The sequence below is a fragment of the Saccostrea cucullata genome, unplaced genomic scaffold (assembly GCF_032062105.1).
Source record: "Saccostrea cucullata isolate Sc308-1 unplaced genomic scaffold, CSIRO_AGI_Scuc_v1 ctg1471, whole genome shotgun sequence".
In the NCBI taxonomy this organism is placed as follows: domain Eukaryota; kingdom Metazoa; phylum Mollusca; class Bivalvia; order Ostreida; family Ostreidae; genus Saccostrea; species Saccostrea cuccullata.
This window is the reverse complement of record NW_026939628.1, coordinates 21,499-93,587: the sequence shown is the minus strand read 5'-3', so window position 1 is coordinate 93,587 and position 72,089 is coordinate 21,499. Positions and strand designations below refer to the sequence as shown.

Here is a 72,089-nt window from a genome sequence, read left to right as displayed (position 1 = left end):
ATATGTAGTAATAAATTGTTCGTGTTTTTCTTGTCCACTACATCCATTTTCTTTTTACTGTATTAAAATTTGAAGGTTACATGTATTCATATTTTTTAAAGTAATCAATATGGCAGTGTATTGATTGGGGGTTTTCCCCACAGAGCGAATTTACTGGAAGGTGGGAACCGGGATTTTGCAAAAGGGTAAAACTCCCTTAACTAGGACATCAGGCCCCCCGGGAATAGTTGTGTTTGCATAAAAAAACATTTTAGGAACTCTTCAGGCATTAAAGGCAAAAGGTATTTTAATCGATTAATCGGAGCCCTCAGGTCACCTTATGTATTTATTGAATTTTATATGATGGACAGTTTTCTTTTCTTACTCCAAAATAATCATATCTGTAACTTTAAAAGATCAACTTTCTAATTTTATTTTTAAAAGTAAAGTAATTAGGGGAACTGAATAACCATATATTGTAAAAAGGTGGAAGACCAATAGTCACGTTTTTTGTACTTTAGAGGGGTATATTCACCTTACATTTTAAAAAATAGGGGGATGGGGGATCCTTTTATTGCACGTGTAAGAGTGACCAAAGGATTCCTTTTTTTGTACATCATTTGGGGGACCACAAGTCACCTTATATTGTACATGTTAAAGTGGACTAGTGGTCCTTTATTTTGTACATGTGCTGGGGAACAATGGGTTTATCAATTTGTACATAATAAGGTGCCCAAGCCCTTATTTGAACATAATAAGGGGATGGAGGTCACTATATATGTACGTGATTAGGGGGAGAAGGTCACCTTATTTGTATAATTGGGGGACCAGAAACCATTTTAATTGTTTTCTTGAGGGAAGGGACATGTTTAGGAGGACTAGAGGACACCTATTTATACATCAGTACGGGGACCAAGGGCCCCATATTTTACATTGTGAGGGACCATAGACCCTTATATTGTGCATTTTTGGGGGGGGACTAGAAGTCACCTTTTTGTACATCACTAGGGGGACCAGAGGTCATCTTATGTTATTAGTACGGGGACCAGAGGTTATCTTATTTGTACATGTGGGGGACCAGAGGTAACCTTATATTGTACATCAATATGAGACCAGAGGTATTTTTTTGTACTTATAAAGGAGACCAGAGGTCACCTTATTTAAACATTGTAAGAAGACCAGAGGTCTCCTTATATTGTACATGATTAGGGGGAGAGAGATTATCTGATATTGTTTATCGGTATGGGGACTGAGGTCACCTTTTTTTACATGATTAAGGGGACTAAAATCACCATATATTTTATATCAGTAGGGGGACCAGAGGTCCCCTTTTTTGTACTTTGTAGGGGGCCCGGGGGGCCCTTTTTGATTTTTAGAGGGAATTTCAGTAGGGTAACCTAGGTCACCTTTTATTGTATATCAGTAGGGGGCCCAGAGGTTTTTATATTATACATAGTAGGGGGACCTGAAGCAATTGCTTTTTACATCAGTGATGAGACTAGTTGTTATCTTTTTTGTATATAATGGGAGACCAGAGGATACCTTATATTGAAATTTGTACATTGTGGGGGGAACGGGGGAACCATATTTATTTTAGTAGGGGACTTCGGGGGGGACCTGGGTCCCCTTTGTTGCACATTAGTAAGGGGAACAGAGGTCACCGTTTTTACCCCTGTAAGGGGCCCAGGGGAACCTTTTTGCTTTTTACATAATGGGGATAGGGTTACTTTTTGTAATTGTGGGGGACCAAGGTATTTTATATTGTTATGTGGGGGACCAGGGTCATTTTAATTGTACATAGAGGGGGGACGAGGTCATCTTATATTGTTCATCAGAGGGGGACCAAGGTCACCTTTTGACATAAAAAGAACCCAGGGGTTACCTTTTTTATAAAAGGGAAAGAGGTACCTTATTTTGAACATTCATAAGATTATTGATTGTATCCCCTTTAAACGCCCCCTCTCCAGAATATTTCACTGATATTGAGACGTCACCATTGCCGTTGAACTCAAATAAGGCCTAGCTGGGCCCTTTCGGCCTTTGAGCAGGGAGGGATCTTTATCGTGCCACATCTGCTTTGACACGGGGCCTCGGTTTATAGGACTCATCCGAAGGACCGCCCAATTTAGTCGCTTTTTATGACAAACAAGGGATTACTAAACCTTTTTACCGGATCCCCATTGGGTCAGATTCATATGAAAACAACATTCATAAGAAGCCAGAGGTCACCTTATATTGTATATGATTAGTGGGGCGAAGGTTATTTGATAGTGTACATCAATATGGGGGAAAAATTGCCTTATACGAGGTTTTTAAAAATTTTCAATGCCGCATAGGAAAGAAACAAAATACGTTTTTCAATAATTTAGTGACAATGTTTTAAAATTTATGTTACCTTTTAATTAAAACACATGTTGTTAATATTTTTTTAATCCAATTTCTGATTGTTTTTTGAACTCAGTTTTGGGTATAACTCTTTGTGTACTGGATTATGGCTTTTCTATGATTTCCTGGACTTGTTTATTCTTTCTGAAAGTTCATTTTTTCAAGTTTGGAAAATGGCGAAAATCAAAAGGCAAAAGATCGGCAAAAAATGTTAATGTGAAAGAACTTTAACTTTCTTTTTTCCCCCAAACCCCTTTTACTTTTAGGGTGTTCAGGTTTGATTCAATTCCTCCAAAATTAAACTCCTCCCCGAAATGTTTTGAACAACAAGACCACTAATATTTAAAAAAATTTCATATAAATCTGTGTTTGTGCTTTTGCAATTTTTGTTTTTCTCAGACCATCGCTGTTTGTGTCATGTACATCTTATAAAAAATTTTGTTTAAGGGTTTTAAGAATTCTACTTTCATTATCTGTTTGAAATTCAAACAAACTTGGAAAATTTAAAAAATTACGATTTTTTTAATAATTTTCAGTTTTTCTTACACGCAGTCTTTTACTCCCATTTATTTTAAAACATAGGGTGACTTTAGTTTTAATTTTTTTTTTATTGTAAACGTTTTTTAAAAAACATTTGAACTCCCCCCCCAAATGATGTCTTTTTAAATTTGCTATGTGTCGTGTATCAATCATACACCATCGTGATTATTTTTTAAATTTGGAAAACAGTACATCGGTTCTATTATTTTATGTTTCAAGGACAGTATCCATTTTTGAAGCCCATTATATACCAAAATTTTCAATCATTTAAATCCACCTGCTAAATTGTCTATAAAACAGACATTGATTGCTGTTAATTTTCATATTTTAACGAGAATTTTTTTGGGGATTTTTAACAAGCTTTACAACAGCTTTAATAACGGTTTAATTTCACTTAGTTTACTGATTCTTTAACATTTATGTTTTTATGTAGTGTCTCAATACCCTTGTTTTAGCTTCTCATTATGAAATAAGCATGAAAATTTGTCACATAAACTGTTAAAAATTAATTAAAAATTAATTATGGAGGGGCAAGCAATGCTATATGATATCTGTATTGTATTTCATAGAGTTCAGGACTTTATTCATTGAACAGCCCTCATATCACATGTGGGGGACAAATATTATATTTACATCATTAAACCTAATGATCACACTTTTTAAACGACAATAAAAAAACCGGGAATACACTTTACTTTTTAAATAATAAGAAACCGGGGGATATTTTATATTGAAAGTAACGGGAGCTAAAAGACACCTAATATTTTACATAAATATTGAGAAAAAACTCCTTTTTTGGTACCTAAAACATTTCTTTCCCCCTTAATTTTTTTGGGTTTTGCGCTGTGATTTTTGGAATTGATTCATTTTTTCAAAAAATCTTTCTTTTTTTTATTACAAAACTAAAACATATTATAAAAGAAGGGACCCTTTCCAGAATTTAAATTAAAGGCCCGGGTTTTGGTCCATTGAGGGGTGGGGGCTCAATTAAATGTTACGAATTTTTATAAATTTGTTGTTGGTATAATCAATTTTTTATATTGTAAAATGTTTATCCCAAATAAGGGTTTTTGTGGTAATTTACTACAATTTTTGCAATTATCACTGATTACTTAAAATAATTTTTTTGTTCCCCACGCTCTATATAGGTATTAAGTACCCAAAACTAGGCATGCTTAGTAAAGTTATGATTATCAATGGTGCTTTTTTTCAAAATTGCAATGTCATGGAAATGCTCCAAAGTGGAAAAAAATTTAATTGTTTTAAAGTTTTTACATGTTGTTCAGATGACCCATGGGCCCTTTTGTTTTTTAAAAAACCTCTAGTATCCCGTTTATGTTTTTTATCTGTAACCTCTGGTTTTTCTTTTTTTTTTTTGATACTCTTGGCCAAGACGGTCAGAATCGTTGGTGCCTTTCTCTGCATTCATTTAATTTTATGTTATATCTGTTTTCCTTAAAAAATTACATCAAGGGGGGAACTGGTCTCCCTATTTATGCACAACATAAGGCGATAGCTGGTCCCTCTTGTGTTATAAATTATAAAGTGACCTAAATCCCCATAATGACTACAACAAGTTTGACTTTGATCTCATATTGATGTAGAAGGTGACCCTGTTTCCCCCGATGATGTATAAAATAATCTGACACCTGGTCTTGTACATTAAATGATCTGTCCCTTTCTGTTATACAATGTAGAGGTGACATTTAAACATCAAAAAAAAGAAAAAAAAGTGACCTTTCTCATCCTATTGATGTACAATATTAGTTTATCTCTGGTCCATCTACTGACAATGATAAACACCGAAAGCTCAGCCTCCTACAGATGTCAAATTTTAAAATATCCTCTGACCTCACTACTGATGTACAAATATGGTGACCACTGGCCCTTACTGGGGTAAAATTTAAGGGGATGGGCCCCCTACTGCTGTAAAATAAAGCCCCCTATGATGAAAAACATCAGATGACTTCTGGTCCCCTACTATGTTCAATTTAAATACCTCTGGTCCCCCACATGTAAAGTGCAGTATAATGTTACTGCTCCCCATAATGATGTATTATCTAAGGTTCCCCCGGTTCCCTCAGAACAAATAAAGGACCTATAGACCCATTACTGATGTAAATATAAACTAATCCCCTGGTCCCACTACTGATGTACAATAAAAAGTGTCGTCTGGGCCCCATACTTATGTACAATGAAAGGTTCCTCTGGTCCCCCTACTGATGTACAATATAAGGTGTCCTCTGGTCCCCCTACTAATGTACACTATAAGATGACTTCTTCTGGTCCCCCATTGATGTTCAATGTAAGATTATCTCTGATCACCCTACTGATGTAAAGTGCAGTATATAGTGTTCTCTGCTCCCCACACTGATGTATTATATAATGTGTCCCCTGGTCCCCCTACAGATGTACAATATAAAGTGACCTCTGGACCCACTACTGATGTACGATATAAACTGATCCCTGGCCCCACTAATCATGTACAATAAAAGGTGTCCTCTGGACCCCTATACTTATGTACAATAAAAGGTTTCCTCTGGTCCCACTACTGATGTACAGATAAATTGACCTCTGGTCCCTCCTTGATGTGATGTGCAATATAAGGTGTCCTATGGTCCCCCTACTGAAGTACACTATATGGTGACCTCTGGTCCCCCTACTGATGTCTCCTACTGATGTATGATATAAGGTGTCTTCTGGTCCCACTACTGATTTATAATATAAAGTGACCTCTGGTCCCACCATTGATGTAATATGCAATATAAGGTGTCATATGGCCCCCCTTCTGAAGTCCCCTATTGAAGTACACTTTATTGTGACCTCTGGTACCCCTATTGATGTCTCCTACTGATGTATGATATAAAGTGACCTCTGGTTTCCCTAGAGCTGTACAATATAAGGTGACCCCTGGTCCCCTACTGTTGTACATTATAATTTGAGCTCTAGGTTCCAGTTATGATTACAATGTAAGTTGACCTCTGCCCCCTACTGATGTTTAATATAAGGTTTCCTCTAGTTCCCCTACTAATGTATAATATAGGATGACCTCTGGTCCCCCTACTGATGTCTCCTACTGATGAATAATATAAAGTGACATCTGGTTTTCCTACAGATGTACAATATAAGGTGACCTTTCGTCCCACTACTGATGTACAATATAAGTTGACCTCTGCCCCCTGCCTACTGATGTACAATATAAGGTGTCCCATGGTCCTCCTACAGATGTACAATATTAGGTTACCTCTGATTCCCTACTGATGTCTCCTAATGATGTTTAATATAAAGTGACCTCTGGTCTCCCTAAAGATGTACAATATAAAGTGATCTCTGATCCCAGTACTGATGTAGATTGTAAGCTGACCTCAGCCACCCTACTGATGTACAATATAAGGTGTCCTCTAGTTCCCCTACTGTTGTTTAATATAACATGACCTCTGATCTCCACATTGATGTTTACTACTGATGTGTAATAAAAGTGACATCTGGTCCCACCATTGATGTACAATATAAGGTGACCTCTGGTCCCCCTACTGATGTACAATATAAGATGACCTCTAGTCCCCCTGATGATGTACAATATAGATGACCTCTGGTCTCCCTACTGATGTCTCCTACAGATGTACAATATAACGTGACCTCTTGTCACTATTGATGTACAATTTAAGTTGACTCCTCTGCCCTACTGATGTACAATATAAAAGGTCCTCTAGTTCCCTTACTGATGTACAATATAGGATGACCTCTGGTCCACCTACTGATTTCTCCTACTGATGTAAAATATAAAATGATCCCAGGTCTCCCTACAGATGTTCAATTAAAGGTGACCTTTGGTCCCGTTACTGATGTACAATATAAATTGTCCTCTGCCCGCCCCTCCTACTGATGCACAATATAAGGTGTCCTCTAGATGTTTAATATAAGGTGACGTCTGGTCCACCTACGTATGTGCAATATATAAATATTTTTTTAAAGTTTTATATTTTTTTAATATAATGTAGTTTTGAGTGATCTATGAATTTGATATGTATAATTCTAAGGATGGGGGGTGGGGTGGTGGAGAACTCCATGCAGCTCCAAACTTCGCAATACAGTGTGTACATCTTCGTTGTAAGATAAATAAAATCATGGGTTTGCTACAAAGTGTTGAAGTGATGAGGTCTATTGAAGCATGACCTCTTATTAGGAAGACAAAGGAAAGTTTAAATAATTTATTTGCAATTTATTATTCCATTATGTTTAAGGATTGTTGAAAAGTCCAACCAAAATGAAGAGGTAAGGGGCAAAATCTTCATTTTACCCGTGCTTGTTAGAAATCTGCTGTTGCAGAGACTGGACGTCGTTAACTCTGAGTCGCTTACTATTAGTAAGGCGATCAGATGTTAACTAAGGCACTGCGTATATATATACTATAAACTTACATGGAATAATAAGATCATAGAGGAGACCACAGATCACCCAAACATAATCCATAAGTGTTCAACTCTTGTATATCATATATATCTTATAATATTGCAGTTAAATTTGCTCAGCACCCCCTCCCCCATCTTTTCTAATAACCATCAGATGGTAATTTCTTTGACAAAAATAAATTTTCTGGGGGGTTTAACACTGTAAAGGCTTCACAGTAAGACGATTTTTTTCTATTTTCACTTTACTTTACATTTTGTAGCGGAGTAAACAGGTCCGATAGTCGTAAACTGAGCGGGGGACCTAGGTCCTAGTTGAGCGTACGTTTTATCCTTCTGCGAGGACTTTAGCTGAGTTTTTTCTAGATACGGCGAGGCACGGTTTACGAACCGGTATATATCAAATCCACGCACACTGATGTATGATATAAAGTGACCTCTGGTTTCCCTAGAGCTGTACAATATAAGGTGACCCCTGGTCCCCTACTGTTGTACATTATAATTTGAGCTCTGGTTCCAGTTATGATTACAATGTAAGTTGACCTCTGCCCCCTACTGATGTTTAATATAAGGTCTCCTCTAGTTCCCTACTAATGTATAATAGGATGACCTCTGGTCCCCCTACTGATGTCTCCTACTGATGTATAATATAAAGTGACATCTGGTTTTCCTACAGATGTACAATATAAGGTGACCTTTCGTCCCACTACTGATGTACAATATAAGTTGACCTCTGCCCCCCTGCCTACTGATGTACAATATAAGGTGTCCCATGGTCCTCCTACAGATGTACAATATTAGGTTACCTCTGATTCCCTACTGATGTCTCCTAATGATGTTTAATATAAAGTGACCTCTGGTCTCCCTAAAGATGTACAATATAAAGTGATCTCTGGTCCCAGTACTGATGTAGATTGTAAGCTGACCTCAGCCACCCTACTGATGTACAATATAAGTTGTCCTCTAGTTCCCCATCTGTTGTTTAATATAACATGACCTCTGATCTCCACATTGATGTTTACTACTGATGTGTAATAAAAGTGACATCTGGTCCCACCATTGATGTACAATATAAGGTGTCCCCTGGTCCCCCTACTGATGTACAATATAAGATGACCTCTGGTCCCCCTACTGATGTACAATATAAGATGACCTCTGGTCTCCCTACTATGTCTCCTACAGATGTACAATATAACGTGACCTCTTGTCCCACTATTGATGTACAATTTAAGTTGACCTCTGCCCCCCTACTGATGTACAATATAAAAAATCCTCTAGTTCCCCAACTGATGTACAATATAGGATGACCTCTGGTCCCCCTACTGATTTTTCCTACTGATGTAAAATATAAAATGATCCCAGGTCTCCCTACAGATGTTCAATTAAAGGTGACCTTTGGTCCCGTTACTGATGTACAATATAAATTGTCCTCTGCCTGCCCCTCCTACTGATGCACAATATAAGGTGTCCTCTAGATGTTTAATATAAGGTGACGTCTGGTCCACCTACGTATGTGCAATATATAAATATTTTTTTAAAGTTTTATATTTTTTTAATATAATGTAGTTTTGAGTGATCTATGAATTTGATATGTATAATTCTAAGGATGGGGGGTGGGGTGGTGGAGAACTCCATGCAGCTCCAAACTTCGCAATACAGTGTGTACATCTTCGTTGTAAGATAAATAAAATCATGGGTTTGCTACAAAGTGTTGAAGTGATGAGGTCTATTGAAGCATGACCTCTTATTAGGAAGACAAAGGAAAGTTTAAATAATTTATTTGCAATTTATTATTCCATTATGTTTAAGGATTGTTGAAAAGTCCAACCAAAATGAAGAGGTAGGGGGCAAAATCTTCATTTTACCCGTGCTTGTTAGAAATCTGCTGTTGCAGAGACTGGACGTCGTTAACTCTGAGTCGCTTACTATTAGTAAGGCGATCAGATGTTAACTAAGGCACTGCGTATATAGATACTATAACCTTACATGGAATAATAAGATCATAGAGGAGACCACAGATCACCCAACATAATCCATAAGTGTTCAACTCTTGTATATCATATATATCTTATAATATTGCAGTTAAATTTGCTCAGCACCCCCTCCCCCATCTTTTCTAATAACCATCAGATGGTAATTTCTTTGACAAAAATAAATTTTCTGGGGGGTTTTAACACTGTAAAGGCTTCACAGTAAGACGATTTTTTTTTCTATTTTCACTTTACTTTACATTTTGTAGCGGAGTAAACAGGTCCGATAGTCGTAAACTGAGCGGGGGACCTAAGGTCCTAGTTGAGCGTACGTTTTATCCTTCTGCGAGGACTTTAGCTGAGTTTTCTAGATACGGCGAGGCACGGTTTACGAACCGGTATATATCAAATCCACGCACACTGATGTATGATATAAAGTGACCTCTGGTTTCCCTAGAGCTGTACAATATAAGGTGACCCCTGGTCCCCTACTGTTGTACATTATAATTTGAGCTCTGGTTCCAGTTATGATTACAATGTAAGTTGACCTCTGCCCCCTACTGATGTTTAATATAAGGTCTCCTCTAGTTCCCCTACTAATGTATAATATAGGATGACCTCTGGTCCCCCTACTGATGTCTCCTACTGATGTATAATATAAAGTGACATCTGGTTTTCCTACAGATGTACAATATAAGGTGACCTTTCGTCCCACTACTGATGTACAATATAAGTTGACCTCTGCCCCCCTGCCTACTGATGTACAGATAAGGTGTCCCATGGTCCTCCTACAGATGTACAATATTAGGTTACCTCTGATTCCCTACTGATGTCTCCTAATGATGTTTAATATAAAGTGACCTCTGGTCTCCCTAAAGATGTACAATATAAAGTGATCTCTGGTCCCAGTACTGATGTAGATTGTAAGCTGACCTCAGCCACCCTACTGATGTACAATATAAGTTGTCCTCTAGTTCCCCATCTGTTGTTTAATATAACATGACCTCTGATCTCCACATTGATGTTTACTACTGATGTGTAATAAAAGTGACATCTGGTCCCACCATTGATGTACAATATAAGGTGAACTCTTGTCCCACTACTGATGTACAATATCAGATGACCTCTGGTCCCCCTACTGATGTACAATATAAGATGACCTCTGGTCTCCCTACTGATGTCTCCTACAGATGTACAATATAACGTGACCTCTTGTCCCACTATTGATGTACAATTTAAGTTGACCTCTGCCCCCCTACTGATGTACAATATAAAAAATCCTCTAGTTCCCCAACTGATGTACAATATAGGATGACCTCTGGTCCCCCTACTGATTTCTCCTACTGATGTAAAATATAAAATGATCCCAGGTCTCCCTACAGATGTTCAATTAAAGGTGACCTTTGGTCCCGTTACTGATGTACAATATAAATTGTCCTCTGCCCGCCCCTCCTACTGATGCACAATATAAGGTGTCCTCTAGATGTTTAATATAAGGTGACGTCTGGTCCACCTACGTATGTGCAATATATAAATATTTTTTTAAAGTTTTATATTTTTTTAATATAATGTAGTTTTGAGTGATCTATGAATTTGATATGTATAATTCTAAGGATGGGGGGTGGGGTGGTGGAGAACTCCATGCAGCTCCAAACTTCGCAATACAGTGTGTACATCTTCGTTGTAAGATAAATAAAATCATGGGTTTGCTACAAAGTGTTGAAGTGATGAGGTCTATTGAAGCATGACCTCTTATTAGGAAGACAAAGGAAAGTTTAAATAATTTATTTGCAATTTATTATTCCATTATGTTTAAGGATTGTTGAAAAGTCCAACCAAAATGAAGAGGTAGGGGGCAAAATCTTCATTTTACCCGTGCTTGTTAGAAATCTGCTGTTGCAGAGACTGGACGTCGTTAACTCTGAGTCGCTTACTATTAGTAAGGCGATCAGATGTTAACTAAGGCACTGCGTATATAGATACTATAACCTTACATGGAATAATAAGATCATAGAGGAGACCACAGATCACCCAACATAATCCATAAGTGTTCAACTCTTGTATATCATATATATCTTATAATATTGCAGTTAAATTTGCTCAGCACCCCCTCCCCCATCTTTTCTAATAACCATTAGATGGTTATTTCTTTGACAAAAATAAATTTTCCTGGGGGTTTTAACACTGTAAAGGCTTCACAGTAAGACGATTTTTTTCTATTTTCACTTTACTTTACATTTTGTAGCGGAGTAAACAGGTCCGATAGTCGTAAACTGAGCGGGGGACCTAAGGTCCTAGTTGAGCGTACGTTTTATCCTTCTGCGAGGACTTTAGCTGAGTTTTTTCTAGATACGGCGAGGCACGGTTTACGAACCGGTATATTTCAAATCCACGCACACCGTGCAACACATTATACTCGGTGTAATGCTACGTTTACACTAAGTTTCCGGCATCCACGGCAATAACGTTTCAGGCCACCGTGGAAAAAACGGGACGGGCGTGAGAAAACTTGGGGCAACGGGATGGGCAAACGTAACTCATCGCGACTGCCGTGGATGCCGTGCCAGATTTTTAGACTGTCAAAAAATTTGTCACGGCGGGCAAGTTGCAGATGTGAAACGTAGAAGGTCGTAGTAAAACGGAATAAACGCAACAAAACGCGACAGCACGTAATAGACCGTACCAGAACTTGGAGGCAGGCCGCAGTGGAACGGGAGAATGTATATTTCCACTCATCTCACGGTCCATTCACGTTTTGAGTCGTTCTACTGAGTTTAGTCCGCGTTCTGTCACGGCTAGTTCACGGTTGTTGTCCGTTTTATCACGTTCTTCCACGTTTCATCACGGTCCTTAGGCAAAGTAGGGTGTATTGTAGCCGTTTCCTCACGTTCAATAGGAGTTAGTCCCGGTATGTTACGGTTTACGGTCCCCGTGCGTTGTGTTCTACTACGGTCTCACACGGCGCACGCGGTCTGAAAGGAAGCATATAAAAGCCGGGCACTGCAGAGAGGTTTCATTCGTCTTATTCGTCTCATTCCTAGTTGTTGCACTCCTGCCTTCCCTCTCTGTAACTGCTGCTGGTTTTCTTCATTTTGACGAAGTTATTTTAGGTATGCACCCAGCAAACACGCGAAAATAAAATCTTCGTCTTCGGAATTCATGATGTTTTATCTTCGAAGGGTCATGATACAATGATTGTTTCTAGTTAGGAGACCTTCTCTGGTACAAACGTGATCCATAGTTTCCTGGCGTCCATGTTTCATACGTAGAAAGACTTGACAGAACGTGAGAAACGTATAAGAACTTCATTAGAACGCGAGAAACGAGAGGGGACCCATCAGAACGTAAGAGGCCTGGGGGGAACGTGCTGGTATACGTGGCAGAACCGTATTGCGCCGTGCATGCACGTGGAGCCTCCGGCACTCCACGGCAACCTCTTCCTACGGCCATCACGGATTCCGTAGAAGACCGTAGAAGACCGCAAAAGAACTTGTCAAGACTTGGATATAGAGGGGAAAATAACCAAAATCTCACGGCGCACTACGTTTTGGGCAAACGGGGCTACCCTGGCTGCCGAAAACATAGTGTAAACGTAGCATAACACAGAGCATTTCACATGGTGTTTTTTTTAAACCTTAAGTTGCGGAAAACTCTTGGTCTACTTCAACTGCAGCAAGGACGAACCTCTTGAATTAAAACTCCTTAACGGAAAACAAATATTCTGTTGTGATATGTAACAATTTACTGATTTATTTTTTTCATAATTCCAATAACAGTTCCCCTATTTCACTGTCAATTATAACCAACACTTAATATAGAACTCATGATTGCCTTAAATCTTCTAATCAACAAGCACATGTAGATACAAGTATATTTTTATAAATTAAAAAAAAAACCCTTACTTTTATATTATTAACAATATATCTTTTAGTTTAAAAAAATAACGTTTTTTCCTGATGTAAGCAGCATTTTTGCTGAATTTTATCTAATCTTTTGCACTTAAATCAAATTGTTTTTTTTTTCAACAATAAAATTGCTGTGAGGCATCCACTTTCTTAAGAGAAATGCGTAAAAATGTTATTCTCAATGATTTTTTAAAAGTGTAATAAATTTCCATTTCCATCCTTTATTTGTAAAGAGCTAAGGAAAGTCTTCAGTGATTCCCACCTCTATCTGATTAATACATTTCTTATTGAATATTTATGTACTAACCTCTGCTTTTCCTTCTCTGTCTTTCTTTCCATTTTTTAATGATGAAAATGGCCAATCCAATACAGAAAAATGATATTGCTGAAACCAATCTAAAATATTGAATGAAATACAATTTAATCAATCAATGTTTTTTCTATACACTGCAAATTGAAATGCAAGTGGAATATGTAATTTTGTGTACTTACATTAACACAGTGGTATACACTTCTGACTTATCTTCAGGAACGAAAGTTACATTTTTATTACTTGATGGAATTGTTGATGTTAATTCCATGGTTTTACAAGGTTCGTCTACAATGACAACATATTATTATTCTTTATATTATTATTATATTTTTTTATTCTACATGTTTTAAAGATAAAAACATACAGACTGTAGGCGATAAAATTATTACTACTTACACAGGTGGGCTTCTGAGGACAGAAATCGGCCAGGACACAAAGAGGATTGGCTACAATTTATGTTTTTATCTGTTTGAAGTTGTGTGTTGTTATAAAAGACACATACACCTGTTTCATAAATCAAATACAATGTGTTAGAGAACAGTACTGGAAATTGCTATATGACAATTAAAAAAAAATATTCAAATTTTGATTCACATGTTGTTTTTGTTATCTTCAACATGATGAGTCTCGATTATGCAGGTATGTGAAGGCTACACCGAAAAAAAAATCTACTATTCTATACAATATAAAATCCAAGTAAATAGTTAAATAAGCTATTTATTTTAGTCTGTTTTTTTAATAGTGATTTGAATGAAGACTGTAAAATTCAATGCAGACAAAAAAGAGTGGATTAAAGTTATTGGTCACGAGCGCCATTAATCCCATTACATCTAAATATTTGCAGAGTAAAAATGAAACGTAAGGACAATTCGTATAAACATGCATATGGGAAGAGCTTAAAAGCATTTAAGTTCAGATGATACAAAGAAAAAATGGATGCCTGGATTGATACATATGTCTGGGCCTATTATTGTTTCAAAAAAAATGATATTAATAAGTTTCTAAAATATAAAATTATTGTAAAACTTCTCTGATGCTCAAAATTCTACCTTTCTACAACCATCCTTATTGATCGATATAGGACGCATGCGTGACACACAGGACGTCTTTCGTTTCCATCTCTCAAGTTCGACCATTTATTGTAAAAAAAAAAATTGTAGTTCTCTTCTTACCAAAACGGACTGCTCTGTCTACAGGAGATGTGCTGTTCCCATTTATGTGTAAATTCTGACAATCGGAGTAGTTTTTACTATAGAACAGTTATTCCATTGTGCCGAACTGTCGAGTTCCCAAATATTGCGCAACTTCCGCTTTCACTTCCGTTTTCCAATCTAAACAACATGAAGAGAATACGGAATTTGGACTTTGTCTTCGGACTTTTTGCTTTCTCCATGCTGTTTTCACGAACATTTCCAAGTAAGATTGTCTTATGCTATTTCGTCTACCAGCCCAGTGATAGCCCATATATGCCACAAGACAAGTATTTTTGGTACATATTCAACTCTGTGTCTAAGAACATACTGTGGTACGGCCAACGTGAATAATTACAGTTCAAAGCCCGTTGCTAGTGAGCTATTGCATAGCTCAGTCAGGAATGGTAAAAAACTTAATGCTCAATAGCTCTATTAACAACATTTGCTGTACATTGCTGTCCTGCTTATCATCCATGCATCAGACACCGAGTTAAACCCAGGCCCAGGGCCATAGTACCCTTGCCAAATCTATGGAAAGGCTGTTACATGTAAACACAAGGCTGTAGCCTGTGACAATTGTTCATTATGGTATTACAAGGATTGTATGCACATGCCTACATTAGTTTATCATGCCCTTGAAAATTCGAATACCTCATGGGTATGTTGTTCATGTGGAATTCCTAACCTTTCAAGTAGTCTTTTCGATAGTTTTGTTGTAGACTCTGTAAATCGGTTTTCTTGCTTACAGATCACTTCCCATAGTGACTTAGCCTCTCCAACACCTCTAGTCATTCAGAAATAGGATAACCTCTGCACATTTCTAGCCCAGCAGGAAAACCTAGAAACAATAAAGAAACACCCTCCCAGCTTCGGTTTGTGTGCCTTATTATGCAAAGCTATATGCCCAAGAAGGAAAGCTTTTGGAATCTCTTAGAAAGCAGCAACCCTGACGTGGTCGTTGCAAATGAGACCTGGTTAAGGCCAACAATCTACAACAGTGAGCTGCTGCCTCAATATTCAATATATTCAATTTATCGCAGAGATCGTAGTGATGGGTATGGTGGAGTCTTTATTGCGCATAAAGATAATCTCACTAGTGATCCAGTTGAAATTAAATCTGACTCTGAGGTATTGTGTTGGTGTATACATAACCCCTCAGGAGACTCAGTTATAGTCATATCAGCCTTTAGACCCCCAGGCGGCACCATAGAATATGCCTTAGACTTATTTAATGCTGTGAAGGAGATTTGTCGTCACTACATCTTAGGTGGGGATTTAAAACTCTCCATACATTTCTTGGCCTACAAATTCCATTACTGGCCATCAATGTATTAAGTATATAAAGGAACACATACTCAACATAGAAAACGAACTTGGTCTTAATCAAATTGTAGACTTCCAAACACGGAAAGAGAAGACACTTGATCTCTTCTTCTCAAATAGACCGTCCTTTATAGATAGATGTGAACCTCTCCAAGGAATTAGTGATCATGAAGCTATTTTTGTGTCCATGAACATCTCTATAAGCCGCATCAAACACCCCAGACGTCGTATTCTCTTATGGGAAAAAAGCAGACATAGAATGTATTAAAAACAGTGCTGCCACCTATGCAGGGGGATTTTGTAATGACTTTTCAACTTCATCTGATATCAACCAAATGTGGTCCAGATTCAGCTCATGGTGTTCGGATACCATGACTAAGCTTGTGCCATCTCGCATGTCCTCCCGGCGGGTAACACAGCCATGGACAAACAAGGATGTACGCAGGTTGTCTCGTGCGAAGCGAAAATGGTTTAAGAAGGCACGTACATCCGGTTGTCAATCTGATCGGGACCACTTCACAATTCTAAAACATGAACAACAACGTTTATGCAGACAAGATTATAATAAGCATATAAGTGATATGCTCTCAGATGACACTGGTGGAAAGAAGAAATTCTGGTCGTTCATCAAAAGTCGTCGTACCAACAGGTATGGAGTTTCTCCCCTCAAGAAAAATGGGCTCACTCACAGTCTACACACTGCTCGTAACATCAATGCGGTTGAGATGATACAAAGACGTGCTGCTAGATTTGTGAATGGAACATACAATCGCACAAATAGTGTATCAACCATGCTCTCCGCTCTCTCATGGGACACCCTGAAAATTCGCAGATCAAGAGCAAAGGTCATCATGCTCTATAGGATTCAGCACTGCCTTGTCGACATACCACCGGAAGAGTACCTGATACCCACTGGCAGTCGTACCCAAGGCCACACAACCAAGTTTCTTATACCACATGCCAGACTACAAGCCTATCAGTACTCTTTCTTCCCAAGCAGCATCAGGCTTTGGAATACACTCCCAGCTGCAGTGACCCAGGTTAGCTCGCTTGAAGCCTTCAAGCAGAGCCTGGCAACCACACAATTCCTGTAAATATCTTGTTTTTAATTGTAAATATAGCGCCCTGTGTGTCACGATTGCGCCTTTTAAATCACAGTGCGAGTATACTCGATTCCCGAGGAATGCACTTAAAGAAGAAGAAGAAATGTTTTCAGTGTAAATCTATTTATTGTGAAACTCTGCATGAAAATTGAAAAGCTACGCAGTCAAACTTGTTCATTTTACTCAGTAAAACATGACAAGTTATTGATACGGTATTGATACAATTATTGATTTACATTACGTTGTTCGTTATCTCCATATGTTTTATTCAATTGCCGATATTTATCGGCTTTGCCCTTTGTAAAAACATAGGTGGCGCCACGACCGTTTATGTTCCACAGCACTTCCGGTAGCATGTAAAAAACGTCAAATCTGCGCACCTGTGACTGAGTGTCAATGATATATCGATGTTTTTCAGAATTCCTTAAGAGTTTAAGCTATTGTAAATTAAGCTTTCATGTAGATATAAAGTCAGTTAACCGTTAGGTATCAACCATACATAGGTTTGATTATGTATTTTGCTATAAAAACTTCGATGACTTCAGTCAAACTGTGTGTTGTGCCACATGCATTCGGGGAAACGTACATCTCTTCAACTTCAGAAGGTAAGTTCCTCAATTAGTTTTATTTGCATTTAAAGAATTCTTTAACTTTAAAATTTATTCTTGCTCAGTAAATTCTATACGTTATATGTTGTTTTAATATAAGTCTTCGTGATTGGGGGGTGAAGGGGGGGGGGTGTCAACAGTGTCAAACGTATCGGTAATCATTCACTTGTAAATATATGATGCTTACAGTCTATGAACAAATATAATCAATAATGGTTTAAATTAAAATGTTAAAAAAAAACTTTTTAAACCAACGATATGAATTATATACTAAGATTAATTTTTATTTTATTTTCAATGTTATAAGGGTTGATTTATATATGCGGTTTTTTTTATTCTCATGAAAATACTCGGCTACATAATTACTTGACAAAATATGCTAGGATATTGTTAAACTTTTCAACAAGTGAAAAAATGTGCATTTATATAGTGATTTTGTTTTGTCATTAATTAGATATAGTTAGATATAGTACATGTATTCCTCATCCCACATACTGATGATGACCGACTGAAGAAAACATGAAAATTTAATGGGTAGGATAGTGACAGTGAGTATTTCCTCCTCAAATGCAAGTTAATATTTTTCATATTTCATCTCTTAAAATTCAATCATTTTCTATTTTTTGAAAAATATTGAATATGCCAAAGTTTAATCAAAATACCTGTCAAGAAATGTTTCTCAAAGGCAGATCCAGGGCTGGCGTGGCGGGCATGCCCCCCCCCCCTTTGGATTTTTCTTTAATGTGTAAGAACTTGTTCGCTTTTCAGCCCCAGCCTTCCGATAAAAAAGACCTCGCCCTTGACCCACTGGGGGCTTCAGTACAACAGACCCCCCTCCCCCTGGCTTTGTACTGCGCCCCTGTTACGAAAATCCTGGATGCGCCACTGTTTATTTCTTAAATTTATACAGCATTTTGTATGATATCCATTTACAAGATATAGATTTACATGGCAGCCTATCTATTATAATAATATTTCTGAGACCAATAGCACATCAAGTCAGATTTTCAAATCTATATATATATATATATATATGTATTGTAAGGTAGGTAATTCAAATACCTGGACAGCTAGTTTTCAAGAATTAAACCATTAAATAGTTTACTTAAAAATTTTTTTGGGACAACATTGTATCTTGGGGTCTGAGAATTTGATATGTGTAGAATAAGGCATCCATGTTTGGACATTTAATGAAGAAAAAAAAATTAATAGAGCCCCCAGGCCTGCTTTTTGGCATTAAAAATGGCATTGGGGCTTTACTTATTTTGACCCCCAACAGACCTTTCAAAATCAAAACCCTGTCATTTATCTTTGTGTGGATATATCAGGGCATTATAATAAATACTAGTAATCTATTCGTGATATTAAAACTGATAATTGAATTGAATTTAAATGAATAAATGTTTATGTTTTAGGAATTGACTAAAATGTCAAGAAAAGAAGATACTCCCACAAGATTGCCTTTGGTCTGGAGTGTGAGTGATGAAGGAAAATCTGCCGTATTAACTGAAACTCATTTTACATCATATTAGCTTGGGCGGTTTTTTTTTTATAAAAATGTGTTGTGGCTTTGAATTGCTGTATGACAATCATGACATTTTATGAGTTCCTATAAATAAAAGTGCGAGAATTCATTTGTAAATAAAAGCATGGATCTAAATGTTGAACATATAAGACTTGAAAGAGTTATATGGCTTTGAAAATTTTTCACAATATTTTAAGCTTCAATATTTTATTTAACAATATTAAATGTATGATTTGTAGTTCAGCATATTGCAAATTTATTGGTTTTTACACATATCATATGCATATACATGTATAATAAAACAATTATTTACAATATCACTGTTATCAATATTTATTTGAAAAGTTTTTACTGGGTCTTGAAAGGGTAATTTACCTTTGCAGGATAAAAATCTAAGCCATATACAGCAAAGCTTTCAAAAATTACTTTTATGTTTGGCTACTAATAAAATATAGAGCATGATCATATACATAAATGTATCTTCATGGGAACATCAATCTGATTAAAATCAGATCTCTGATACACACTGAATTTCTGATGACACTTGTATAATCTTCTATATGCATAGCAACCATTATAATAAAAATTTTGGAGTGTAACAAAGATTGATTTGTGGGCACATAATACACACTCTGATATAGAATTTCTGAAGTAATAATTTTTTCTACATGTGTATAAATATGAAGTAGGAATTATTTAGCTGGTTTCCCCCACACCAGGAAAACAAAAAAAAAATACTTTCAAAAGTGACACTGGCTGACTGAGTATTAGTTGGGTAAGAATGTTTCAATTATGGAATATAAATAATTATATCCGTGTCATCTTAAAAATTATAATTGATAAAGGATAATCTAGATTAAGTTGGTTGTTAGAATCAGAGGAATCTTGCATTAGATGTCCTTGTCAATATCCTCATGGGTAACACTAAGTCTGAAAAATCTTGGCACCTTCACTTCTCTCTCTCTCTCTCAACATGATTGTTACATGTAGTAAAGTTTTTTGTTTCTATTGTATGCTTTGGTTCAGAAAATCTAAATAAACCCTCTATTTTTATGCTTAACGCGATTGCTATTTGACTGAGGAAATTACGATTAAAACCTTAAAATATGGAACAGACCTTCCCACAAGCTCCAGTTACAATCAAATCATGATGCTTATCGGCGATTTAATTCATTTTTGAGATTTTAAGACACCAAACTCCGAAATCAGTCATTTTATTACGTATATTTTCACAACAGTCGATATATTCGGAAAGTGAAAGTGATTTCTAATCTCGGAGGTAAAAAGAGCGTTGAACCTAAACGGTGCATACATGTACGCCACCTACAAACAGGGGCAGGTAATACGTAGTTTTATTTGCCATTATTTTTTTTTTTTCATTTCATCGGATAATATTCAATCTGACATTGGATTTAATAAATAATTGTTATCAGCTTTATTTGGAGAAAGAATATTTCATAAAAATGATGATCATGATTTAAGGGCAAAATGATAAAGTACGGCGCCATAGTAAATTATTGGTGGCCCTTAGTAAGAATAATTTAACTGTGTCTTAGGACAACCCCTCACTACAGTTAGAATACTTCCAATATACTCGCAATGTAGCAAAAAAATGAAAAATCGCTCGGAATCGAATTTGAAGAATTAAAAGGTATTTTCACTGAAAATAACTTCAAAATTAATTATAACAAGCTTTTTGAGGTTATGTAAGCAATAAAACCTAAAGCATAATCCCCCCCCCTAAAAAAAGAGTTATATTCTCGACGTTTTTTCTCGCTTCAAATTTACACGCCATGTTCCTGATGTCTACGATCGGAACTCTCTTGGTTGTTCATTTTTAGTAATGCACTGAGTGCGAGTTATCGCCCGTGTTTTTTTATTACATTGTGAATGTACATGTAACGAATTCTATCGTTAAACCGGGTCCATAGGACATATATCATTTTAACGTAAGGACATTCTATCTAGGCGGCCCTGTGTGCATGTATAATCAAAATACCAAGATAACTTACTCTGTATGATAAATTTATCAATATAAAGTCTGGGAACCGCATTTTTTTTTCAGATCTGATGATTGTATGGAATGAATGTATTATCCAAACCGATCATAAATCCGAAAATTCTGTGAAAATACGTAAAATATCAATATGAAACGTAGAAGCTAAACATGTATGCGGTGTATCTGAGCTAAAAAAAAAATAAGATTTAGTGTAGATGAAGATGATATTTGCTATTATTATTTTCAAATTAAATTTTTTCATCGATTTTAAACTTAAATATCCCCACCTTTCTATAGGTTAAATTGACTTTAAAGCTGGATGTTTTTATTTTAGTCTGAAATAAATAGGTTATTGTTTTCAATCTCGGATATCTATGACACACAATTGATTTAAATCGTGACATAACAGGAAAGTCCTCTTTAAATAAAGTAACAAAACGAATAGAGAGATTAGTTTAAATATTGTTTGTCTAAACGTATTGGGGTATAAATTTTGATCTACAGTGAATGAGTCATATGTATGCCTCACGGTTAATCTGACATTCCTCTGTAACCGTTTAAACCATCATACTTGATCACCTCATATATTTGTTAATGACCGTTTGCACGCCTTGTTCTTAGCTTTCAAATATATATTTTAAAGTAGTATTCAATATATCTGTTGTTAGCATGTATCTTTGAAAGAGAACGAATGCAGAGAGACCTGAGGCGATCGTAGTCAGTGTAAACAAATCGTGTATCGTACAACAGCGTAAGTGTATTATTAAGTTCAAACAAAGAAAAAGGTGTGTATTTCTGTTAGCTGGATTATCAAAACACGTGAAAAACAATATTCAAAGAGAAAAGGGTATAAAAATGATCCAATATTTGTCATAGCCGATAAAATGACAAATGTTCCTTCACATTCCAGGGTGTAGATTCGACGGTGTCGTGGTATTGTTAAAAAGTATAATGAGGAAAACATTTAGAGCCATTTTTAATTCAGGAATGGCACACACAAATATACTGTACATGCACAGTGAAAAGTGAAATTGCATGTATTATTTGCTTATCTATCAACATATCTACTGTTATACAGAAATATTCAAAAAGGATCCAAAAGGTAGTCGAGTAAGTGAATGCACTAATTGTAACGTGGAGATACCTTAAAAAACAGCCCCCAAATTCTCAAATTTCATGCACTGAAGACTACTTCAAAATAGTAAGCGCCATGTATAATAAATATAGGTAATATAATGTTTCTACAACGAAAGTATCATCATATGCTTGTACATAATTATTTACATATTTTATTTGTTTATACGTCCTATCAAAAAGCTTTTTGAAAAAATCTAGCAATGTGTAAAACATGTCAAAGATACTAAGTTAAATAGTATAATGAGGAAAACATTTAGAGCCATTTCTAATTTAGAAATGGCACACACACACATTCACACGCACGGGTAAAAATGATTTTGTATGTATTATTTGCTTATCTATCAACATATCTACAGTTAAACATAAATACTAGGTCAGTAAATTTCCCAATAAAAAGTTCATCTGAAATCTAACTGAAGGCCTACTCATTGTACGCTACAAAACCCCACCAAGTCTTCCATCTTTTTGTATATAATTGTATTCATATTTATTTAAGTCCTTACCATAAATATATTTTTCAACGGCGCACACTTCAACTAATGTTCCTGATCGATCAGTAGGAAGGCAGTGATACGTGAATTTTGACGAATTTTTACAAGTTTCCCCTTCAATCCGTTCACAGCCTTTTATTTTTGCTCTTATCTTTGTACTTTCCTCGTTTTCTGGACATTGGGCAACATTGTATTCTGTCCTGGCGGACGTAGGACAGTGCTGAGCAGACGAGGCGGTGAGCTACAAAATTTCAACAGTATGCTTTATTAGATAGTCCTAAATCTAAAAGTGTACTGTCTTTAAGTTAACTTAAAAAAATATGTATAAAAAATCAAACAATTAAAATATAACTACGGTAACAAAATACTTACGGTAATAATCAGGCATATTTGAACAAAAGGTAAATGATCTATCCATCCCATGTCGAAGTTAAAATATCATTTCATCTGGAAAAGTTCATAACATATCTTGAATAAGTCTGCAAACATACTTTTCAAATGCATATACCCACAATAGATCTGGACATATTGTTAGAATTTTTCAATGCATGTGAAAGTTAAAGGCACCCTTTAGCCCGTTGGTTGCATTGTCCAAACCTCTAAAGAATGACCTCAGAATACATACACTTGCGAAAAGATTTATTTCAGGGAGATTCAAACAATAAAAACAAATAAAAAATCAAGTTTGTGGTGATGTGTAAATTACAATGATTAAATTGAAATCTTTTCTCTGGTAAATTAAATTAAAAAAATAAATAATAAGTTTGATAATTCCAAAGCGACTGATAACCATTATAAACTATTGCATAAAGTAAAAAGTATCCGTTGCAAAGAAGCTCCGTATCTTTGTGGTGCTATTTTAAAATAGCAAAACACATATATTCCTTTACATAAAAGAAAACAAAACAATACTACCTTCGAGGCATAGTACATGTAGCTTATACGAGTAAATGATGAAGCTGAGTAAATTATATTATGCCTAAATTTTGCTGCTAGAATCCATTTCTGTCGGTAAAATATTTATTCCACGCATTCGCATGAAATCCAAACAGATGTTTTGAATTTGATACAGATAACCCTTGTTATTCCTTCAAACCATGCTCAGCTCTTGATTCTAGCAACATGAGAGTAGAACGGTTTTTGATCCGTACAAATCTAATGTTTTGAAGCATCAAGCTGAGTGTTGTTCTTTTAGAGTATAGTTGTCACGATTAACGTAGGAAAGGCTGACCGGGATTAGTAAATAGCTGACTGTAGTCAACAGAAAAATACTAGTACAGTATATTGAATTAACATAATTTCCAAATAGCATAACTGCTCAATTTTTATCACGTGATGACGATCATTTATGATATAATATTCTTAAACGTTGCACAAAAATCACATTGGCACATGTGCTAAATAGAATTGATGTTAATACTTCGGTGACTAAGAATGTTATCAATTTAGAATTTTAGGGAATGGAATTGACTTTTGATGCCATTGAAGGGATGATCAAGGCCATGAAATACACGTTTTTTTTTTGTTAAATTAATACCCAGAGGTAGATCAGAGTATCAAAGAGAAAATATATTTCCGATTTATAGCTATTTATAAGAGTTATTTATAAATTGTATACCAACCCCAAACGATGCACTGGCTCTGGGGCCACATATTTCAAAATTTTGGAAATTTCGTCAAAAATTTTATAACATCATATTTTTTTATTTATAGCAAAGAGCATAATTCAAAGCATTTATTTATTTTCATACTATGTATAACACCCCTCCACCAGTACATGTACATGTACATGTATCCCTGAGCCATGAAATTCACTATTTTGAAACAGACAGGTCTTATTCAACAAAACTATCCACTAGGCTAGTTAATTTAAAGCCCAGAAGCAGAGAAGAAGAATTTCTTATGCATTTTCACGTTATAATCTATTTAGCTCCTCCCTAGCACCAAAAGAGCTGACCAAGGGAACAAAATTCACCAGATGTAGCTTTACCCTGAGCCTGGGGCCATGAAATTCACTATTTTGAAACAGACAGGTCTTATTCAACAAAACTATCCACTAGGCTAGTTAATTTAAAGCCCAGAAGCAGAGAAGAAGAATTTCTTATGAATTTTCACGTTATAATCTATTTAGCTCCTCCCTAGCACCAAAACACCTGACCAAGGGAACGAAATTCACCAGATGTAGCTTTATTCAACTAAACTTTGTAACAGATATGTTTTTAATACCCAGGAGCACGGAATATTTTCAAAGAAATAATTCATTTTCACTATATAATCGATAAAGTAGAATATCGTGATCAAAATCTTATAGCTTTAGTGCATTCATTCTTTTTACTTGGACGGGTAGCTTTTCAAAGCAAGAATAATTGTTTGTGCTTTGAAAATCATATGTATTTGATTTATTTAAAAAATCTAGTCACTTTTTAATAATTTTACTACATTTGACTATTTTTGCAAGTCTCATTGTATCAAAATTTTAACTAAATTCATTGTTTTGTAGTTATTTTTAGAGGCAGATGAGATGAAAAGTAAGTTCCTGTCAGATTTTAAACCAAGTTTACCATTTCTATCTAATATTGTACAATAGTGACGAGGAAAGAAAAACATGATCTTTAAAGTCATTTTATCTAAATATTCATGTACAATACATCATTATAAGCGAAAAAACTTTAAATATTTCATATAGTCAGAAACCAGACAGAGTTAACCTTAAGTTAAAGATAACAGTGACCTTGAAATAGGACGCTTCACACCTCCTACCTAAGATGTAGATACTGCACTATTGACCGCGTTTAGTGATTCTAGGTCTATTAGTTTTCTATAGTTATTATTTTGTCTGTTGTAAATTTGTGAAAACCAGATTTATTTGGTCCATAGAGACGATGATATGAGAGCTTGGAGGTGGATAAAACATACAAACAAACCCCTTGAAAATATGCCGTGAGATAGGGAATAAAAGTAGTTGATAGGATGATGATGATGGAAAGTGGAAAAATTTTCCCAAACTGCAAATAAGATCTCGCGCCGTTGGTTGCACAATTATTGCCTTATGGGATCTGTATACAACATTATTGTTCAAGACTCTAAAATATAAATATAAAAATAAAAAAAAAAACTTAATAAGCCATAGATTTGCAGCTATGTATGGATTTTTTTTATACTTGGTCATAGCATATTAATTTGAGTTAAGCGCAGATTTGATGCGAGATATACATTCTACCTAAGATGAATCAGCTGACAAGTTAAGATAACCCAATATTTACAACACAAAGCATTGACGTAGTTCAGAGTCAGGAACTATAAACGTAAGCGCGAATCTTAGCGACCACAGAGCAACTTATGTTTGTCTCACCATGAACTACAAAATTAATCATGCGTATAAGCGAATTATACGGCTGTATAAAGAAGCTGATTTTGAAAAACTAAATTCCTTAATAAAAGATTGCGATTAGGACAGCTTAATAAATAGCACCCAAGATGTCGACACTGCTAAGGGAAACTTTACAACTCATTTCCTATCGTCTGTACGAAAATATGTTCCAGAAAAGTCGGTCACAATTCGTGCGAAGTATAAACCTTGGTTTGACTCGGTACTTAGGAAAAATATTAGAATACGCAACAGATTACATAAAATAGCAAGAAGAACGAAAAAGAAAGAATCGGATAAAGCTGAATATCGAAAAATCAGAAATCAGGTCAAGAACATGAAAAAATATGCGCTATCGAATTATTATGACAACATGTACCTTCAGTTATCTGAAGCGAACGTTAATAATACTAAATTATACTGGAAAATGCTAAGATATGCCTTTCATGTAAATCCGAACAAAGATAATCCACCCATACAATACAATTACTGCGCAAGAAATTGTTGATATCATATCAATAATCCCTGTCAATAAAGCAATAGGTCCTGATGCATTAAGCCACAATATGTAAAAAATCTACTATTAATTAGGTGTCTAAACCACTATGCTGGTCATTTAATAAGTCGCTGGCAGAAAATATATTTCCAGATGGTTTATTCCCCGAACGTCTAAAACTTATATACACAGCATAATTATCACACTCAATTAAGGGGCCCCTCTAAGGGGCACAGGTAGAGATTAACTGTGTTACCTGTGTTATCTTGATTTCATTAGCATTCTGAATGTCTTTGAACAACTTGACGACTGTGAATATGTTGGGGTGAGCATGTTGAACCATTCTCCTTTTCTTGCTGTGCCATCCTTCCAGACTGTTGTTTGTTCTTGGTCCGTCCGTGCCGAAGTGGTTCCACAAAAGTCGGTCATCATTCACCCAGTTCTCGGTCTTCCAGGGTTGTAAACCATACATCCTCTATGCAGTCAAGAGGATCTAGAGGCAGGACAGCTGCTCTTCGAACCAATGTCTTGATGTCGTCATTCTCTTTGTATGGAATCTGTAGGCCAGTCTGTTGCGCTCTTCGCCATACCGCCTGTGTGAAGTGGAAGAAGCAGCCCTTTGTGTTGATTCCAGGAAACACTTGTCGAATGGAATTGTGGATAACTGTCTCGAAGTCGGTTAGGGCACTGGTAGGACAAAACTGTAGTCCAAGGTCGTTGATTTTTTCTTGCAGGGTTGAGAAGAATCTGGTGTAGATTGCTTGACTCTTGCCGGGTAAGAGGGGGCAAACATTTGATGTCATCACATCGTCAATTCGCACATGGATGCTGAAGATTTGATGGAAGAGGCTGGGACAGGTGTAAAATGTACCATCACAGAAGAAGGTCTCAGATGCTGCAAGGTCTCCAAGGTTGTCAGTAGTAGCATATGTGATGATTCTGGTGTTGAGGAATGTGTCGTCTAGGAGTAGGAATTGTTGACCAGTCTCTGTCTCTGTCCATTTTCCTTCCAGTTTGATGTCTGTAAGTGTCTTCGGTAGTGGGGGTGTCTGTTTCCGGCGAGCTCTGTACAGCGTTGATTTTGCAGTGTTGAAGGTTGGCAAGTTCTCGATGACCTCTTTGCTGGTGTCGTCCCACTAATTTTCTTTCATCTAACTCTCAAAGTGAACTGATCTTGCCAGCCTCATTACCAATTATTCATAATTTATGTTGTTAGTTGAAATTATATTCAAAATTTACAATAAAGTGATTTGTTTTCAAATTATTGAATGCTACGCTTTTTTGTACATTTTCACAAATACTTGAAATTTATAATCTTAAGATTTAAGTTTTATCGTGGAGACTAAAAATGATTTTGAAAATAAATTGTTATAACATTAAATGTATTCAGAGTAAATGCTTAAAACTTTAGCTAAAAATGAACATAAAAATTTTCAAGCACAATAAAAAACGGATGGATTGAAAAAAAATGAAATAATCTAGAATATTTTTAAAAGAAAAATGATTTTCTTTGTTTCAATATATTAAATGCATTTAAAATATATTATTTATATAATGTTACAATATTACATATAACATTTAAATCCTTTTAAAGGAATTATTGGTAAGATGTTTGAAACATTGATTAATATCAATTGACTAAAATACCCTGTAAATACTTGGAAGATTTGAGTAAAAATATTTAAAAATTTGAAAACATTTCATTTTTTTAATAGGATTTATTGCTAAGATTTTCCCTATATAAGTCTTTGACACAGTCTTGTAAGTGCAGCTAGTTTATTCATACAGTGTAAAACACAGGTAACACAGGTAATCTCTACCTGTGCCCCTTAGAGGGGCCCCTTAATTGAGTGTGATAATTACTGTGTATATAAGTTTTAGACGTTCGGGGAACACACCTTCCAGATAAATGGAAAGTCGCTCATGTCTTACCGTTGTTTAAAAAAAAGATGATCCTTCAGTAGCTACTAATTATAGACCGGTGTCATTGTTGAGATGTGTTAGCAAAATTATGGAACCAATTTTCTTTTAAACATGTGTACAATTACTTTCACCAGAATAATTTATTCTACATATTTCAAGCAGGCTTTTTGCCAGGTCACTTAACCGTTTTCGACCTACTTGAAACTTATCACACTATAATTAAGAATATCGACGAAGGAAAAATTTGTTGCACGGTATTTCGTGATCTGTCTAAGGAAGGATATGGAGATAACGAACAGCATTCAATCTCAACGTCCATTAAACAATATACAAAATACGAGCAGAGCAAATACGGACCTCTGAAACATCAGAAGTGGGATCAGGTGCCATGGAGGAGTGAGCATCCCCTGCCGACCGGTCACACCCGCCGTGTACTCGTTATCATGATCAGGAAATAACGAAAAAAAATCCGTCGTCAATTCAGTGTATAAATAATGGACTAACAATTGGTATGAAAAACGTCAGTCAGCATATGACTCAATGATAAATTGTATTTGCTGACAAGGTCATTGTATCGACATAAGAAATTTACGAATTGATGACTTTGAACGAGACTGTTGATATTCTTGTTTCATCTACTTGCTTGTCAATAATTTACCTCGTTTAAGAAATTGTTCATACGTAGAGCACGCTCTTGCGCATCGAATCAACTGAGATATATATACTCCGTATGCGGGTGATGAAGGTATATTGCTGCATAAGTAAGGGAAGTTGACGATAGAAAACTTAAAGTCATCACGTTTATCATAAAGCTTGATTGTTAGATCACCATTAGTGTCTTTTTCAAGTAAAATATCCAAGTATGAAGCAGAAGTGTCGAACTCTGTGGTATCTTTTATCTCAAGCTCACCAGGATATATCGTATCGACGTAGGAATGGAAATTATCATTATTAATTGACAATACGTCGTCGATAAATCTAAATGTCGAGTTGAATGCCACAGCTAGTGTTTTCTTCTTTTCACGCATAAGATTTTGTATAAATTCTGCTTCCTATGAATATAAAAATAAGTCTGCTAATAACGGAGCGCAATTTGTACCCATAGGAATGTTGTTGGAATACCAAATCTCCGAAAACCACATAGATATTGTCAATCAGAAACTCAAGCATCTTCGTGATGTCAACTTCAGAGAACTTATGTGTTCAATCAGAATCTGTTTTAACAAAATAATTTTTCAAATGACCAATGACGAGGTAAGTAAATTTACGAGTTCCATTTTTGTTGAAGAAGCAGCTGTCAATGATATCAAAAAGCCTGGATTTTAATTTGTCGTTGGGAATCGTTGTGTATAAAGTTGAAAAGTCGTAAGTTTTTAAGTTGTTGATTTTTGTGAAGTCTTGTGATTTCAAATTTTCCAAAAGTTCTTTTGAATTTTAAAGTATCCACATCTGATTTACACCACTTCTTGAGTATATACATGTAGTTGCACAGTGCTTTTGAAGTTTGTCCTTCACTACTGTCAATGTTTTAGTGAGAAGTAATGAAAGAGGTTTGATTGAACATTTACTGGAACCTGAAATGTATTTTTGTTTGTAAGCATTCTTATGAAGTTTCGGAATCCAATATATATAAGGTAGTTCAAATTCATTTTGGCTCTGTTGAATATTAAAAGTATTCAAAACTGACGGGTGATTTTGAAGAATGTCTTCCTTAGAAAGAGAAGTATGAGTATAAGTAGGATTACCACTTGTAGAATTAAATCCAAGTTCTTCTAGAATGCAATTTATATAATGAGCCTTACAAACGAAGACAATGTTGTTACCTGCTTTGTCGGTAGGAACCAGTACGTACTGATCGTGTAATCTATCCAAAAGCCTTCGGCAGAGTTTGGCATAAGGGTTTACTTTTTTATATTGAAAATATATATGGATTATGAGGAAGTAGTATTTCCTGGATAGAGAGTTACATATGTAACAGAAGACAGAAAGTTATGTACAACGATATTTTTCGTATTATAGAAACACTAACGCTGGTGTACTGCAAGTATCTGTTCTTGGTCCTTTACTTTTTGATTTATATGTGAATGGTGTATCATAAAACATGGATGTTGCAACTATCGAATATACTTTAAATCATGATTTAGGTATTCTGGACAAGTGGTCTTCCAAATGGCTTATGAAATTTAACCTATCGAAAACGAAAGCATTATTCTTTACATTAAAATCCAATTATTATCTCCCAAAATTACAATTTCAACGATGTAATCTAGAATACATAACCTCTCATAAACACTAAGGTTTACTTTTGAGCCAAAATCTTAATTGGTCTGATCATATAGACAATATAGTTAAACAGGCTTACAAAAGATTAGGTCTTTAAAAAAAGGCTTAAATATAGTATCGGTAGAAAAACTTTATCTAAAATGTACATAACTTTTATAAGACCGCTACTTGAATATTGTTCTATAGTTTGGGACGGGTGTTCTTTACAAGATGTTGAACGATTAGAAATGGTGCAGCTTTATGCTGCAATAATAATTACAGGGATACCATTTATCGCTTCAACAGATGCATTATATTTAGAAACAGGATGGGAACCTCTTGCAGATAGGCGAAAATTAGCAAAACTAAATACTATGTATAAAGAATTTCACAACTTAGAACCCGATTATTTAAAAAAACATTTTTCCCGCAACAAGACGTTATGATACAATGTACAACATGCAATAGAGAGGACTACACTATTCCTAGATGTAGACTTGAAATATATAAGAAATCTTTTGTTCCTGATAAAATAAACCAATGAAATAGTCTGAGTGTCACCACAAGAAACAGCATATCTTTTAGCAGCTTTAAAAATACCATACATAAAAAAACCAGAAGACTCCCTTTCTTATTTCTCTCATGGTAATAGACAACTTAATATTACACATACTAAACTACGACACAATTGCATTTTGAATAATGATCTTTATAAAAGAAACACTATCGAGAGTCCTAATTGTTCGTGTGGTACACCAGAAGACCCATATTATTTTTTCTTTGTCTGCAATAAGTACTAATTTGCTTGAGAAAAGCTATTCAGAAATTTACTGTGTCTTACGAAACCAAATATCAAATTGAACATCATTGATTGTCATTCACTTCTGTGGGGAGATGAGTCACAAAATGTAGAAATAAAAAAAAAAAAAAAATTTTTCATTCACTTCAAAAATTTATTAGAGAGTCTGGTAGATTATTGAATTATTACTGCCTAACACCTACACTCTATATAGCTATATATTTATCATATGTAACAAATGTATGTTTCAATTTAACAAACATGTCTGTACATCAATATTCCTTTTTCACTTATTTCCCCTTTGTATACTGAAAGGAAAAAGAAACGCAGGGTAGCATAATTTTCAATAAAAATTTGACCACATGACCGAAAATTACGAAAATTGGTCAGAAGGGAAATTTAGTTGCTCTGCATCAAAATCAGTATTCAGAATTACTCAACCGTAAAATTTATGACGTCACGTAGGGAAAACGCTAAAAAGCCCAAAACACGTGCAATTTGATAACGACGAGTTTGTCAACAAATCTTGTTGCATTATTTGATGCATTTGAGGTATGCACATCGTTTTTCAATATTAAGAGACATTATGAATTTATTGCCATCTTGGCACAGTTTACGAAAGTTCAATGGGGTCTTGTTTTCGAATTGCCTAATTAATGAAAAAGGCAACAACGGTTTACTAAGCAGTCTCTTGTAAATTTTCCCCCATAAAACGTTTAAGCCGTTGTCAGAGAGGGTCTAGAGTGGTTTTCAATCAACCGTGACGATAACGGTAACGCGAAACAGAGTCATGTTACGAGCGGGTTATTCGTCCTGCCATCTCTTAAATCGCCACCTTACTACCACAAAAACAGACATTTATAGAGTAGATGATTATAATCATTACATTCATACGAAATTTGAAAGAAAACAATTCTGCAATTTGGTTTTTTGAGCCAGTCAACTTACGGTTGTATTCCTCTCACTGGCGCATGCACGCGCCGCTTGACTTATTTTTTGCGTGGTTACCCATGCTAAATATAGCCAGGATTTGAAAATTAAACACTTTGATGAAATTCCGTGCAAAGGAGGAATAAGGCTCTGACAAATGCACGAGATAGACATTGAAGATAATGAGAGTTTTTGATTTTCACTTTTGGGGGGTATCGTTATTTGAGCTTCAATAACTTATGAATAATTAGACAAAATCTTTTGAGAATTTAGTTATATCTTTTTGAAAGATTGTTTTAAAAGATAGATAAGAAAACTAATAAGTATTTTAAGAAAAACAAATTTAATTCACCTCAAAAGTTTACCCTGCGTTTCTTTTTCCTTTCAGTATATATATATTGACAGTTGTATGGTGAGAACCTAGTAAGTGGTTAGAACTTGTGTTCAAACCATTTGTATAGTATTTATACAATAAAATATGTTCAAACCATAAGATGATTTTTGGCTTAATAGTATTAAACACTGTTAAATCTATCTGTCGTATACGAAAAAAAGCTAACAGATAGACAGACGGAAGGATATGAACGCTATATGACATAACACAGACGTATAAAAAAATATGGAATCCAGGGTTTAACATTACCCTGGATCCGCAAAATTGTTGTAACTACGACCATGATAAATTTAAAATATCGCCCACTTATTCTGGTATTCCCACTTATGTTATGGTCATATTTTAAAATGTCCCTGTTTTTCTTTTATTTTTTATTTTTTTTTTTTTTTGGGGGGGGGGGCGTGGGGGTCAAATCATTTCAACGGGAAAACCCTTGTAATCTTAATTGTTTATATATAATGATGGTTTTTTCTTACCACTAATTTTAAGCTCATTGCCATCTTAATTCTTAAAAAATGGCTAAAGAACAAGGGACATCTTTCGAAAGTTGTGACAGATTATCTTTGACATTAGACCTGATATTGACCAAAACTTTAGGAATAATATGAGGCTGTAATATTTTTAGTTTACATACTCTAAGAAGGAGAATAGCTAATCAGAAGTGATTGGAGATCGAGGGTAGTAAAGTTCTGTCATTAAAATTTCGGTAAGCCCGTCCAAGCTGGGGGCTAGGGGTGAAAAATTATATTTGGACTAGCTGCCAGAAGCCTCAATAAAACAATATTTTAAACTATGCTTGTCCCAAAGGTTTTACCTTCAAATATTCGAAGATCTAATCTAACCCAGTTTAACAAACACGTTTTCCATTTTTAAACAAAAATATCAAAAAAAAAAAAAAAACAACAACAAAGTTAACAAACAAACAAATAAAATGAAAAAAAAAATATTTAAAGCAAAAACAGCAAAATAGACGTACATGTATTTTCCTGGACACTCAATATTGCGGAGTTATAGCAATGTTTTTTTTAAGGGAGGTGGGGGGTCAACTTACTTTAAAAAAAACTTGATAAGCTAAGAAATTACGAATTAAAAATGAAAATGGTCAAATAAACATTTCTATTTCATGGGATGAGGGATGGGGTCCAACAACTTTAGGTACTACATATATATATATATAATTACTAAAACACTAATTTACCCTTATTTGGCAATTCTGCAACCTAAATTAAGTGTGTGTGAGGGGGTGTTAAAAACTTTTAATTTATATTTCCTATAGAAAAACGTACATGTATATACATGTAGAAGAACTTAATATGTCTAGAAAATGTGGTGGGTCCGAGGTGGGCAGACACCCCCTTCCCCTAGCATCCAGAATGATATGTGCCTGTTTAAAGTCAACTAACACGACGAAAACGTTCTATTAAGCTAACGACCAGCAAAATCGTAATAATTAAAAATCTTACACTTGATTAATTACCATAAAGACTTTATAGATTCTATTTTTTATCATTGTCCTGTCATAAACTGCGACAGCAACATACCATATATTTTTCCCGCTAGAGAATATATATTTTGGGGTGTTCCGAAAGACTTCTTCGGTAGTGTGAGTGGTAATAAAATTTTTGTGGGGAAATTTGATTGGCTTAGGCTATACGTTGAGGGTCCTCCACACCATGTGACTTGTGACGTATATAGAGAAAAATAATCTTATTTCCGGTTCGATCGAGTTTCTGTAAGAACGATTTAACCTAACACCGTTTGTAAACAATGAACACATGGCATGATCACGGATCGAGTGACCGATGGAAAAGGATGTCCGGTTTTTGTTTTTTTTTTTTTTTGTTGAATAAAAGAACAACAGACGTTTTGGATTATGTAACATACTAATTCGTAAACAACAGGTACCGGTTGATATGACGAAACATGTTTAGGTTATATATCCTTTCAGGCTAATTAGCTGAGTCTGTTTTGATACATGTAGTTGAAATTTCGGCACACTAATTTGTGCGTTTCAATAATACATTTTCTTATTGTTGTTTATAAATATCAATAGAATAGTGTGTGTTTCTTGTTTCCCTCTGTTATATTTGTCCAGTTCAGTGGCCAATAATTACGAAATATAGTATGGTGACTTATGCGGAGACTTGCCAAAGTTTTTGAGTCCCGAGCAACAGGAAAGATAACTCCAAAAAGGAACTTTGATACCAAAGATTTTGAAAATGCTTTTTCTACATCAGTGCATTTTATTTTAATTCAAATTTTTGATGCAATCTAATTCATTAATGTGTCTCCTCCACAAAAGGATTCCTTATTGATTTTTCTCAAATTGTATTTTAGAGAATATGAGTTTTGAGTACTTTTTATAAATAAAATAAATTTTCGTAAAAAATATGTTGATAGATAAAAATAAATTTTTATGGTTATTCTGTGAGCTTAAAATATTCGAAAGGATAAGACAAAGTTTGTTGTGCTAGGTATGAAAATGCTCTGGGAAAAAATTCTTATAACTTGTGTAATAATTATTTTTAAAAATCAGTATAAATTACATATTAATCCCTGGAAAGTTTTTAAAGGTTGATATGCTTGTTAAAAGTAATGCTCTATAATATGAGAGCATAACCCGTGGGTGTGTGGAGGACCCTTAAACAAGTGAAGTATGTAAATCAATGAAGGTGAAAAGTTGTTTCAGATCGATCAGGCATTACAATTATACTCAACAAAAAAAGAAACGCATATTCAGATTAAACATGACAATCTACGTTTTCAGTTTAATAATAATTTTTATAAAAGTGATTTTAAAGGGTTTTGATAAAAAATAAACATATCCTGTGTTGCAAGTAGAAAAGTGAAGTTTATGTCATCGTTGACGCCTCCAAATTCTAGTGGCGTGTTGTCTAAACCAATCCATATGTCCTTTGAGACATCTAAGCGCTGGTGGATTTCCAATGTGCGGATGTCGTGCACAAATACCAGCTCCTCTCAGTCTCATGCAAACAATTTATGCACTTTTATGCTGATTTTTCATCAAGTAATTATAGCAGCAGTTTTTACAGCAAGTTCTGAATCGCGTGAGGTGCTGAAGGGGGTGGGGGGTCTGATGGTCCTGTCTGGGTGGGTTACCTGCTGGCGGTTAATTCTTGGTCTTCCAACGTTAGTTTAACGGTTGCAAAGCCCATTGATGTATTCTATATGCAATTGCAACTTCCTGTTGCGTAACTCCGTTTGGTATCATTGTTAGCCTGGTTGTGTTCATCTTTGTTTCGGCGTGGCATTGCAGTATCAACACTGCAATCAAATCTTAAATATGGGTTTAATAGGAGTGTTCTCTAAATCCAAAATATCAACGAAAATAGACATCCGATTGAGAAGAAATCATGAAAAACACGACTTTCATAAACACGTTTAATCAAGGGAGATAATTCAACACTTGGGTATAAAAACCCCATGTTGTCCTTTAAATAGGTCACAGGTATCCAATGATATAAACGATAGTTGTTCCATGTATATTTTTAAAATTTCTTCCACGAGTAAAACAATATGCGTTTCTTTTTTGTTGAGTATATAATGTTAAACTTTGGTTATGTAGTAAACATGAACGAGAAAAGGTCACATGTAACTGTGAGGAATTAACATTTTCCCCACAATTTCCGAGTTTCCCCACACTGTTGGTCTAATGACCAGTTCATTTCCACATAATGTAGGCATCTCGGATTCTCTCTCTCTCTCTCTCTCTCTCTCTCTCTCACACACACACACACACACATATACACACACACACACCCTCACACACACACACACACACACACACACACACACACACACACACACACACACCCACACACACACACACACACACACACACACACACACACACACACACACAAACACACATTATTTTTTATATTTCAAACGCAACGTCAAACGGATGGATATATTTTTGACGGTAGTCATTGTGTTTACTTAAATTATTGTTGAAAACATTGCAAAATGTTGATCTTATTCCCTACTAAACATCGTTTTGGAAACATACATGTAAGAAGAAATCACGACAACAGACGTCATTTCGCAAAAATGAAGCAGTTTGTACACAGTGAGAGGCTGATCAAGTCACATTTAGTACCATGAAAAATGTCTGTTGTTCTCAAATGAAATATTATTTGCAATTAAATAAAAGCCGTTAACTTCGATGCGACGTCTATTGAAGTGTTTTGTTTATAAACTTTCTGTACATTCTCCAGACAAGTGATACTGTCATGTGTTTGTATGCCAGTTCATTGAAAAAGTAATGGAAGGACCGTAATAAATCGGTTTATTGCAAGGGCATACCCTCAATGTATCTTGTCAAGTTTTTAAATTAACACATTAACTCACAAAGCATTAAGATATTTGAAAAGTGCTGTGAACCTCATGGAATCTTGTAAATAGATTAATTATAACTATATTTAATGTAGTTGACCAGCAGAGTATTCAACCTGCCGTCCAACACATTAAATAAAATTTAGCAATTAAAAATAAGAATTATATATAGGATTGCAGCACTTTCCACATCCTATATAGTGTTTAAAAGATTTATAAATCAAAATAAATGAAACTAAGATTTTTAACTTGGCTATGTACTTGCAATATTGGAATTTAATAGTATAGATGGCCTCTAAACTGCTAGTATAATTGCTAAAAATCATGTGACGTCGATATCACGTGACAAGTCAAGAAAAAAATTTAAATGTCCCAAACATGTAGAGTTAAACTACATTATATTTTTAAGATATCAGTGAAGTCCTAAAAAGAATCGCCCATCCCAATAAAGTATGTATTTTTATCTTAAAAAATCGCCGATATTTCCATTTGTAACCTTAACTGTGCAATGAAGGGTCGTCTCGTAAGGATTACATAGATGAAGAATGAAAGCTTTATCCCTGACCAAACAAAAGTTATGGCCAAGGGTAAGGTTTTTTTTTCAAAAGTACATAAATTTTTACGGTCAATGTCAAAAGGTCAAAGTTATTGGTATCTACATGTAATGAAAGGTCTTTTAACAAATATTGCATATGTGAAATATAAATGTCTTGGTATTTGCTGTTCAAAAGATAATGGCCAAAGTAAAAGATTGGAATTTTTTGTTTCAAAATGGGTCAAACTCCAAGGTCAAGGTCAAATAAGGTGGGATCCAATGACAGGTCTTGTCACAAGTAATACACATGTGAAATATGAAAGTCATAGCTCCACTAAATCAAAAGATTGTATCTCTATACAGAAAACGAAATGAAATATTTCTTTGATCGTGCAGCCGTAAAGATTCTTTAAAGGAAGTTAAATGTTTTATCTTTTCTATGCATGAATTGTCTTACAAATGTAAACTTGGAGCATAGGCGTGTGAGTGAAAAGTGTTGCCATATGCATTTATATAAAAAAAAAAATATTAAAAAAAAAACTAACTCATAGAATTCATACCCATCCCGCCCTAACCCTGATTTGCAGAATTATTAAATGTATATAAACAATTCATATGGATTTATTTAAAACTTTACCTCCCTCGACAATCTCTTTCGTATTTTTACAAGAAAAAAAAGAAAACCCACCACATGCCACAAACGATGAGTAATCTAACCTTTAATTAGATGTATTGAATGCGGACTTATGTCCAATTTGAGATGGACAAGCAGCTCAGGCCATAGAAAGTTATGGTATAACATTTCGGACAGACCTAAATTAACATCCTCCACTTTCAGTAAAAGCGCGCTACATTAAAGTTGGTCTGACAAAAAGTTAAACAGTTAGAGCTGAAAGATTGTTTCTAAGGGAGACCGGAAATTTCACTTATACGGATTTTCATTCTCATGGCACAATATTTAACCTAGACCTTTTTAGTGGGTTTTAAATTCTTAAGGATAACGATGACCTTAACAGTGGTAATACTGATTACTCATTTGGAAAACCAAAACTTGAAAATGAATTTTATCTGTCAGTTTTCTGATAAATATAATTTATATGTTACAAAATTTTCAATAAAATTGCAGAAGATTTGCGGAATTCGAGGAAAACTTTAGTATTTTTTTTTTTGTTTATAATAAAGGAGTCAAAAACTTTTCCCTACCCCTTTTGCGTTTGTACTACAATGCCAATAACATTGTGTCAAATTGCTTGATCGACCATTGTTAAATTTCCCTATTTGATTACCATATAACCAATTCATTTGATTTTTTTCACCTAAGTTAACAATCATTAGGAATGTTTGCTAAGCTTTATTAATAATCAGGGTGGTATCTGCACATCCTCAGTTTTAAAGAAGTATGCATTTTAACCCAATCAGCCCATCAGAGAAACAAACAACAATGTGAAAAAAAAATCTGTGGGAAATGAAATTGGTCGATACGTGATAAAATCTTGTAAAGCTCGAAGGGCTTCTTCCTATATTTGATCAACCAAATCCATTTTTCAGTAATCTTTTATACAGTGTTCTTTATTATTTTCATTTACATTCGAGACGAATATTTTGAATTACACTGCGGGTACATGTATTCCACGAACAGTCCGATGTATTACTATTGTATGAGGTACAATGATCTAGAAGTTGTTTTGTCATGAAAGTTCCCATACTCTTACATTTGAAAGCAAGAGATCTTTGAAGACGCCATCAATTGCCGCCCGGGGAAAATATGGAAATTAGTCTTTATCATCAAATAGCTTCAATTTGTTGATAAAGACATGCGTCTGAATGGTGGAGAGTAAAGAAGTGAAGAATATCGGAAAGCTTCAAGCAGGACAAAAATCAAAAATCGAACAGAACAATACCCCAAATTTCAAACTTCCCTTTCTTATAGTACTTTTAACTTTTGGCTGCACAAATAATAATTAGACAAACGAATGGTCTACCAGCAAAATAGATTTAACTTAATAAATAAAATACACAAACTGCGTAACTTATACTTTTATGCGATAAGCAAAAATTATTGTTACACCTTTAAAATTTCTTCCTATACACATGTATACAAAAAGTTTAATATTTCTAATGTTTTGCTGAGAGGGCATAAAAAAAATCGACAATGGACAGCACCTCTTCTAATGTTATTGTGATTTAAATTCAGGACACGTGGTTTACGTCGATCTATTCAAAGGTTATAATATAGAACCGGTTTTTATAAATAAAATTGGCAGTAAACATGATATTGCTATAGCCGATTTCTTTTGAAAACATGTCCTATAGCAAATGTTTCCAGACCTTTCTTAATGATTTTCATGATTTTCAACAGAAAAAGGATGGCTAAAGATGGGGTTGTTAAAATAACAATATATCTTATACTTTTGGGCAAAAATTAGAGCTCACTAGTAACGGATTCGCAGGTAAAAAAATGTATTATCATCTGCTCTGACAAACCTTTGTTTGCCTTGTTATAAATGCGCACAGAGGATCTTTCCACAAGCAACTAACCAAGAGTTGAAGGAAGGATATGGAAATGAATATCAATGTTACGCCTAATACATGTTTACATTTTACTTCGAACAAGTTGTTCAGGTCAATCTACGATCATGTAAATGGACTGCAAAATTAAAAAAAATGTTCTTTCGATCAAATTAAAAAGATCAGAAACGTTTTTAATTTGTTGTAATGTAAAATGCAAAAAAAAAGTTTAATAAAATGTAGTTTGTGACACCAGTATTTCAAGGGTTATGAAAACGAGCAGCATCTCTTATGCGTTTAAATAAACAAAACTACATGTAAGTTTACGTTCGTGATTACGCCTTCGGCCAGGGAATTCACCTGACAATTGTATTCACCGATAGTACAACAAAGGAATTAATACAAACGCAAATCGATTTTGCAGTATGCCTTTCAAAAACACAGGCTTCTGCCGTTTTTTTTAACAAATGAATTGTTTGGCATGAGCATGAAAATAATATTTTTAAATATACTTTTCATTTACCATTAGATTTTCCTTTCTTCAAGCGCAAAATTCCTGTGCTATTCGTAGTAACACATAATGCAATACTCATTCAGCTGATTGGTCATTCAAATTTATGCTGGTGCCTCAATTGTTAATCTGACGCCAAGAAATATAGTCTCGGTTGCAATGCAAAAATATTTGTCCAAAAAGACATTTTAATTCATGACTGCAGAAAAGTGTATCATATAGAATGCTTATTTAATTTTGAATGAATGTAAAAGAGATCGATTGTTTGAAGTACATTTCTACAGGCATAAGCTGATTCTAGAATGGTGAAAAATGAAATGCAACATAACTTAACTGTTTACCATGCCTCCACGTGCTAGTCACTTCCTAACCACATTTCCGCGAAAAATTTAAGCTATCTCGCTGAAGTCTCGCTGACTCTCGCCAGAGCCACTGCAAGGGCTACTTTGAACTCATCGGGATTTATATTTTGCAGAACACCGAAAAATAAAAGGTTCCGAACACATTAGTAGGGGTGCCGCTGAGTCAGAATGATGTTGGACATGTCTTAGAAGTGCTGGACCGCTTACGTCACAAAATGGTCGGGGCTTAATCTCATCTTCATTAGTTGGTGTTCAACAGTGGTGGACCCGATGCAGCATCAGGGAAAACAGTACAAAATATATATATGTAAAAATAAAATATATTGACAAGCAGAGGAAACGCAACACCCTACTTTAGGGGGAAATAATTATGTAAAGTAAAGAATTTTGTATCTTAAAATTATGAATATCTTCAATTTTATAAACATCGGTAATTAAACGGTTGAACAATTTCCATACCACAACCGTAAAAAAAGTTTGAGTCTGCTTTGAGTTTGAGTCAGAAATCAAAAATTGCATGTTTCACGAAACATTTGGCGATATTATGGAGTTTTAAGGGTTTCTTACTGTTAATCATAAGTAATGCAGCAATAATTCAAGAAATAGACTCTCCTTTCGTTTCCGTAACGATGCTAAGGCAACTTGAAAATGGCTAATGTATGCATTTTCATTGCTCAAGATAGAAAATTTCAATTTAAAGGTGATGGAGAGTCGCTGATGCGAAATTTCACTACATTACGCCTAAACAGGGTCTTACGTATGACATGCATGAAGGACAGTCCTTGTACCAGAACTCAAAGGGTGGCTACATCGCTCTAAGTTAGAGAAAATTCGACCTACCGGTAATCATCTGAAAACGGGCATTTAAAGTGCCAAATAATAATTTCTTCGCTCAGATCTCGACGTAAATGAACCTTTTGTTTCGTAGAAATTAAGCTGCAATTGTTGTTTCGGGCAGTCTTGCACGTTTTACTTGAATGGCTGGGAGGGGGTGTTTCAACAGTCATATTTTACTTAGTAAAGGAAACAGATGAATACAGTGGTAAATTATCTAAAGAGATGATGTTGTTACTGGAGTGATCCTTTGTTGTTCAATTTCCTCTTGAGAATTTTAAATTGATATGGAGACTTAGACACCCGACTTGATGGTGAAAAGCTGCAAATTTTGACCTATGCTCGACACTAAGGGCTGTTGAGTAGTGAATGATACTTTTTGTGCAAATATAACCTACTTTGAAAGGTAAATTCTGTTATACAGTCTAATCTAAAGGACCGGTCTCAAATTCCCACAGTGGGATTCAATTATATATATTCACATTTGCAAACGTTTCCCTTTATATAACACTACTGCAAGTAATGCGTATCTGTAACCGTATAAATACAGGTTTCTCAATTGTCTTAAAAGTTCGACATAATTTCTCAGTGACGTCATAAAGGGCCAATGCGCGTTCAGTGGATTACATACATGCCGTTGGGTTTGAAAAAAAGATTTTCACACGATCAAAGTCGCAATTAGGCAAATATAAAGTATGAATAAGTCACAAAATTAATGTAATGTAAAGTACATGTACTTAGGTACCATTTTAAAACATCTATTTGGCTATCAATACGGGGTGGGTACGGGATTAAGTTCATCAAAAAAAGACAAAAAAAAAAACCGACGAGTTTTATTGAATTTTTACTCATGACAAACTCTCATTTATAGCCCTATAGATGTTTTTAAATGATACCTTATTTCTTATATACAAACAACCCAGTGATATGTGTTGATTTTCTAACTTTTGTAATCATAACTTGTAAAATTTTTCCCAAAAAAGTTGCATAACAGGTCAACAAACTTTTCTAGTTTTATTCATATTTTAGATGTTAATAAATTGTGTCGTCTACCAGAAAAAAATATATATCAAAAAAGATCTAAATGCTTTTATATACCAGTATTACATACCAGTATTATGTACCAATACTTGTCGCATCAACTTGTGTTTTAAGTACGGCTCCGTGAAAAAATAATGCAGATAGTCCAGAAAAGGTGATTCATTGATATCTTCAAATTTAATAAAATTGGGTTTAATATAGTCATTTGGGTCTAAAATGAATATAAGCAGTTGATTTTGTTATAATTTTTCTTTTTTCATATAGCCAGGGATAAAGTACTTGAGGTGTAATTATGTATAGATAGTGTGCAAATAATGCCTATTTCATAAAAGAATATCTTTAAAACCCTAGAAGATGTATAAAAACTTAATATATAAATAAAGTGAAAATGGAAGGCTTAATAAAAATTTATTTTAATATTTTTGTGCAAACGAAGTATTGAAAAGATACAAGGTGTTTAAAATCGAGAATTTGTTAAGAATCTTCAAATGAGCTATCTTGCTTTGCAATTTTTAATAGGTGGCGCTAGTAAAAAAAATGGCAGCTTCCATCGTTAGCTGAACGCTTCAAAGTTGATGCATCCTGTGATGTTTATTGCAAAAATATGTGTGAAGTGACATAAATTGGTTGAAAGGATTCTACAATGACAGATTAGGCATACTTATCGGGCAAAAGTAAAGCCATGTGTCGTGTTGATTAGTATATTGACCTTGCTGACGTTCTCCCGAAATGGTACTCGCCTACTGACACCGTTGTGATCTATCTCAGAAGATTAACATCTACGGTAATCCACCACAGTCCAAGAGTAAACGTTCTGAGAGGGGTGGCAGTCCGATTTTGTCAGCTTACTCGACTTGGGGAGAGAAGATATTGTACATTTGGACAGTTGGTTTGAACATATTTTATTGTTTTGATGTTATAACAAAAGGATTGGACATAAGTTCTTAAAAACTTCCTCTCCTTAGAACAGGATAATCTTTGGACAGTTACATTTGAACAGGTACATGTAAGATCAGGTCCAGAACACTGCAGAACAATTTCTTGATTAAGATGATAATCGTGATATTCGATGCGTAATAGATTCTGACGTTGTTTGTATGTTGCTTTACCAAACCGAAGCCTGAACAAGGCTGATTTCAATCATTTTATGACTTTCTTTTTGCAATAAACAGATATATTCATTAAATCAAGACAAGTTTATAATTCGTTAAACTTTTGTTGTTATTCTCGCGAGAATGTTGCTTTAGAGTTTGTGTATGAGGCGATGAAATATAGATCTTATTAACGCGTCACTTTGCGACCCTCGCTATTAATCTATTCAAAATAGCTTGGTAAAGCTTTTTATATGCAGTCAAAAGTATTTTACAAGTCTTAGGCTATATGACAATGTATTATGAGTCTTAAAAAAATCATAGATACTTGTAGTATTGCAGCTGTTGAATACTTTTAATTAAGCAAAAGACGAATATCCATTTTCTTAAGAGCTCGGCCAGTCGGGTACACTACTGTTAATGGAAGGTCATTTTCAGTAAAATGTTTTTGTCTCTACTCTAGCATTCTACAATAAATTGAATGAGTCCCCTTGCATGACAGTCTACTATTTGTTAATACAAATCATAAGCGACACATGGTTTTCGTCGATTTACTGCATACTTTATTTACTTCACTAAAAACAATAGAGTTTTTTTCTTACTTTATACAGCCAAAATTGAAAGATTAGTTTCCACAGACACTGCTCAATGCTCACATCTAAAATTGTAGTTTTAGATGATAAATACAGTGAACCTTCAGATATCTGGGCGCCAGATATCCGAATGCTCCAGTATTCGGACGATTTTTTATCGGAACGTTATTTTGTCTTGTTTAACTGGTAATTTAGGTATTCGGTCACTTCACATATCTGGACAACTTGACTAGGAACCAAAGTGTACGGATAAATTAGGTACCACTGTAGTTGCTTCCAATAGTTACCGTACAAACCTTGTGACGTTTGCATGTCTTACTTTTGATATATGATTGAGGGGTTAAATGATAATTGTGCACCTTGTGCTGCTGTCTAAAACTATGTAAAGAAAACTGATAGTCAATTTACATGCAAATTTAAGCTGATGAGTCATCAGATAATCTTGTCGTCTAGACCTGTTTAATTTACTGTGCACTCCCCTATGTGCGATGAGGCATGAATAAGTATGATTGTATGGTTAAGGCAGTGTTTGGAATAACTGTTGCTCAACCACCTGAGATGCACAAATTTTGTCACAGGCAAACAGATTTGTTACAGATTACAGATTTGCCACCCGACTGAAAATGAAAAAAAAAACTTTTCAAAAACTTGACCTTGGTCATGACTTTTGAATGAAAAATAAAGGGCATTTCTCATTGGGATTCAAAACCAAGGTGCACATTGATCTTAAAAAATAGATAGAAAAATTGGAATGGTTTGAGTAAAAACCTTTCAAATTCTTCTCAAGAACAGCAACATGATGATATGGAAGCATTCTCTTGTAATATAGTGTATAAATAAATTGGTTAAGTTAAACCCCCCTTTGGGTAGGATGGGGCCACAATGGGGTCCCGGGATCAAAGTTTCACATTGCAATATATAAGGGAGAATCTTCTCTATGTGTGACCGAGAAAAACTCTTTTGATATGATCATTTGACATCCAAAAGTCCCATTAATTCAGATGTGTGTTGGGACACAATTGTTCCGTAAGATATTAAATTTTTACTAAATCCTGGACGTTCTATGAAATTTTATCGTAAATGTTATATGAAGTGTCCAAACAAGTACGACCATGAAAATTATGTAAAAAAAGGGGAGGGGTTTCCTTTTACATCTTTACATCTTTACACGGTTTTGCCCCTGAAAAAAAAACTGGTATAGACCTAAGAAATATCGAAACTGACTACAAAGAAATAATTATCCATTCAGAGCACTTGTCTTTTTATTTTGAAAATAATTTAAAAGAGAAAAGGAATGTACAATTTATGTCGAATTGTAGTCAAGGTGTGAAAAATCAATCACGTCAAAAATGATCATGACTGTGTTGTTCATTTTGAACTCCCAAAAGCAAAGCAAAATATGCTGGCACAATCAAACGGGGACCTCTCCCAGTGTATATCCATTTGGAATATTACATTCATTGAATGCCGCTGTTCATGACATTGTAAAGTCATATAAGTAAGGAGGGTTTTTGTCCTTACTCAGCTCCAGGGAATCTCATCAAAATAAGTGTATGAGGTAGAAGATGCGGACATGGAAAAACAATGACGTAGTCGGGCGTCGTAAAAATAAACGACGACAGCGTCAGGTGATCATATAATGTCATTTTCATTTTATTATAATTTGGCAAATAATGAACGTATCAAGCTAGAATTTCTAACTTTTCTTTATTTGTGGTTGTTTTATGTTCCATATAAATTTTGAAAGCACAAACTACATAGTTCCGATTTTATAGTCTTTCTCTAATCCATGTTTACTCATTTGTTGCAGATATATTTTTACTTGTACAAGTTTCGGATGACTGAAGCTGGATTTAAATGCTTATTTCGGCGAATTCTCATTTTGTCACGCCTCCCTTCAATTACCTATTGGTTTAAACCATTACAGAGCAAAATTTGTTTAAAACAGTAATTGGAAGCATAACTAAACCTTTCTATTGTAGTTTCATCAATTCTTACCTTGTGTGCTTTACAGAAGCCCAATAGTACAAACAAAAACAAAATTAAAACGAAAATACTAATTTAACAAAAAAAAAATTATAGAATATAAAATAAAATATATAAACTGTATTTAACAAAAATAAAGAATTAATGAAAAAAATCATAAGGAAATAATAAATATTAGAAGAAATAAAAGACGACGTAAATAAACACAAAAGACCGGAATTAATAATTCAATGACGCTGACAAATCGAAACTAAAATAGTAAATTTAGATGTACGTATTGTGCATGGTAAGGACGTAAAGCATGTCCTGTAAACAGTCAATAAACTCTAAATTTGTAAAGATATTCACGTGTTTAATATTTGCCCCTACTGACTTTAAACAATTTTTTTAATCAACGGCGAAAAAATCCACAAAAACACATGGGTAACGAATCATTTAATAACACTTTTGTGATGTGTGATTAAAATAAAAAAGAATGACAGCAATTAGACTTGCCTAGACAGTAATATTTTTAATTAAGTTTTGGTTTGAGTTCTAGTTCTTCCGAAAATTTTTCCTAATTATTTAAGACAGCCATTGAATTATACGGTTGCAAAATTTAATATCCACGTTCATTCAATTCTCCACTTGCAAATGCATGAGTTAACAAATGCCTTTATAAAATCGTAAATTGTCCACATTTTTTTTTCAATTCATACCCAGTTATATAATTGATCAAAAACTCTGAGTAAAATTGAGTGTCTGTGTCCTTGAAAAAAAAATATGGACCTATACAATACCTCATCTACTGTATTTTCTCAATAACGGTTGTAGAATTTGAATGTCGCTTGGAGCTTAACATGAATGACAACAACCTAGGTAAGATTACCACATTTACTATCATGTTACACCGCTGAAGATTAGAGAGACATGCTTTACAACCATTGAATTATACGGTTGCAAAATTTAAATGTCCAGGTTCATTCAATCCTTCACTTGCAAATGCATGAGTTAAAAAATGTCTTTTTAAAATCGTAAATTTTCCACATTCTTCAAGTCATACCAGGTTATATAATTGATCAAACACTATGACAAAAATTGAATGTCTATGTCGTTGAAAAAATATTTGGACCTACACAACTCATGTCCAGCATTTTCTCAATAACCGTTGCGTTGTAGAATATCAAAGGTGAACGGGGGGTTGAATTTCTCCTTTGATGAACTCTTTTTTTTTAGAAGAAAAAGTTCTATTTATCACGCCAAGAGTTTTACCCAATATTCCTTACTTTTCTGTTAAAATATTCAATTGATTCAATTGTAAATATTACTATTATTTTTTTTAATATTCATTACACTGACGTCATGAGTATTTCACTTTGTTTGCTTTGGTTTTCAATGGCTTAGTGGTCATTCAAATGTGAGGAAGGTTTGTTTATGATTATAAATGATCTCATTAATTCCATAATGGAGCTGTGGAGCACCATTTTAAATTACAGATGCATGGAACAGGACTGTTAAATTATTAAAACTCAGTACATTAATGTGCTCAATGATTTTTTTGACGCTTTGCTGCATTTTATTAAAGTATTTTGCTGAAAAAAAAAAAAAAACTTGTCCGATTTTTTTATTTATATATTAGATTACTCCTTGGTCTTGGATATGCAGAATTTTTCAGGACCAGGGAGCTGTGTATTTAAAGAGAGCGGATATTCATTTTCTTGAAACTCATGTGGAAATTCAATTTAGATGCTCCAAGACTGACATAAACTGAAGGGGTAACATAGTGCATATTGCAAAGCCAACTCTGGTTTTTGTCTCCTTCTACCGTTCTATATATAATTATTCATCGGAAATTGCCTGGTATTCAGAGCGATTCCAATGTATTAATATCCAGGTCATTTTAATATTTCAAAAATTTAATTATTATAAACTTGCAAAAAGTACCAAAATCATACAGCTTTGCATCTCTAAAGTCATTATGATAATTAACATCTGAGGTAAAATTTAATATATGGCACTTTGGACACAAATATTCTTCAAGAGGTAAGTATCAAAGCTCGTTATATTTATCAACAATAAAACATTTTTGTAGTCAACAATTTTCGTGTGAAAAATAAATGAGGTAAACAAAGAAATATGAGTCTTGATCATCAAACCACTTTGGTGCGTCATACATATAAAGACATGCGTCTCAATGATCGAAGTGGAGAAGATTTTAATAGTTTTCTTATCAAATGAAAATCGAACAAAAACGATATCCGTTTAAACTTTGTCACTTCCTCAAGTAATTGTTGGATGCTTAAAATATGAATTAAAATCAGACTCATGCATTATCTATTTTCATTGACTTAATGAATTTAAAAGCTGAACTGCGTAAGGTATGTTTTCATAATATAAGTAAAATTTCACATTTTAAAAAAGAGACCTGTTGTTTTTACGACAGTGAATGATGGACAACTTTATACATGCATATGAAAAACATATTTTTGAAGATGCTCTGATTGTTTATCTCGTAATTTATACTGGAAAATGACATTCTGATGTGTTATAATTTTTATGTATGACTACCCTTTTATTCTTTAAACCTTATTTTACGCCAATCCCCATATACCAAAACTTTGAAATGTAAGTATAGAGCAGCTCGGTCCTCAAATATAAAAAAGATAAACATAGTAAATATTTTTTTCGCTCTTATCATAGGTCCGGGAGGGGGGGGGGGGTTATTGGTCCAATATAATAATGTACCAATGTATAATATAACAATGTCATATTTCACTGTAGTTACATTTTACCAATTCCTTTACTATAATTTTCATCTGTAAAACTATGTTTAACGGTTGTTAATTATAGTTTATGAACGCTAATCTAAGTTTATCTGTCTGTAACAAACATTAACATTAGATTTTGTTGATGATCATAGATTCACGTGTGTATACTATAATTTACAATCGTGAAAAAAAGAAAAGAGTTGTTAATCATAGTTTCACAAGCCCTGAAACAATATATTTGTTAGATTTTGCAAATGTTTTTTTTTTTTTTTTTTTTTTTTTTCAGTGTTAAGAATAGTTTACGCTCCTTAAACATAGATTATTCGGAAAAACTACGGATTTCAGATGTAAAATATAGATTAACATTGTTACATGTAACAACGAGGGGCATTTCAAAATTCATGAGAACTTTGTAATAAAAAATTAACCGTTTCACAGAAATAATTGAGTTTGTGATCATTGTAAAGATCAGAAAAATATATATATATTGTGACGTAACTCTGTTATTTTGATGACGTAATATTTGGGAAAATGACGTCATAGTGTAGAATGTTTAGCATACTGAAAAGTCGCGTTTTTATCCACATAAGACAATTTTAAAAGTGCTGCCGAAGGCTTACTTGAAAAAATATTGCAAAGAAAATTTTTATTTGCAGAGGAGAAGAGTAGGACTATGGTACCGTTTATCAAAAATTTTATATTTCATTGTATGGTTTGTTTACTAGCACGGTTTATGCCCTGTTATGCTATCATCGACATTTATTTAAGATTTTAAGTTACGGGACCCGACTGAATTTTCGGTCGTTTATAAAGCTCTCCACTGTATGAAATAAACATTTTCTATATAAAACTGAAGTATATCAATGCAGTTTTCAACAAATATATTTTGAGTAAGCGCACTCTTACCGTTTACAAATAAAATGTACTTAAGTCTTGCCCCTGACTTGTTTCTTTGCGTATTTTTTCTAAATAATTCAAATTCGGCACCCAAGAACTCACTACTGCTTTTGACTACAAAAAAGGTTTATAAGCTACACAGACATGTAAAATCTTATTTAATTTCCATGAATTAAAATTTGCGAATATGTGGAGGTACGTTGGGGTTACAACTGCGCCCGCGCCATTTTTGATTTTACGAGAAAATATGATGCACAATAACTGTAACTTCTCTTGAGCCTTCATCAATTCCTCAAATCTCTTTTAAACACCTGACGAATTGATGCCATCAAATTTTGTGACACTATCGTCTATTTTTCTTTGATTGTCAACTTTGCCTTTTTCTCACAGTTAGGTCTGTTTTACGCAACATCCTGAGTGAGATTCGATAAAAACATGCGATGTTTGGCAATCGCTTAAACCATTTCAGAACAAGAAGATCTGCAAAATAGAACACCAAATGATAGATTGTAGTATATTTAAACATTCCACCAACTGGCATTTGCGTCTGTTAGTTTGCGCCCGAGTAATGAGCAAAAGTTGTTTTTAAAATTTTAATTTGATCAAATTTTATCTTTTGTTACATCATCTTAATGGCCAGTATCATAAGCATACGGAATTATGACGTCAATTTTGGAGTTAATACGTCATATAAATTAAAAAGTGACATCACAATATGTGTGCATTTTTCTGATCTTTCCAATGATATCAAACTCATTAATTTCCGTGAAACGGTTAATTTTTAATTTAACAGTTCTCAGAACTTTTGAAATGCCCCTCGTATAGTTTACAGTCTGTAAAGTATAGTTTACAACCGATAAATCTTGTTCATCGACTGTGAATCCATGTTAAGCTCATTTTTTTTTATTTGGAGTGCCATATATTCGTACTTATCTCTGATTTCCGTATCCTTACTGTGCATTTCATTTGCTATATATATATATGAATTATGATATAAAAGAAAATAAGTTGTTTAAAAAATTTAGAGCTTTCGTCTATCTAAGTGAAAGTTTAATGAATAAGATCCTAAAGGGAACAGGGGAGTGTTAGGGGAACATCTGTAAAGATATTCCTTACAATAAGATTCAGTTTTTAATAAATCGAAAGTAGAGTTTTTAATGTAGTTTTTTTGTTTAAGAGGAAATTACGGCATTACAAAACAGTGGGTTTGTATTCATTTTCATTGTAAAGATGATTAAAAAGTATCTCTTACCTTTACTTGTATAACTTAATTCAAATCAGAAATGTTGACCACACCTGGAAGATTTTTGAGTCACGCTCAGTTGCTTTTATTCCTGTGTAACATAGAATTTTAACCCAGTTGAAACAGGTTTTTTACGATTAATAAGTATAGATATATTATATCTTCATAAATATAGTTTTCTTACCCATCCAACTTTCATCGATGATTACTTTAATTTCGTGCGTATGAATCCGCCTCAAACAAGTGTTTATCGTATAGACTACATAATTATCGTTTTAAAATATCACAGATGTCATGATCGCCGAACACTATGCTGTGCAGACGTTTTAAAAAAATGTGATAAAGAAAGGTGTAAAACGTGAAGAAAAGAGAATAATTAAGCATAAATGCGTTTTATCTCAATATATCTTACCAAGCACACCAAAAATTTGTATGGTTGGTTTTGAATTTGTTTTTATTTTTATTTTAAAAAAAATTAGGACTCTTATTTATTTGATAAGATTTTTATTTCAGGCTCTAAAGCCTGAAAAAAAAAATCCGTATTTATATCAAAATTTTTAACGTAATATAAACCCTATGGATTGCTAGTTCCTAGTGACAGATTTTTAATCCAACTTAAAACGTTTTCTAAGCATTCAAGTTGTGTTTGTTCATGATAGACTTGTTATAAATATTACATTTTTCTTAACTATGCATAAAGTTTACAAAACATTTCCAACAAATCTTTGAGCAAAAAAATACAACAACAATAAAACCACGTATTTTATTACATTTCCCATGGGTTTGCATAGATGCTGTGGTCTGATTGGTCAGAAGGACTAGCAATTTGTTAAATATGTGTATTCATAGCAATTCACGGTTATTGCTCTTTAATTTCTTATTAAGATAACGTCCAAACCTGTTTAACTCGGCTTGATGTTCTCCGTATGGATTTTCAACGAAAATGACGTAATAGTGTAGAATGTTAAGCATACTGAAAAGTCGCGTTTTAATCCACATGAGACAATTTTAAAAGTTCTGCCGAAGGCTTACTTGAAAAAATATTGCAAAGAAAATTTTTATTCGCAAAGGAGAAGAGTAGGACTATGGTACTGTTTATCAAAAATTTTATATTACATTGTGTGGTTTGTTTACTAGCACGGTTTATGCCCTGTTATGCTATGATCAACATTTATTTAAGATTTTAAGTTACGGGACCCGACTGAATTTTCGGTCGTTTATAAAGCTCTCCACTGTATGAAATAAAACATTTTCTATATAAAACTTAAGTATATTAATGCAGTTTTCAACAAATATATTTTGAGTAAGCGCACTCTTACCGTTTACAAATAAAATGTACTTAAGTCTTGCCCCTGACTTGTTTCTTTGCGTATTTTTTCTAAATAATTCAAATTCGGCACCCAAAAACTCACTACTGCTTTTGACTTTTGACTACAAAAAAGGTTTATAAGCTACACAGACATGAAAAATCTTATTTAATTTCCATGAATTAAAATTTGCGAATATGTGGAGGTACGTTGGGGTTACAACTGCGCCCGCGCCATTTTTGATTTTACGAGAAAATATGATGCGCAATAACTGTAACTTCTCTTGAGCCTTCATCAATTCCTCAAATCTCTTTTAAACACCTGACGAATTGATGCCATCAAATTTTGTGACACGATCGTCTATTTTTCTTTGATTGTCAACTTTGCCTTTTTCTCACAGTTAGGTCTGTTTTACGCAACATCCTGAGTGAGATTCGAAAAAAACATGCGATGTTTGGCAATCGCTTAAACCATTTCAGAACAAGAAGATCTGCAAAATAGAACACCAAATGATAGATTGTAGTCTATTTAAACATTCCACCAACTGGCATTTGCGTCTGATAGTTTGCGCCCGAGTAATGAGCCAAAGTTGTTTTTAAAATTTTAATTTGAACAAATTCTATCTTTTGTTACATCATCTTTATGGCCAGTATCGTAAGCATACGGAATTATGACGTCAATTTTGGAGTTAATACGTCATATAAATTATAAAGTGACATCACAATATGTGTGCATTTTTCTGATCTTTCCAATGATATCAAACTCATTAATTTCCGTGAAACGGTTAATTTTTAATTTAACAGTTCTCAGAACTTTTGAAATGCCACTCGTATAGTTTACAGTCTGTAAAGTATAGTTTACAACCGATAAATCTTGTTCATCGACTGTGAATCCATGTTAAGCTCATTTTTTTTTTATTTGGAGTGCCATATATTCGTACGTATCTCTGATTTCCGTATCCTTACTGTGCATTTCATTTGTTATATATATGAATTATGATATAAAAGAAAATAAGTTGTTTAAAAAATTCAGAGCTTTCGCCTATCTAAGTGAAAGTTTAAGGAATTAGATCCTAAAGGGAACAGGGGATGTTTGGGGAACATCTGTAAAGATATTCCTTACAATAAGATTCAGTTTTTAATAAATCGAAAGTAGAGTTTTTAATGCAGTTTTTTTGTTTAAGAGGAAATTACGGCATTACAAAACAGTGGGTTTGTATTCATTTTCATTGTAAAGATGATTAAAAAGTATCTCTTACCTTTACTTGTATAACTTAATTCAAATCAGAAATGTTGACCACACCTGGAAGATTTTTGAGTCACGCTCAGTTGCTTTTATTCCTGTGTTACATAGAATTTTAACCCAGTTGAAACAGGTTTTTTACGATTAACAAGTATGGATATATTATATCTTCATAAATATAGTTTTCTTACCCATCCAACTTTCATCGATGATTACTTTAATTTCGTGCGTATGAATCCGCCTCAAACAAGTGTTTATCGTATAGACTACATAATTATCGTTTTAAAATATCACAGATGTCATGATCGCCGAACACTATGCTGTGCAGACGTTTTAAAAAAATGTGCATAAAGAAAGGTGTAAAACGTGAAGAAAAGAGAATAATTAAGCATAAATGCGTTTTATCTCAATATATCTTACCAAGCACACCAAAAATTTGTATGGTTGGTTTTGAATTTGTTTTTATTTTTATTTTAAAAAAAATTAGGACTCTTATTTATTTGATAAGATTTTTATTTCAGGCTCTAAAGCCTGAAAAAAAAAATCCGTATTTATATCAAAATTTTTAACGTAATATAAACCCTATGGATTGCTAGTTCCTAGTGACAGATTTTTAATCCAACTTAAAACGTTTTCTAAGCATTCAAGTTGTGTTTGTTCATGATAGACTTGTTATAAATATTACATTTTTCTTAACTATGCATAAAGTTTACAAAACATTTCCAACAAATCTTTGAGCAAAAAAATACAACAACAATAAAACCACGTATTCTTATTAATTTTCCCATGAGTTTGCATAGATGCTGTTGTCTGATTGGTCAGAAGGACTAGCAATTTGTTAAATATGTGTATTCATAGCAATTCACGGTTATTGCTCTTTGATTTCTTATTAAGATATCGTCCAAACCTGTTTAAATCGGCTTGATGTTCTCCGTAAGGACTTTCAACGTTGAATAATGAGAACACAATCGTTGAAAAGACACCTGATGAAATATTTCAACATCCTCTTATTTTACACAGAATCACTCTTGATTAAGCTGTATTTTTTCTTGATAAATTTCCCAGCCAGATTGTTTTCAAACATATTCTATATGCAATAGTCTGAGGAGAGAAAAAGACTTTGGGGTATATTTTTTGCCATGTCTGTCCGTTTACACGAAAAAAATGACATTTGATTTACTCATGCCATATCATCTTTATCTCCGGGTTTTCTAAAATGCAGAACGGAAAAACAACGACCTTTACAGTTACCTGCAAGATAAGTGTATCCGTGGTATTTGCATGATTTCCATAAATGAACCCCTTACTGCACAGGCATCAAATTGAAGATATCAATGATATCTGGCAAACAATTAAAACATAACTTGTAATACAATTCTTTGAACCACTGTAAAATCACATATCTGGACGGGTCAAACTTTTATTATTTAAGGGGAATTATTGGTTTGAAGAGATTTGATTTCGTGGTTGATAAGACACGATAATCTTAGTTTAAACCTTGATTTTAGCAAGTAATAAATTTTAGAGTGTCTTGATATAAAAAATCAAACATGCCCTATGTTCCAAATTGACAAGTTAAGCTGATGTTATTGATATGACCTACAAATTCTAGAGGCATACTTCTTGATCAATCAATATGTCGTTTGCAACCTCTTAGTGCTAGTGGATTTTAAAGGTATGGACGCCTGCAGGAATACCAGCTCCTCCAAGTCTCTTGTGAACAATTTGTGCACTTTTTTCTGATTTCAATTGATTTGACACAGATACCAAAAAGTTTCTTGTATAATATATGATGGTCAATTGTATTGCTTTTTGAAGATCAATTAATACCATTCATGTAAAAAAAAAACGCATTCATGTAAATAAAAAAAACCGAAAAATTTTGCTATTTTGCCTTTTTGTTTTCTGTCAAATGTATAAAAAGAGTTTTCGTAGAAAATGAACTCCTGTTGACCAAATGACACTTTTTGGCTTGCTTCGACCTGTGTTTTAAATAACACTCGTATTCGTTATGTTTCGGACATACTCACGTACATAATACATTTATTAAATTTTCAAGAAACAATACTTTTTCAATTCAAAAAGTCATCGTATTCTACATTTTTTTTCTCTTTCATTTAAATGAATACATGTGTATTCAACATGGATTAAAAACGTACGGAGCACCTTCAGAGAATTATGTATCTCTAACCAGTCCTGCTTCGGAGCAATTTGCAAAATGATGCTTGCAGCCACATGCCCTTGAAAACACTTTGCACAAGAGTCCCATAGATCACCTAGTGCTCTTAACCTTAGTAATATGCAATGTCTTTACTTATCCAATGACAAACAGTTTTTTCTCTGATTATCGAAAGATTGTGTATCACATTTTATCATAAGTGTTCTGATATATTAAATCTCACATCTGTGATATAAAGCTTTTATATATTAAATGTACGGGGGTTCAAATTTGTTTCATATCGAAGTTTTAGTGATAATTGTGTGCTGTTTTTTTTTTACTATTTTTTTTCTTTTCCTATCCTTCGTAATTTAGACTATTCTATCAAAATATGGCATATAAATTCAAATTTCACATAGTAATATCAAAACAAAAAAATTCAAGGAACAAATTATGTTTAAATTTGCTTATAGATTCCTGGACCAAACGATTTCATAACATTATGTACAAATGCAGCCCTCATATGAGATTTGGCCATAGTAGTATAAAAACTTGTAATATTGCCAAACATATTTTTTATTTTCATTTTTTATCAAGCAAATTAATAAAATTGATCGAAAGGTTGACAATCTATTATGCCATTTCCCGGTAAACGATTAAAACACTTTTAAATGTGATATAATATAACTATAATCATTTAATTTAATGATTTTGATGGTTATTTTTAACATTGATAACCTAAGTCACGTGATTCGGAGATCACAAACGGCCGTCAGGTTAAGAAAAATTGAGGGTAGGTCTATTTACATCAAGTTTCTATGCATGTTACTGAATGCAAATGATCAAAAATAGTTTATTTATGTCGGAAACACATCAGAATTAAGTAATGATTGCGAAGATTTTTTTTAATTCAAGGCTCAATATTCTTTTTTATGACGATAATTTTGAGGAATCTACAATCTGCATATTTTGAATGCAAATCTTTACAAAATGCACACCTTATGATGATAAAAAAAAAATAATTAGCATTTAGTTAAAAAAAATTATATCATATATGTTTATGTTGTAATCATGTATTATTTCTATAGATGTGGTACCTATTTTACACGTATATTAACCATGTAAGAAATGAGTTTTCAAAGTTTTTATTTCTATCTTTATAAAAGATATATATTATCAAATGTTGAAAGCACTGAGTGAAATTGGATTGGGATTAAATAATGCTGAAGTAGTATCAATACAATAGATGCAATACTTGAAAAAAAATGACAGGAAAAAATAATAATTTAAAGCATTAAAATTCTTTGTGAGTACTTGCTGACTTTCTTTTTAAAAGGAAACTTTCCATGAAAATAAAATATTAACACCTGTCTACCTAATATACTAACCAAACAATGTAATTCAAATATATAAAAGAATCCCACAAAAAATTTTAATGGTATCTCAATATCCTTCACATATAACAGCGAGAATTCATCGCATCAATCTATAAGCCGAACTCAACTGTTTTGAAATATCAAAAATATCAATGTGATATAATTTTTTTCAAAAATATCAACGAATATAATTATTTATATTTTGATTAATAAATTATTGCAAGATTTTGGATGCATTCAACAAAATAAATTTTTGAATGTTGTTCTTTTTCCTTATTTTTACAAAATCAAGATATGTTTGAACTCGACATTCATAATTTGTGATAAAAAATCTATATAAATTTTTTTTTCACCCATAAATACAGTATTATCGACTGCTTAATGATGGCTTAATTGTGGCTGATTGGTAGCTTAATGGAGTTTGGACATTAAGCACCTTTAAGTCTAGCTTAATGGTAGCTTAATGGTGGTCTAAATACTACCATTAAGGACCAGTAAGCCACCAATAATCTACCATTAAGCTACATTTAAGCACCCTTTAAACACTTTAAGATGGCTCAATGGTAACTTAATGGTGGTGTTAATGTTACTTAAAGGATCTTAATAATGACTTATAGATAACCATTAAATAATCTTTAAAAACTTATAAGCCACCATTAAACCAGGCATAAAAGTTGTGCTTCATCTTGTGCCTAAATTATGTGTCAGATCAAAAAATAAAATAAAGGGTGCACTTTTGCACTATTTAACAAAGGCTCTGAGAAAGCCTCATTAAATGCTGCGAAGTATTATTAAATTTTATTTAGTGGTACAAGAGGAGTTGCGGAAAAAATTGGTACCCCAAAGTGTAACAGACAAACGGACGTACAGCTAGACGGACGGATGGAAAATACCCCATCACTATATACCAGTGCCCCGTCCTCCTGCTTTCCAAGCGGGGATATAAAAAAGTCAAATTTAAAATTAAAATAAGGAAGAATGAATTTGTAATGGGTAATCGAAACATGAAAATATTCCGATATCTTCCGGTGTTCTAGATATTTGTTTAATTTTTTTTTTCTAATTTGTTAGAGTACATACCAAACGAGCTCTTGATACCTTTAATGAGGTTTTATGTGTCCTTACAGATGTTTTTCTGCAGAATCACGCGTCGCTGTGATTAAGATTTGTTGCATTTTAAAAGTATGTCAACAATTTGAAGTACAATAAAGAAACCGAACTGAGAACGAAAAATCAAAGCTTCACATGATTCTAACACTAATTAATAAACCTTCTTAGCGTGTGTAACAATTTATTTTTTACATCTTTGAATTTATAATTTTCAGTTTTTAAAATTAATCATTTTTCGCGAATGGTCAAAATTGGAAATGTCATTTTAAGAAATCAATGCAAGAATAGGAAGACGAAAGATCAGCAGAAAACCTTACGAATAAGTAGTCAACAGTCTTGCATTCCCGATTTACTAGTGTGTAAATCGTGACACAAACGTATTAAAGGGCCTTTCACAATTGGTGCACGAGCAGAAGCGACAAAATACTGTAAACAGGGAAATTTTCACCACCGTTTTATTTTCGCCCGTTTCGTCCTTACGTCATTAGGGCGAATTTAAAATGGGGCAAATTCAAAATAATTGTATAATTTCTTAACCAAACTACGTTTGGGCGATTTTAAAACGGGGCAGATTTGTTTTACAGCGTGAAAGGGCGAAAATAACACGGGGCGAAAATAACCTTGTATACAGTATTCGTGCGACAGAAAAATTTTATAAGGATCGTAAACTGTTACTGAAATAATCGCATATGAAAAAGTATTCGTACGAAATTCGCACGATCTAAAGCGACCGTTGTGCATTAAATCTTACGATATATCTTGCGTCTATGTGCGACTTTTGTACAGTGGAAGCGAGTGTTGTAAGATACTGCTAAAAGATCCCGCGAGTGATCAGGTGATTGGACGATTGAACATACACCAATGCGATTGGACGTAAGGCGGTTTTGTGGTACAATTGATCCTGCGATTGTGAAGGGAAATATATATACTACCCGTTTCCGACCCTCATCAGTCGAGTGCAAAAGATGCAAAAAAAGTATAGGTAAAGGCAAAGTAACACGTAGAAAGAAGGCCCAGGCGGAGAAGGAGGCCAATGACCTGCCGAGGCAGCCGGGTCCAGTTCATAATCCGCTAGAGCTGTATTCGGAGATTCAGTATACCAAGTAGACGGCAAGGAGGTATTGGTGAAGCAGCATCCATGGTCAATTGTGATCGAAACAGAGATGCTTATACAGGGTTTACATATACTAGTGACAAAGAACGGGAAATTGAAGGTGATAAATCGTGCATGGTAAAACGTTGCAAGAGTACATGAGACACGTTGAGCAAGTCTCATGTTCGCACAACACACGTATTAACAGCTGCGATTCATCTTACGACCTTTAAAAATCGTGCATCAATCTTGCGAGTACACAAAAAAGTTGTAAGACGCTCGTAATAATATTTGTGCGTTGAATTGCGATAAATGTGGATCGTATTTGGTTGCGTCTGAATAGGGTGCATGTCCACTTTTTTTTAGGAGACTTGATGCGACTACTTAAACGCATGCAACGAATGCGAAGCATCGTTCAACGTATTAGAAAGATTGGCGAGGGCTCGTGCGAAGCTAAAATTTTCCAATCCCAAAGTGTTGTAAAGTGCTCGTGCGCCAATTGTGAAAGGGCCTTCACAGATGGAATCTGCATTGTCATATGAGAAACGGTCGTCTTTTGTCACCACAATTTAGAATTTGATTGATGAGATACCAGGATTCAGAATTTTATTTCTTTTTTCGATATAAGTATCATTATAACTAAAAATGTGATTTAATAGAAATACGTCAATTACTTTATATGTTTTCATTTTTCTTATAAAATAGCAATTTTGAATAGTTAGTTATGAGAGAAAAACACGTTTTTGAATATATTTCAGCTGATCTATATATAATGAAAACTCTGTATATAAAATATTGAATTAAAAAAAATTATTTATTCAAGGGGGAAATTAACACAAATTCAAATTTTTAAAATATATATTGGAAGTGCTTTATGGAACGGTTATTTATAGACTAAAATAATATTAACTTCCTCAAGAGAGATGAAATAAAATTTACTCTCCCAATTTACAATATAATTTGGTAACAGAACCGACAGGTACTTCATTCTTTTAGCCACCAGACAACAATTTCATTATTGTGAAGGTCTTACTGTAAAACTTACTTAAAGTTGACAAGTGTCAAAGTTATTCGGTATTTCAATATTTTTTTTTTTTTTTAACATTTTGTATCTACTTGTCCAAAAGTTTTTAACTAAACGTATAACAACCTGATTGTAAGAGGGAAAAAAAAAAGAAATGTGGTGCTTTGAACAACTTTCCTTTTTCCTGCTCTGGAATTTTATAGTGAGTACTTTTAATTGATATTCTATGACTCTAACTTTCATCATATGCATATTTATTTAAAAAATATTATTTTGACAAATTGACAGAAAAAATTATTTTCTCTAATTCATTTTAAATTAAGATAATACATTTGATAACTGTAAAATCAGAAGCATACTTTCCGCTCGTACTAATCCACAGTTTAGTACGAGCGTATGAAAAGCCAACGGGTTCAAAATACACTCTGTAATTCTTAAAATGTGCACATGTTAACCTGAATTTGTAAGTTGTAAATCTGAATTTCATAATCTTCCTATTCTTTATTCAGATTTTTTTAGTTGTAACTATCCATGCGTAATTTGACAAGTGTAAAATGTAAATGCCGATGCTCTCATGTAATTCATAGACTTATGATTTGTCAATTTGTGAATTGTACTTTCGTGATAAAATCATTTTGCAAATGTTCAAGTTGCTATTATGCAAACACCTATTAAGACGAACGGGGTGCTATAAAGATGACAGGTTAATTCATCTCTGAACAATTTAATCATTTCCCTAATGCGTCCACCAATACACCAGACCTGGGGATCATTGACACGGCTGTCCATAGGCCAGGTTAGACAATTTTGAAACAATACACGTACATGTATTGACAGACGCATTCATGTTGCTGTAAAGTACACGTTAGTTTGTATTTACAGAAAGAGCTAAATTAAAAATTATTATTATACCTCTGTTAATTTTTTCTATATAAAAAAAAAGACGAATAAACATGCTATTTTTTCTAAACAGTCTCTACCGTGAAATAGTTTTTGTGCTATTTGCCCATGGTGAATAGTCCTCAAACTATTCAACGGCAGCATTCGATTTCCCTCGCTTTTCATCTCTGAAAAACTTCTGATTTTACATGGATTGTGACACGTATATATTATGATGAACAAAAGTTAAGTCAAAACCGGTATAATATGGAATATCATAATTGTGTGTACCCTGGACTCCCAAAAGTTAACAAAAGTTAAGTCAGCATCGGTATAATAAAACACATATTTACTGGCTATGAGGACAATAGCAAGTTTATCGTCCCCCCTCGACAGCAAACTATTTCCCTCGGCTGCGCCTCGGGAAATCGTTTGCTGTCTTGGGTGGACGATAAACTTGCTATTGTCCTCATAGCCAGTAAATAGGTGTATATTAAGTTATATTAACTCTTTAACGGCCATAGATTTTGCAATTTTTCTGCATAATTGCCTAAAAAAAACATTTTCTAGTCACTTTTACATAGAGCAACCTGTATATTTTCTGAAAGGCAAGATCCTAAAGTATTTAAATATGCAGAGTTATTTGAAGTCACGGTTGCCATGGCAACAATTGAGACCCATAATTGCAAAAATATGTGCTTTTCTCCCTTCATTCGTCCCTGAAATACAAACAATTTCACAAATAATGTTTCCAAACCAGAGGATTTGGTGTTACTATTAAAACAAAGCAAGCATTCAATTAGTTTTTAGTTTTACTGGTCAATTCTAGATCTATTTAATAAAAAGAGATTATACAATTACACAATGTCAGTAACTCATCCGTTCGACTACGGCTTTACAAATGTCAGATTGTCGTAAGCAAGTTTTGAATCGCTTTACCTCCTACGGGTTTTTACTTACTTCAATAAAATTCGGTACACATGTGGAGCATACAAAGATGCAATTTTTTTTTATATTTTAGTATTTTCATATCAAGGAACAGTGTGTGTTGCCATGGTTACAAAAATAGCAATTTTGAGAAGGGGGCTTCCTAAGAAATCATGTGTATTATATATTTATTTACTTTCAGTAGAGCTTTATCAATGAATAAAATTACCTGCCTAGCTCCAGCGATCTGCATTTAGAATCCACAATACCCTGTTATGTACTCGAACAATATCATCAGCATATATCATTAAGTTTTATGACAACCATAGTATGACAAAGAACTATGCACACTAACTCTCGATTCCAGCCTATATTTTACATAAACACCTTCTATTCAATAAAAATGACATCATGCCATTACTTTTTTTAATTACAAACATGAATATTAAAAGTTAATGAATAATGATATTAACACCAGTGTCAAAGAACAAGGTTCACTTTTGCCTTATTTGGCCCTGTGAATTTCTGAAAAACTGAAACTGCGTAGATTCAGTTAACAATGCATTAAAATATCTCTTAGATCTTTGGTGACTGCGATTCTATGAAAAATGACGTCATTTTCTGGCTGGTCAATGCATTATGACGTCACAAAATGCGTCAATTTCCTCATATTCTGAAAAAGTCTACAAAAATGGCCAATTTTTAAAGTTATTTTTTGATATTTGATATAGAGCGCAACCTCTGATCTATAATATGCAACTAGTGAATGATAGAACTGTTTCTGAGGATTAACGTATATGTTTTATTATTTAGATCAGAGAGTGCGCTGATACCATTTTTCTTCACTGAAAGTCCTCAAATATACCTGTTTACCTAAAAATTCAAGAACATTTCAATTTCATAAAGCCAGTTCTCATGACCTGGACTTTGAGGAATAGTTTTTAACTAGGATATGAAAGCACCAAGTCTCTAATTTATTTTAATGCTTCAATTATTCAATCAAGTGTTGATCAATTAATTGGTATATCTACAGGGCCATTTTATGCACAAAGTGAACCGACTTCTTTTAATTGCTCTTAATTACAACTCTTTGTATAAGGGTGAAGGGGTCGGGGTGCAGTTATAAGATATATATCCACTGCAATTAAGTTTAAACATCACCAGATTTAAAAATAGTTTTCAAATTATCATTTCTCATGGATATAGATATTTTTTAAGTTTTCACTTTATACTTCATTAATGTAATTTTTTGTTTTATCTGTAAATATACCCCCAGCTGTTTGTCTACGTTTACGACGAACAACGTAGTACCTGGGCTAGTATTAAACGTAGCCAAACTAAAACGTACAGCTGATTTTAATCTGATTGATCAATATAGTTATATGTACCTGGGAGTATGTAGTTGCAATCAGTAGCGTATGCATAAAGCAAGTTGTAACATTTTTACATCGGAATTAAAATAACTTAATACGAGTGTACATGACTTTGGAACTTTTTACTGGTCTCACTATTATGCATGCATGAATTTAAATCTAAATTTAGTCCATTCTACTCTTCCTTATGAAGGTTTTACCAAGTACTGCACATGTCTTCCATTACATGGTTTATCATAACCTATGATCCCCTTTCCAAATCAAATATCAATGCAAATGCAAAATGAACACCAACTACATGTAGCTGTGATGAGTAGCATCTACAATAAATATTCCAACCAGGGCAAGTAACTGTTTGATCCCCTTTAAATCTATTATCCATAGTAATCTTTTATCTCTATTTACTAAGAGACGTGACGCAATATGTGTCTGTGTGGAAGGGGGGGGGGGGGGGGTTACCGATGAGCAAAAAGGGAAACCAAACTTATGCATGGAATGTTAACAAAAATGGAGGTGGCAAATGGAACAGCCTTTAAAAATGCCCTTACTAAAGTTACCCTTAACTGAGTACTGTATACGTACTTTTTTCCATGGGGTCATAATTCCGCAGAATCTCAATTTCTGTTTAATCTGCGAGTAGAAAATTACGCGGATTCCCTATACTGTCACTATATGCCTTACATTTATATTTACATTTATATTAAGTACGATTGGACAAATTTTCGCGGAAAATTTGTTACCGTGTACATAGCGTAAATTAATACCACGCGGAAAAAAGTACTTCTACGGTATTCTCGTGTGTCAACCTTACTTAGGAAAATCTGAGTGCATAACTTTGAGTCCAGTTTGAGTCACAATCTTGACCATGTTATCTTTGCAGGTATATGTATTTGTTTAATTGCTTAATCTACTGATGAGCCCGCATTGGGCGACAGCGCAATATAGATTAAAGTTTGAGTTCTTCATTTTTTGAATTTCGTTTCATTGTTATAGATCTTCAATATTTTTAAGTGGTAATATCAGTGCAGGCTTATGCAAAGCAAAATCACCAAACTTTTTTTCAGGGACCTAAGGTAAAATACATGCACTTGGAACAAAATAATTAGAATTTTCAAGTACAAACTTGGTGTCTTTCTGATCTCAGCCAAAATACTCTTTCAATCTGAAGGCTACAGGCGGACTCTGGACCGTGACTTGAATGTTGGTTATCGATGTACTTAGGCATTCACAATGAATGCGTATATAACAGTTCACATGTGACATATATTAGACTTGCATGCACATGCATTTTCTTGGACTTTGTACTTGTATAAATATATTCATAATACATGTAGATATCGATTGCCGAGAATGTTTTTTTTTTTTTAAAGAATATTGCGATAAAATTTAAATTTGAAATGTAAAAATAATGGTTATTGGGGAGGGGGATCCTTCTCATTATGGTTTACACAGACAAACAAGTTTCTTGCAAATCAGTGACAGCATCTCTGCCTGTGTCTGACAAAACACGATTTTTCGTCCATATTTTTTTTTCAAAAACGCAGTAGAAAAAACGGGGGCTAGGGCCTCATTTTTGCAAAGATAGCCATAATATAGACAATGAACATTGGAGCGTAGGTTTAGAAAGAAATTGTACTAAGAGAAGTTCGATATTAAACATCCCCCCTCCCCCCGAAATAGGATTTTCGTGAAGGGCGAAGAACAATTTTTTTTTCGCTTTTCAAGTTTTTGGTAACTTTAATATTTTTTCTCCTTTACTTTGCCCCCTTCCACTTTCAATTTGCTTCTGACGCCAATGCATATACTGCCATTGTATGTCCCTCTTCGCTACCCGACCTTACATGTAATTCCCAGTCAGTCTACGATAAACAGACGAATTCATTATATAAAAAAAGCAAAAACGTAATTATAATTTTCTTAAAGGCATATCACGAACTTGGGGGAAAAATTGTCCACAACTCTTGCATCGATTACTTTTTTAAAACAATTTTAATATTCCATTGTTTTTTAGGTAATGTTACGGAATTAATACTTGATCCAGTCCCATTATTTAAAAAAAAAAAAAAAAAAAAAGCTAAATATGACCTAGTGTTTGTATTTGATGTCTAGTATAGACACAAATGTATATGCTTCATGAACTGAAGTCTTATATATCCAAAATTAAGTTACAATTTCGGTAAAAATATCTTAACGAAGTTAAGGTTACGGAAGTTAATTCTCCAACTTTTATAATAAAAGATAAAATTCTCTGCAATAGTTAAAATCAAAGCTTGTTCTAGGATATAAAATAAAAGTACGAAGAAGAATGTTGCTCCCCAAAGAATTCAAAAAAGTATATCTGTCATCGAAATCCTTCCTGAATTACCATTTCGAAGTAAATGTTTTTTCTCCAATTAAATATGTTATATTTAAAAAGGCATTTTCTTAAAAATGAATAGCTGACTCGCAACTAGTATTAATGACATAAGGTTTTTTGGTAAATTTCAGTTCACTTTGAAACCTGCAAATAATCTGTCCGTGAAACTAAGAGCAAACTGAGTACTGAAGTTAATTGATTTTTAGCGATATGCTATGATCACTTATGAAAGCAGGTATACGCATTTCTTTTTCGAAAAGTGGTTTGATTTCATTTTTTATTCAGGATAAAAAAAATATTCAACATTCATCGCAATCTGTTAGAAACGCTTTTACTGCTGAGAACCCCGTATTGAAATTTGTAAATAAATGAAGCGAAATTAAGAATTGCAGTGGAATACGTTTTCAACATAGGCCTTCATGATGTTCATATCTAAACTTTGATGATACATATATATATCGGTAAATATTTAAAAAAAAAAACAAAAAAAAAAAAAAAACATGCGTGTACGTTATATCTTAGAGCTGAATTCAGTCTTAAAATTTATATCAAGATATTATAACGGCAAATCTGTAAGTTACATGAAAAAAAAAAATGTCCATGCTTGTTTTTGTTGTATGACTGTTCCGTGCTATTATGTCTTTCCATGTGTTTATATAACAGCCATGGTAACAGAAAGGGAAAGAACTGCATTGTTATACATTGACTAGCATCGTTTTTAAAAGGAGGGGGTAACCAAAGAAAAAATTTCAATCTAGCTGAAAAAAAGGTTTTAAAAACTTAACAAGCAAAATCAAAAAGGACATTAAAATGATATAGCCCAAACTCGAAAATCTCGTGCTTGTGAGTATGTGTGTGCAGGGGGGGGGGGGGGGGGGGGGGGTGGGGGGGGGGGGGGGGGGGGTAGGTTCAACTTCTTTCAGTGACAATTTTTTTTCTAATATACATGTACTACACTACTTTTACTTTACTCTTAAAATTGGGAATTGTTGCTACGTACCTGTCATATTATATGCCAATGTAATGTAAAGTTATCATATATCACTACTGGCTTTTAAAACCCCTGTCCGTATGAGAATCCACTGTCTTTCTCTGTATCCTACAGCATTTTCACAGTAATCTACAGGATATCTACAGTATCCTACGGTATGCTAGCTCTGTATATACAGTAAATCTCTGTATGCCACTGTATGTATCCCCAGCATGCCACAGTTACATACAGTAGGCCCCGATACGCCTACAGTATGCCACTGTATGGCTACTGTTTCCTACAGACAACTACGGTAAACCACAGTATATGCCACAGTACGCCCCTGTATATGTTCATTGAAGCAAAAAGAAGAAGTTTACACACTCCCAGAGCACTGTACGGTTACCTAAGATGTGGGATTGTCAATTTAGTACACAGAGTTACTTACCTAAAAAATTTTTGAACATTATTTTAAACACATGGTAGTATTTTTTTTAAGTGTTAAGAGACTAATTGTGTTTTTTTATAACTCTGAAATAACTATGAAATTTTAATAAATTGTTGCTTCAAAGAATATTTATCTACCAATGTTTTTTCAAATTAATTATTTAATATTCTTTGGTTTGATTTATTACTTAATTTATTTATTTTGCAAAAACCTATTTAATCCATAAATCACTTGGAGTGACTTTGAACTTTAAAAAAAACACGGCCGGGGTAATGCTGAATTTTGGAAAATTGTAGTTTTTAAAATTGATATAGTTACCTTGAAAAAATAAATAAAATTAATTAAATGAAATTAATCATTTTAAAAACAAATCAATCTATTTCTTGACAAATACAGAGCTGCATAGTAAACTCGGCACAAAATAAATAAGGTGAGGTGGAAAGTAAAAATAAAATAAAATAAATGACTTTAAAAATACAAAATTAAAATAAATGAACTAATTATTTATCTTGTTTATTTATCAATTTTTCTACAAACACATAGATAAAAAACAAAATAAATAAAAATTAATTTATTTCTTTTATAACTGACAAGACAACAAAGAGATTAAATATACACCCCGCCCCAATTGATTTTTTTTAGTTTTATTTTCAGGTGAAAATCATTTCTCCTAAAATATGCTACAAAGTATTTTTTAAGCATATAAAAACAAATTCCAATAATTTTACGTTCATGATGGATATCAAAATAATCGTCAGATTATGCACAATATTAATTAGTCAATTGCAATTTCATATTTTTACTTTGTTTTGATTTTAAAAAATCGGTATTCAAAACCCTAACACGAGTATGAAAGAACTTCAAAGCCATTGATTGTTTACAAGGGACATGGGGTACACAGAATGAACACCTATTGTCTTTTTTCACTGACCACTATACATTGTTTATTTTGTGGCAGAGAGCGACCGTGTCCACTCTGCGGTTGTTTGAACAAACATTTTCTCTTTGTGAGAAAACCGTTTTTTGTCAAACAAAAACAAAATAAAAGTATCAAAAAAGCTATTGGCGGATTAAGATTGTGCATTATGAGACGATTATTTTGATATCCAACACGGAAGTAAAATAATTAAAAGTAGTTTAATTTTTTTTTAAAAAGACTTTGAGAGACATTTTAGTGGAAACTTGTTTACATAAAATAAGGCAATTAAATCCAACTTTCGGGATTATAATTAATTAATTTGCTTGCATCGTCAATTTAAGAAATAAAAAGATAAATATATTGTTCTTATTAATGATTAAATACGTGCTGTAAATTTGTTTTATCAATTTATTCACTGACCATTTAAAATCAACTATTGAATTGATTTTAAAAACTATTTATTTTAAATAAGCAGCATTAATCTTGTTGTGAAGGCTTGTGTGTGTAATTTTTTTCCAACAGGTACAAAAAGCCATTCCAAGTATTTTATGGATTAAATCGGTGTTAGAGAAATAAATAAATGGTAAATAAATAAAATGAGTAATTTAATCTAATTTTAAAATTGACTACACAAAATTGTTAGAAAATAAATAAATAAAACTTATTTAAAGCACATATTTTATCATTGTTAAAAGAACAATATATTTATCTATTTATTTTTTAAATTGACGATACAAGCAAATTAATTAATTATAATCCCGAAAGTTTGATTTATTTGGCTTATTTAATGTAAACAAGTTTCTGCTAAAATGTCTCTCAAAGTCTTTTTGAAGCATTTTAAACTACTTTTAATTATTTCACTTCCGTGTTGGATATCAAAATAATCGTCTCAAAATGCACAATCTTAATCCGTCAAAAGCTTTTCTGATACTTTTATTTTGTTTTGATTGAAAAAAAAAACGGTTCTCTCACAAAGAGAAAATGATATTTCAAACAGCCCTAGATAGGACACAGTCGCTCTCTGTAACAAAATAAACAAGGTATAGTGGTCAGTGAAAAAGACAATAGGTGTCATTACTGTGTAACCCATGTCCCTTGTAGACAATCAATGGCTTTGAAGTTCTTTCATAATCGTGTTAGTGTTTTGAATACCGATTTTTGTAATCAAAACAAAGTAAAAATATGAAATTGCAATTGAAAAATTAAAATCGTGCATCATCTGACGATTATTTTGATATCCATCATGGACGTAAAATAGCCGCTATTCGCTTTTATATGCTAAAAAAATACTTTGTAACATAGTTTGGAAAAAAAATATTTATACAAAAAGCCCTTATAATTTTCTTTTTGAGGGATATGAATAATTAATTATTTAGTTGTATTGTCAGTTTTTAAAAATATAATTAAAAAAATATGACATTTTTAAGGTTATGAATTTTTTATTTCATTTATTTACCATTTATTTATTTCTCTAACACCTATTTAATCCCTAAATTACTTGGAATGGCTTTTTTTTTTGTACCTTTTAGAAAAAAAAAAATACACAAAAACACGCACTTTCACAACAAAAGTAATGCTGCATTTCAGAAAATTTTAGATTTTAAAATAAATTCAATAATTGATTTTTAAATTGTTAACAATTAAATAAATAAAACTGATTTTAAGCACATATTAAATCATTGTAAAAGAACGATATATTTATCTATTAATTTTTTGAATTGACGATAAGAGCAAATTAATTTATTATAATCCCAAAAGTTGGATTTATTTGCCTTATTTAATGTAAACAAGTTTCCGCTAAAATGTCTCTCAAAGTCTTTTTGAAGCATTTTTAAACTACTTTTAATTATTTTACTTCCGTGTTGGATATCAAAATAATCGTCTCATAATGCACAATCTTAATCCGCCAATAGCTTTTTTGATACTTTTATTTTGTTTTTGTTTGAAAAAAACGGTTTTCTCACAAAGAGAAAATGTTATTTCAAACAGCCGCAGAGTGGACACGGTCGCTCTCTGTCACAAAATAAACAAGGTATAGTGGTCAGTGAAAAAAGACAATAGGTGTCATTACTGTGTACCCCATGTCCCTTGTAAACAATCAATGGCTTTGAAGTTCTTTCATACTCGTGTTAGGGTTTTGAATACCGATTTTTTTTTAAATCAAAACAAAGTAAAAATATAAAATTGCAATTGACTTATTAATATTGTGCATCATCTGACGATTATTTTAATATCCATCATGAACGTAAAATTATTGGAGTTTGTTTTTATATGCTTAAAAAATACTTTGTAGCATATTTTAGGAGAAATGATTTTCACATGAAAATAAAACTAAAACAATCAATTTGGGGGCGGGGTGTATATTTTATCACTTTGTTGTCTTGTCAGTTACAAAATAAATAAATAAATTTTTATTTATTTTGTTTATCTATGTATTTGTAGATAAATTGATAAACAAATAAATAAATAAGATAAATAATTAGTTCATTTATTAATTTTGTATTTTTAAAGTCATTTATTTTATTTTATTTTCACTTTCCACCTCGCCTTATTTATTTTGTGCCGACTTTACTATGCAGCTCTGTATTTGTCAAGAAATAAATTGATTTGTTTTTAAAATGATTAATTTCATTTAATTAATTTTATTTATTTTTTCAAGGAAACTATATCAATTTTAAAAACTATAATTTTCCAAAATTCAGCATTACACCGGTCGTGTTTTTTTTAAAGTTCAAAGTCACTCCAAGTATTTTTTGGATTAAATAGGTGTTTGCGAAATAAATAAATTAAGTAATAAATCAAACCATTTGAAAGAATAATTCAATAATTAATTTTGAAAATTGATAGATAAATATTCTTTGAAGCAACAATTTATTAATATTTCATAGTTATTTCAGAGTTATAAAAGAACACAATAGTCTCTTAACACTTAAAAAAAATACTACGGTAACCATGTGTTTAAAATAATGTTCAAAAAAATTTTAGGTAAGTAACTCTGTGTACTAAATTGACAATCCCTCATCTAAGGTAACCGTACAGTGCTCTGGGAGTGTGTAAACTTCTTCTTTTTGCTTCAATGAACATATACAGGGGCGTACTGTGGCATATACTGTGGTTTACCATAGTTGTCTGTAGGAAACAGTAGCCATACA

General features: G+C 33.4%; 2 protein-coding genes across 2 annotated transcripts; both read right to left on the bottom strand.

The window, feature by feature from the left end:
* Nucleotides 1-13,495: 13,495 nt before the first annotated feature.
* Nucleotides 13,496-27,086, bottom strand: LOC134253476 (uncharacterized; the record flags this gene model as incomplete). Its single annotated transcript, XM_062735997.1, has 5 exons — nucleotides 27,000-27,086; nucleotides 22,893-23,121; nucleotides 13,898-14,005; nucleotides 13,681-13,786; nucleotides 13,496-13,584 (listed from the first exon to the last, which is right to left on the bottom strand). Coding segments are annotated over exons 1-5 (619 nt in total), but the record flags the coding sequence as incomplete, so codon positions are not given.
* Nucleotides 27,087-27,171: 85 nt separating this feature from the next.
* Nucleotides 27,172-28,668, bottom strand: LOC134253475 (uncharacterized). The gene is made up of 2 exons (XM_062735995.1): nucleotides 28,642-28,668; nucleotides 27,172-27,879 (listed from the first exon to the last, which is right to left on the bottom strand). The coding sequence occupies exons 1-2, from the start codon at nucleotides 28,666-28,668 to the stop codon at nucleotides 27,172-27,174; spliced, it is 735 nt and encodes a 244-aa protein (XP_062591979.1).
* Nucleotides 28,669-72,089: the final 43,421 nt, after the last annotated feature.

Bases quoted from the DNA above. Each gene is read 5' to 3' on its own strand.
- LOC134253475 (XM_062735995.1), bottom strand. From the start codon at position 28,668: ATGAGCGACTTTCCATTTATCTGGAAG. The intron at 27,880-28,641 runs GTGTGTTCCCCG...AAAGAAAATTAG, and splicing joins ACTTTCCATTTATCTGGAAG to TGGGACGACACCAGCAAAGA.